Source organism: Schistocerca serialis, chromosome 11, assembly GCF_023864345.2.
Source record: "Schistocerca serialis cubense isolate TAMUIC-IGC-003099 chromosome 11, iqSchSeri2.2, whole genome shotgun sequence".
Taxonomy (NCBI): Eukaryota; Metazoa; Arthropoda; class Insecta; order Orthoptera; family Acrididae; genus Schistocerca; species Schistocerca serialis.
In genome coordinates, this window is record NC_064648.1 from 180,627,821 (window position 1) to 180,699,909 (window position 72,089).

The 72,089-nt window shown below is 43.2% G+C and overlaps 1 protein-coding gene and 1 pseudogene across 1 annotated transcript; one reads left to right on the plus strand and one right to left on the minus strand.

Moving 5' to 3' along the window:
- Positions 1-4,940: 4,940 nt before the first annotated feature.
- On the minus strand, positions 4,941-36,193 carry LOC126427070 (partner of bursicon). The gene is made up of 4 exons (XM_050089246.1): positions 36,144-36,193; positions 23,087-23,238; positions 16,670-16,794; positions 4,941-5,283 (listed from the first exon to the last, which is right to left on the minus strand). The coding sequence occupies exons 2-4, from the start codon at positions 23,232-23,234 to the stop codon at positions 5,113-5,115; spliced, it is 444 nt and encodes a 147-aa protein (XP_049945203.1). The 5' UTR covers positions 23,235-23,238; positions 36,144-36,193; the 3' UTR covers positions 4,941-5,112.
- Positions 36,194-48,558: 12,365 nt separating this feature from the next.
- LOC126427455 (5S ribosomal RNA) lies at positions 48,559-48,676 on the plus strand (annotated as a pseudogene).
- The last annotated feature ends 23,413 nt before the right edge of the window (positions 48,677-72,089 follow it).

A 72,089-nucleotide genomic window follows, 5' to 3' on the forward strand; every position in this document is an offset into this window, starting at 1 on the left:
CAAATGAGAGCGTATTTTGTCAGTGAACCATCGCTAGCAAAGTCGGCTGTACAACTGGGGCGAGTGCTAGGACGTCTCTCTAGACCTGCTGTGTGGCAGCGCTCGGTCTGCAATCACTGACAGTGGCGACACGCGGGTCCGACGTGTACTAACGGACCGCGGCCGATTTAAAGGCTACCACCTAGCAAGTGTGGTGTCTGGCGGTGACACCACAAGTTGACTCAGGGATCGATACGTGGCTGCACGATCCGTTACAGCCATGCGGATAAGATGCCTGTCATCTCGACTGCTAGTGATACGAGGCCGTTGGGATCCAGCACGGCGTTCCGTATTACCCTCCTGAATCCATCGATTCCATATTTTGCTAACAGCCATTGGATCTCGACCAACGCGAGCAGCAATGCCGCGATACGATAAACCGCAATCGCGATAGGCTACAATCCGACCTTTATCAAAGCCGGAAACGTGACGGTACGCATTTCTCCTCCTTACACGAGGCATCACAACAACGTTTCACCAGGCAACGCCGGTCAACTGCTGTTTGTGCATGAGAAACCGGTTGGAAACTTTCCTCGTGTCAACACGTTGCAGGTGTCGCCACCGGCGCCAACCTTGTGTGAATGCTCTGAAAAGCTAATCATTTCCATGTCATGGCATCTTCTTCCTGTCGGTTAAATTTCTCGTCTGTAGCACGTCATCTTCGTGGTGTAGCAATTTTAATGGCCAGTAGTGTATTAAATAAATACGGTCCAAGACAAAAGAAAAGACGGACGACGAAGGAATTATTCGAATGAGACGCAAATCGCTAGATGTAATACACGAGGGTAAGTCAATTGTTATCCGCAGTTTAGTTATATATTTGTTTATTTTGGTAGCACTGTCGTATTACGTTGATGACGCCTGCTTTCTTTATTTGTTTTTATATCTCTGCAATTTTCAAGCTGCCAGGTTAGTTTCGTTATCGCTGCCGTGCTGTTAATCATGGCTGCTCCGCTGTCTATTTGCACCAAAGAAGAGCGACGTTCAGTGATCCGTTTTCTGTGGTCGGAAGGCGTATCAGGGGCCGAAATTCGTCGAAGACTTTCGGTACAGTACGGGAACAGTGTTTTGCCACAATGGAGTGTCTACGAATGGATTGAAAAATTCCGAAATGGTCGCACAAGAGTTACGCACGATGGAGGAGCCGGACGACCGTTTACCGCCACAAATGAAGAAACCATTGAGCGTTCACGTGAAATGATTCTCTTAGACAGACGATTAACTACTGACGAAGTATCACATCGTCCGCAAATTAGTCACAGTTCTGCCTACGAAATCATCCACAACAAACTTGGGTTTCATAAGGTATGTGCAAGATGAGTCCCAAAACAACTCACAAAGTTGCATAAACAAACGCGCTTGGACAGCTGCAAAAAACATTTGGATGCCTGTGGTAACGAAGGGGACAACTTCTTAGACAGGATCATTACTCGTGACGAAACATGGATCCATCCTTACGAGCCGGAGAGTAAACGGCAGAGTATGGAATGGAAACATTCAAATTCGCTGTGCAAGAAAAAGTTCAAGACCCAACCGTCCGCAGGAAAACTGATGTTTACGGGTTTTTGGGACGCACAAGGTCCAGTACTGGGACGTTATGGGGAAAGGGGCACAACAGTAAACAGTGTACGTTACAGTGAGATGCTTACTGCCAGGCTGAAGCTTGCAATTCGAAGCAAACACCCAGGACTGCTGTCAGAAGGTGTTGTGTTGTTGCACGACAATGCCCGTCCGCATTCTGCTGCCCACACTGCTGAAACGCTCCAGAAACTCAAATTTGAAGTACTGGATCATCCTCCACATAGTTCCGATCTTGCCACTTCTACCACTTGTTTGGTCCACTCAAAGAGACATTACGGGGCCGTGGATTTGGCTCGGACGAAGCAGCGAAAGAAGCGGTTCATTCCTGGCTCGCAACTCAACCGAGAACCTTCTTTTATGAGGGCGTCAGGAAGCTTGTACAACGATGGACCAAGTGCATTGATTCGCAAGGAGACTACATCGAAAAATTATGTTCTTGTAACTTTCCTATTTGATTACAATAAAATTTCTTTAACTACTTTGCGGATAATAATTGACTTACCCTCGTACAGGTAGAGACAAATAAATAATTACACTTTCAGAAAAATAGGATGATTTACTAAAGAGAAAGAGCTTCTGAGCAAGCCAGTAACTTGATGGTTCAGCTCTGGCCCTTACACAAGCAGGTATTATATTGGTTCAGTACTTCGAATCGGAAACGGAACGACAATCCTTGGAGTGGCGTGATATCTCATCTCCTACGAAGAAAATGTTCAGAGCCGCACTCTCTGTTGGTCTTCTGCGAGTCTGTATGGTGCACTGATCAATTCTAAAGTCTACTGTGCTACCCACAGGTAACTGAAGAAACGACTTCAGCGTGTTCGTTGCCACAAAAACGGGAACGAAACTCCTCCTTGTTGGATGTAAGACCCGCCACTTACGCAAATCACCGTTTCTTCCGAGTTCCCAAACATGTTTCAGCACCTCTGCGCCATCATCAGTGGGTTTCTGTTTTATTTCATCTGTAATGAGAACATTTTTACAAGAGATTACACGGGAATATTTAGTTCAAACTACAACTTATTTCTTTCAGTTAATACCTTTACACTCGGTTTGCACGGATTTTCAGGACCACTTGTGTATTATTTATTGCAGGTAGCTTGTCATCTGCAACCAGACGATGTTCATGAGAAATTTTGTTGGAAGTTAACCTATCTTTTTATCCTATAAATGTAATTTAGTCGGCCGGCCGGAGTGGCCGGGCGGTTCTAGGTGCTACAGTCTGGAACCACGCGACCGCTACGGTCGCAGGTTCGAATCCTGCCTCGGGCATGGATGTGTGTGATGTCCTTAGGGTAGTTAGGTTTAAGTAGTTCTGAGTTCTAGGGGACTGATGACCTCAGAAGTTAAGTCTCATAGTGCTCAGAGCCATTTGAATCATTTGAACAAAATGGTAGATATCGAAATAGACGACAGAGGGATAGAGAAACAATTAAAATTGGTCAAAAGAGGAAAGGCCGCTGGACCTGATGGGATACCAGTTCGATTTTACACAGAGTACGCGAAGGAACTTGCCCCCCTTCTTGCAGCGGTGTACCGTAGGTCTCTAGAAGAGCGTAGCGTTCCAAAGGATTGGAAAAGGGCACAGGTCATCCCCGTTTTTAAGAAGGGACGTCGAACAGATGTGCAGAACTATAGACCTATAACTCTAACGTCGATCAGTTGTAGAACTTTGGAACACTTATTATGTTCGAGTATAATGACTTTTCTGGAGACTAGAAATCTACTCTGCAGGAATCAGCATGGGTTTCGAAAAAGACGGTCGTGTGAAACCCAGCTCGCGCTATTCGTCCACGAGACTCAGAGGGCCATAGACACGGGTTCCCAGATAGATGCCGTGTTTCTTGACTTCCGCAAGGCGTTCGATACAGTTCCCCACAGTCGTTTAATGAACAAACTAAGAGCATATGGACTATCAGACCAATTGTGTGATTGGATTGAAGAGTTCCAAGAACAGCATGTCATTCTCAATGGAGAGAAGACTTCCGAAGTAAGAGTGATTTCAGGTGTGCCGCAGGGAAGTGTCGTAGGACCGTTGCTATTCGCAATATACATAAATGACCTTGCGGATGACATCGGAAGTTCACTGAGGCTTTTTGCGGATGATGCTGTGGTGTATCGAGAGGTTGTAACAATGGAAAATTGTATTGAAATGCAGGAGGATCTGCAGCGAATTGACGCATGGTGCAGGGAATGGCAATTGAATCTCAATGTAGACAAATGTAATGTGCTGCAAATACATAGAAAGAAAGATCCCTGATCATTTAGCTACAATATAGCTGGTCAGCAACTGGAAGCAGTTAATTCCATAAATTATCTGCGAGTTGGCATTAGGAGTGATTTAAAACAGAATGACCATATAAAATTAATCGTCGGTAAAGCAGATGCCAACCTGAGATTCATTGGAAGAATCCTAAGGAAATGCAATCCGAAAACAAAGAAAGTAGGTTACTGTACATTTGTTCGCCCACTGCTCGAATACTGCTCAGCAGTGTGGGATCCGTACCAGATAGGGTTGATAGAAGAGAGAGAGAAGATCCAACAGAGAGCAGCGCGCTTCGTTACAGGATCATTTAGTAATCGCGAAAGCGTTACGGAGATGACAGATAAACTCCAGTGGAAGACTCTGCAAGAGAGACGCTCAGTAGCTCGGTATGGGCTTTTGTCGAAGTTTCGAGAACATACCTTCACCGAGGAGTCGAGCAGTATATTGCTCCCTCCTACGTATATCTCGCGAAGAGACCGTGAGGATAAAATCAGAGAGATTAGAGCCCACACAGATGCATACCGACAATCCTTTTTTCCAGTGACGATACGAGACTGGAATAGAAGGGAGAACCGATAGACGTACTCAAAGTACCCTCCGCCACACACCGTCAAGTGGCTTGCGGAGTATGGATGTAGATGTAGATGTTGTGGTCATGACAATGTCCAAACACGACAGCTGCCGTCTGCTGTTCTGTGTCGTCTTCAGACGAATCACCTCACTGCACTGACTCTGTACAACAATCTGTCACACACACACACACACACACACACACACACGCACACACACACACGCACACACTGCTCCACTGCTGTGATGCATGTAAATTGAGGAGCTTAGCATGAAATCCTGGCACACTGGCTCAATGCGACAAGTGTGATCTGCTATTGCGGTGATTAGTATTCTGTCTGTGGCCAATATTTCAAGGCCATGGTCAATACGATGGTGAATTTTCGTGAATCTGTTTCAAGGAAAACAAAAAGGTTGTAACTTGGAACGTGAATGATAGCAAAGGAAAGCGTATGGATAAAAAAAAAAGAGTACATCTCTGGTGTCTTTATTGCGCATCTGCAATGTACAAAGGTAGACAAGTGTGTGGGAAACGCGACAACAGCGCAGCACCGCCAGGTGACGTCACAGTAGGGCCTGCAGCGCTACAAAAGTCACAGGCGGCGCGGAAGTCGGCGGCGTTTCTGCGCAGCACGACGCGGCGTCTTCAGGAGCGGCTAGCGCGAGAAGTCGCCGCACTTGAAGCACTTGCACTCCGCGGGCTCGCGCAGCCGGATGTCCATGGTGGCCATGCCCTCGGCAGTGAGGCGTGCGCCGTCCGGGTCGTAGCAGTGCGACAGCGTCACGGTGCGCTCACGCAGGAAGGACTCGCGGCAGCAGTAGCACTCCTGCCGAAACACACACGCTGTGCTCAGTAACTGGGTTCGGAGGAACGTATTGTACTCAAAGCACAATTTCAGCAGATGTACAATGTCAGAGCATCACTTTGGGAACGCACTGTACTTAGAAAAGAAATTTTTTGAACATACTGTACTCAAAGAACATTTTCAGCAGATGTACAATGTCAGATCATCTCTTTGGGAACGCACTGTACTCAGAAAAGAAACTTTTTGAACATACTGTACTCAAAAACGTTTCAGCTGATGTACAATGTCAGATTATTAGTTTGGGAACACACTGTAATCAAAAAAGAAACTTTTTGAACATACTGTACTCAAAAAAAGAATTTCAACTGACATACAATGTCACAACATACATTTGGGGACGCACTGTCCGCCGAAGAGAAATTTTGTGAACATATTGCACTCAAAACACAATTCAACTGATATTCAATGTCATACTATTACTTTGGGAACGCACTGTACTCATAAAAGAAATTTTTTGAACATACTATACTCATTTCAACTGATACACAATGTCAGATCATACCCTTTGGAATGCACTGTACTTAAACAAGACATTTTTTGAACCTACTGTAGTCAAAACATGATTTCAACTGATATACAATGTCAGATCATAGCTTTGAGAATGAACTGTAGTCAGAAAAAAGTTTGAACACACTGTACTCAAAATACACTTTCAACTCATATACAACGTGTGATCCTACTTTTGGGAACTCACTGTACACAAAAAAAATTTTTTTTGAACATACTGTAGTCAAAACACTATCTCAAGTGATATACAACGTCAGATAATACCCTTTGGAACGCACTGTACTTAAACAAAAAACTTTTTTAACCTACTGTACTCAACACATGATTTCAACTGATATACTATATCTGATCACAGCTTTGGGAATGAACTGTAGTCAGAAAAAAGTTTGAACATACTGTACTCAAAATACACTTTCAACTCATATACAACGTCTGATCCTACCTTTGGGAACTCACTCCACCGAAAACAAATTTTTTTTAACGTACTGTAGCCAAAACACAATTTCAACTGATATACGTCAGATCAGAGCTTTGGGAACGCTCTGTACTCAGAAAAGAAATTTTTTGAACATGCTTTACTGATAAAGTACTTTCAGGTGATATTCGATATCAGACCATTCCTGGGAACTTAAGTTCAGTTAATTCAAATTGTCAGATCACAATTTTTTCAACATGCTGTACTCAGATACCAGTTACTCATTATATCGAGTGTCAGATCACACCTTTGGGAACACACTGTTCTCGAAGCCTAAGTTCTCTTAATGCAACCACTCAGAAAAGAAAGTTTTTGAATATGCTGTAATCAGTACCAATTTCAGATGATTTTCGGTGTCATATCGTACCTTTGGGAACACACTATGCTCAGAACTAAAGTTCTCTTAATGCACACTCTCAGAAGAGAAATGTTACGAACATATTGTACTCATATAAGTATTTCAGATGACACCTCTGAGAACACATTGAACTGACGGTATTCTGAAAGAAACATTCTCCCAAGGGGGCCTTTGTCGTTCTCTTATCATCTCCAGACATCAGCACCCAGACATCGATCTCCAACGTCAGTACGGTGGGGTTCTCAAAACAACACGAACAAATCGGCTTTGCGCATAAAAAAAAATCCAAGCACAATATTTGTAGTTTGTTAGCAAGATCGTCGACAGCTCTGCATGTAGCAAATGCTGTTTGCAGTAATAAAATTGCTGTCAATCGTAAATTCTATATTTATTAACAAATTCGAACATACACTGAATCACAATTAAATTAAAATTCGGTGCACGCATGCCGAAATCCTTTCTGTCGAATAAAGAAGTGTATGTGCGTCAATAGCACAGTTCAGACATCATCCATTTTGAGTAATATCATGCTGGAAAAGATAATGAAAACACGTAACGAAGACGCGGAAGAAGGAGTGCAAGGAACTGTCTAGGTTGAAAGAAGCAAGATTAGAATGTTGACCTCCAAACTTTCGGTGATGATTCGGCATTGTCAGCCAACGATAAACAAGAATCTCCAATAATGCTCGAAAAAACTACTCTAGATAGCAGAGGAAAGAGGACTAAAGAGGGCTGATGATCTGTGAAGAAACAGAAAACACGAAATACACACCGGACGAAGAAACTCAACTGAATGCAAGATTTGGAGAAATCAAGAAAACATGTGTAAATTTAAGTATCTTGGTGAATGGGTCCAACTGAATGGACTTGATGGAGAAACAAACAAAGGACGAAATGATTCAAATGGCTCTAAGCACTATGGGGCTTAACATCTTAGGTCATCAGTCCCCTAGACTTAGAACTACTTAAACCTAACTAACCTAAGCACATCACACACATCCATGCCCGAGGAAGGGTTCGAACCTGCGATCAATGGAGCAGCGTGGTTCCGGACTGAAGCGCCTAGAACCGCTCGGCCTCAGCGGCCGGTCGAAGGACGAGCATAGATCTTAGTACAGAATAGGTAATGTCCTAGAATGCAAAGTTTAGGCACTAGGCGACAGGTGTTAGCACTTTGAGTGCCGTGCTTGTAATATTACGTTTAGTGTTAGAAAGAAAGCCATGCTCATAATACCGCTGACACAGAGGAGTGTTACGCCAGCACTTCCAGTTTCTGACAATGATAATATACAGAACAATAGAAAAGAAAATTGAGGATGTGTTAGATTACGATCAGTTTCGCTTTAGGAAAGGTAATGACACCAGAGAGGCAATTCTGAATTTGCCGTTGATAATGAAAGCAAGACTAAAGAAAAATCAAGACAAGACCTGGAAAAAGCGTTACATTGTCAGATGGCGCAAGATAACCGAAATCCGTAGAAAAATACGTGTAAGATATAGGAAAAGACGAGTAATACAGAGGGGTCCAAAAAAATGCATCCACTGTTTAAAAGTCCATAACTTGCATACTAATTGACGAAGTTGTCTCAATTTTGCTGAAAGTGTAGCTTAAAGTCCAACTTAAATATATCACTGTAGGTGTCCGAAATCGTTACCATTAACATCCACACACAAACGATGCCGCCGAACTGCAGCACGAACTACTGACTGCAACGTGTTCAGTTGGATATTTGCACACGAATGTACGATGGATTCTCGAAATTCATCCAATGTGCGTGGCTTTTGTCGATAAACGACGTCCTTTAGTGTTCCCCACAGGTAAAAGACCAGAGGAATTAGGTCTGGGGATCATCGTAGATACTCCACAGCACCTCTACGGCCTATCCATCTTCCTGCTACATTTTCGTCGAGATACACCCCAACACAATTTTGGTAGTGGGCTGGGGCACCATCTTGTTGAAAGTAAACTCTTCCGTCTCCATACAGGTCTCGGATGGCAGGTAAAATGGATGTCTGAAGCTTCTGAGGGTACACCTCACCGTTAACTGTGCCGTCAAAGAAGAATGGCCCAATCGAGCCCCGGTAAGACAACCCACACCACACATTTACTCCTGGCAAATTCACAGCTTTGTCTGCACGAACCTTCGGATTTTCGGCGGCCCAGTAGATGCAATTGCGGCGATTTACTGTACCACTGAGTTTGAACTGCGCCTCATCAGACCACACAATCATCTCTGCAAACTCTTCATCGTTGCGCACCATGTTAGTAAACCACTCGCAGTACTCCATTCTACGGTCTGGGTCGTCCTCGTTGATTGCGTGTAGCAATCGTGGGATGTAGCACTTCCACTTTGCAGTCTTCAAAATTCGCCGAGCACTTGAGCGACTCACTCCAGTCTCACGGGCACACTGTCTCACACACTTCTGTGGTGAGCGAGTGAATTGTTGTAACACACGACGGGAGTTAGCCGGACTTGTTACTGTTACAGGTCGTCCAGATCGTTGTTTGTGTACATCTTTAACACAGCCTTGGGCTTCATATTTGTCTCGAATGCGACAAATCGTTAAACGTATCGGTGGCTCTGTTTGATACTCATTTCGCCATTGCCGTTGAACCTCATTAATGTTTTCGTACTTAAAATACCACTTCAAAACTGATTTCCTTTCATCGAATACTGAAGTACGTCGTTTATCGACAAAAGCCTTGCGCCAGCCATGTTTACTCGAGTAACTAGGTGCAACTAAGAACAAAACACTGACTATCTGGCGACTGTCATCTGACAAAACAAAACAACGCAATACAACGCTTGTGTGGCGATTGCCTGAATTACTATTATACTACCAAAGATGAGACAACTCCGTCAATTAGTTTGTCAGTTATGGACTTTTAAACAGTGGATACATTTTTTGAACCCCTCTGTATACATGTACAATAACCAAGAGGGAACAATAAGAGTGGGACACGAAGAATAAAGTGCTCGGATTGAACAGGGTGTAACACAGGGATGTAGTCTTTCGCTTCTACTGTTCAATCTGTACGTCGGAGAGCAATGACGGAAATAAAAGAAAGGTTCAAGGGTGACATTAAAATTCAAGGTGGAAGGATGTGAGTTTTAAGATTCCATGATGAAATTGCTATCGTCGAGGAAAGTGAAGAGGAATTCTAGGATTTGCTGAATAAAATGAACAGTCTAATGAGTTCGGACTACGTACTGAGAATAAATCGAAGAAAGACGAAAGTAATGAGAAGCAGCAGAAATGAGAATAGCGAAAAAACGTAACACCAGAATTGGTAAAAATGTCGTGTGACTAGGGCCTCCCGTCGGGTAGACCATTCGCCAGGTGCAAGTCTTTACATTTGACGCCACTTCGGCGACTTGCGCGTCGATGGGGATGAAATGACGATGATTAGGACAACACAACACTCAGTCCCGGAGCGGAAAAAAATCTCCGACCCAGGCAGGAATCGAACCTGTGCCCTTAGCATTGACATTCTGTCGCTTCGACCACTCACCTACCGGGGGCGGACATCAGAATTGGTGATATGAAGTAGATGAAGTTAGGGAATTATCCTGCCTAGGCCGCAAAACAACCCATGATGGACGTAGCAAGCAGGACATAAAAAGCAGACTAGCACTGGGAAAAAGGGCATTCCTGGTCAAGAGAAATCTGGCAGTATCAAAAATGAGTCTTAATTTGAGGAAGAAATTTTTGAGAATGTAAAGCAAAACGAGGATAATGGAATGTGGTCGAATTAAGTCGGGTGATGCTGAGGGAATTAGATTAGGAAATGAGACACTTAAAGTAGTAAAGGAGTTTTGCTATTTGCGGAGCAAAATTACTGATGATGGTCGAAGTAGAGAAGATATAAAATGTAGACTGGCAATGGCAAGGAAAGCGTTTCTGAAGAAGAGGAATTTGTTAACATCGAATATATATTTAAATGTCAGGAAGTCGTTTCTGAAAGTAGTTGTATGGAGTGTAGCCATGTATGGAAGTGAAACATACGCGATACATAGTTTGGACAAGAAGAGAATAGAAGCTTTCGAAATGTGGTACTACAGAAGAATGCTGAAGATTAGATGGGTAGATCACGTAACTAATGAGGAGGTATTGAATAGAATTGGGAGGAGAGGAGTTTGTGGCATAAATTGACTAGAAGAAGGGATCGGTTCGTAGGACATGTTCTGAGGCATCAAAGGATCACAAATTTAGCATTGGAGGGCAGCGTGGAGGGTAAAAATCGTAGAGGGAGACCAAGAGATGAATACACTAAGCAGATTCAGAAGGATGCAGGTTGCAGTAAGTACTGGGAGATGAAGAAGCTTGCACAGGATAGGGTAGCATGGAGAGCTGCATCAAACCAGTTTCAGGACTGAAGACCACAACAACAACAACAACAACGTTGAAAGCACAACATTGTATGGTAGCCATACATGGACTGTGGGGAAACAGGAATAGAAGAGAACGGAACCATTTGAGATGTGGTGCTACAGACGAATGTTGAAAATTAGGTGGGCTGATAAGGTAAATAATGAGGAAGTTTTCCGTAGAATCGCTGAGGAAAGGAAAATATTGAAAACACTGACAAGAAGAAGGGACAGGATGATACATGTGTTAAGACATTGCGGAATGAGTTCCATGATGTTAGAGGAAGCTGCAGAGGGTAAAAACTGTAGAGGGATGCAGAGACTGGAATACATCCAACAAATAATTGAGGACGTAGGTTGCAAGTGGTGCTCTGAGATGAAGAGGTCGGCACTGGAGAGGAATTCGTGGTGGTCCACATCAAACCAGTCAGAAGACTGATGACGCAAAATAAATAAACAAATAAAAATATTAAAATGTAAAGGACTTGACAGCGAAGGATCAGTCACTCTGTTGATAACCCTTTCGTTGTAAGCAGCGGAACGTGAAAATCATGTGAAGGTTGGTAGGACGCCCTTAGCCTTGTAAGTAGGCTGTTTAGGTTTTTATGTTGGTAACGCCGTGTAGCGCTCTATATGAAAATCAATGGCTGTGCTGTGTGAACTCTGTGGTTGGTTTGCATTGTTGTAATTTGCTATTGTAATGTTGGGCAGTTGGATGTGAACAGCGCGTAGCGTTGCGCAGTTGGAGGTGAGCCGCCAGCAGTGGTGGATGTGGGGAGAGAGATGGCGGAGTTTTGAGAGCGGATGATCTGGACGTGTGTCCGGGAGAGACAGTAAATTTGTAAGACTGGATGTCATAAACTGTTATATATAGCCGGCCAGTGTGGCCATGTGGTTCTAGGCGCTTCAGTCTGGAACCGCGCGACCGCTACGGTCGCAGGTTCGAATCCTGCCTCGAGCATGGATGTGTGTGATGTCCTTAGGTTAGTTCGGTTTAAGTAGTTCTAAGTTCTAGGGGACTGATGACCAGAGCAGGTAAGTCCCATAGTGCTCAGAGCCATTTGAACCATTTTTTGTTATATATGCCATGACTTTTGGACACAATTAAGGTAAATGCATTGTTTGTTCTCTATCAAAAGCTTTCATTTGCTAACTATGCCCATCAGTAGTTAGTGACTTCAGTAGTTTGAATCTTTTATTTAGCTGGCAGTATTGGCGCTCACTGTATTGCAGTAGTTTGAGTAACGAAGATTTTTGAGAGGTGAGTGATTCGTGAAAGGTATAGGTTATTGTTAGTCAGGGCCATTCTTTTGTAGGGATTATCGAAAGTCAGATTGCGTTGCGCTAAAAATATTGTGTGTCAGTTTAGTGATGATCAGAGTAAGTAAAGAGAGTAATGTCTGAGTACGTTCAGTTTTGCTCAGCTGTTTGAAAAGCAAATAATGTAAGAGGTTTATCAGCACAGTCATTCATAAATTTTTCTAAGGAGACGTTTCAGGCTGTATGAAACGTGCCTTAGTATTACTCTGCGGAAGCCACGCCCCCAAACATGTGATATACGAAGCTAATCGGCAATTCTAGGTAGAAACTTACGACTACCTGCTACCTGCTGGAAACACATCATTTGATATTAACGGTTCGTAAAACTTTGACTGTTATTATTGAAATCCTTGTGGGAAATATTCGAAATGTATACTAATCGCTTAAATCCTATAAATCGTTTTGGGTGTTTTCACCTTCGAGCCTTTAACAAGCTGCACCTGGTGCCGGCCGGTGAGGCCGAGCGGTTCTAGGCGCTTCAGTCTCAAACCGCACGACCTCTACGGTCGCAGGTTCGAATCCTGCCTCGGGCGTGGATGTTTGTGATGTCCTTAGGTTAGTTAGGTTTAAGTAGTTCTAAGTTCTAGGGGACTGATGACCTCAGATGTTAAGTCCCATAGTGCTCGGAGCCATTTTTGAGCACTTGGTTACTGGTATCTTTGGGTATGATCATGGAGAATAAATATATACCGGGTGATCAAAAAGTCACTATAAATTTGAAAACTGAAAAAATCACGGAATTATGTAGATAGAGAGGTACAAATTCACACACTTGCGTCGAATGACATGGGGCTTTATTACAACCAAAAAAATACAAAAGCTCAAAAAATGTACTACAGATGGCGCTTCATCTGATCAGAATAGCAATAATTGGCATAACGAAGTAAGACAAGGCAAAGATGATGTTCTTTACAGGAAATGCTCAATATGTCCACCATCATCCCTCAACAATAGCTGTAGTCGAGGAATAATGTTGTGAACAGCACTGTAAAGCATGTCCGGAGTTATGGTGAGGCATTGGCGTCGGATGTTGTCTTTCAGCATCCCTAGAGATATCGGTCGATCACGATACACTTGCGACTTAAGTTAACCCCAAGGGCAATAATCGCTCGGACTGAGGTCTGGGGACCTGAGAGGCCAAGCATTACGAAAGTGGCGGCTGAGCACACGATCATCACCAAACGACGCGCGCAAGAGATCTGTCGGACATTTTGTGAACTTCGTTTTTTTTTGGTTCTAATAAAAACGCATGTCATTCCAAGCACGTGTGTCAATTTTTACCTCTCTATCTACATTATTCCGTGGTTATTCGGTTTTCAAATTTATACTGACTTTTTGATCACCCGGTACATAGAGTAAGCTACAGAGTGGAAATATCTATGGAGTGAGCACTGCATTCTGTGCATGTTGTCAACATTTATCTGGAATTGTCACGTGATATCGGGACGACGCTCTTTGTTTGAGGCCTATCCACATTGGATGTCACATCACGTCACGTCAAAATATCCTACAATGCCTTTCGTATGGCGGCATTATTACAGTTCGTCAACCGACTGTCGCGTCACGTTAAAGTTTCTCTGGAAAAAAGTTTTGAAGTTATCATCGTCTGCCAACGCCGTAAGTTAACCTATTTTCACCAAGGTCGCTCGCTTTATAGTGGTTGATTTTGTGCTTTTCTTTCTTCATAATCTTTATTTTATTGTTATTCTCTGTTTTAGTGGCTAATTGCAAATGTTCCGTCGCGACTTGAATGTTGTTTCCATTGAGTGTTCTTAAGCAAGCGGGGTCAGATATCTGAAAGCGAAAAATTATTTAGATTTTATAATAACAGTGACGCCCACAATGTATATAAACAACATAAGTTGAGGAAGCAATCTACATTATATAACATCTTAAGTGAAAATGGCAGCTTTTATGACGTAGAAAACATACAGTTGGTTGTTGTTGTTGTGGTCTTCAGTCCTGAGACTGGTTTGATGCAGCTCTCCATGCTACTCTATCCTGTGCAAGCTTCTTCATCTCCCAGTACCTACTGCAGCCTACGTCCTTCTGAATCTGCTTAGTGTAGTCAGCTCTTGGTCTCCCTCTACGATTTTTACCCTCCACGCTGCCCTCCAATACTAAACTGGTGATCCCTCGATGTCTCAGAACATGTCCTACCAACCGATCCCTTCTTCTAGTCAAGTAGTGCTACAAGCTCCTCTCGCTTATGTAAGGAAAAAATAGATGAGGTAAACAGCCTCAATTTATTTCTTTATAGCTATTTTTGGCGTGTTTGTATCTAGTATTTCGCGCAGCAAATAAATGTCGTTGTTCTGAAATGTCGTTTAATTTCTCAGTACTTTGCCAAACAAAACTGATCAACAACTTACGTTAGTAAGTTTGCTTTGGCGATTAATAACATTTACGACTCTAAGTTGCCCAGTTCCGACCCCATGCTATGACATTTTGAATCACAGATGGTGGCTCATAATCTCACTTTCATCTTTCAGTACTGGACTAAGAGAACTGAAGTGACATGACGTGACAGACAGTGCAAGACACACACTGACGTGGTGATGTTCGTCAACGCTACGAGCCCATTCTATACCAAATATCAAATGAAAATTGTTATGGTGTATACGAAACACATATACGAAAGGCATAGCACCTACGAAGGAAATCTGCCTATACTAGCGATAGAACGATGTTCAGAATGTATAGCGTGCATTTCGGGCTAACCTACGTCATCACAATATCACGTGAGCACAGTGGCGATATATGTTGAAACATAAAATCAGTTCTGCTCAAATGAATGCTCTGTGCAGTGAACATTCTGACGTGCAGAACGAGAATTCTGTTAGCAGCTAAAGTTACGTGATTTTGGGATTAGCCTGTGTATCACTTAGCGTATTTTGAGTGTTATTACTTCGCTGCTACAGATAGATCACCTTCAGATGTACTTTGAAACTTTAAATAAGCGTTTTACAGACATTTTTAACAGTTAGATGTCAGGAAATGAAGCAGAAGTAAAGATATGAATAGCAATAGTACTCTGCTTTCTCGCTACGGTTTCGTAGCTCAGATTCCATTTTATTTACGTTTTTTTCCGTAATGGGATAAGAAGCGACGGCCAACAATATTACTTTACATTTTCTGTTGAACTTTTGACATAGTCGAATCTCTGTTCCAATTAATTACATTATAACAACACTGAACACGGCACCGAAGCGTCACGAAAAAAGAACGCATTTGGTACTCTGAAATTGTTGCAGTAAATGCGGTAAACGATTTGCGTCACCCGCTTCTCCATTATCATTTTCAATATTTCTCTACTTATCCTTCTGCTTCTATAGACAAATGAAACATCTGTATCATTTTTGCGCTATCTCATCAAAAAATTAAACGATACACTATGCACAAAAATAAACAATTATAAGATGAATGTTTGAATTTAGGAGTAATAAAATAAGTCAGAGCGAACAATAGTTTTCTAGTCTTTGTATTGTATTGATTCATGTTGTCGAATCTGTTCTAGTTGGCTAAGTTACAATGACAGTGTACAGAAATCTGTCTCATGGACAAATACTTAAATATATGGAAAGGTTTGAGAACCTGCACAAACTGGAGAAAATCAATCAAATTGTCATGAATCAATTTTATCTGCATATGAACATAGTTCCAATATATGTTACACTGACTGGCAGTTTAGTCACACGCACTTGCTGATTTATCTAGCACTTGTAAAACCATGGCTAGAAAATCGCAGAAATTATGTACACAGTACAAGACTTTGTAATACCGTATTTCGATGTTTTTTAACATATAAAGTGCCTCAAAACAATATGATGTTTGTAATTATACATTTGTTGTACGTACCTATCAAAAGTAAGTGGTCCCCCTTTCACATACTTCTCTCTACATTACAGTGACGACAATACTATACCACAGCTGTTACTAAAACTGAGACGCACAGAAACGTATATAAAACAAGGTGAATACGAGCAATATTCAAGCTTTGCTACTATCGCAAATTGTAGAGAAGCAGGACTGTCCCAGAATAACGTGAGTAGCCTGGTTTGATGTTGAGAACATGCGCGGTATGCTATGCTCAACCCACAGATATACATGCTCTATGGATATACTACTTGGTGTAAAACACCGATAAGAATAAAAAGTCAACAGAAAACGATATTTAGAAAAAATTTCAGTATTGAGATGAAAGAACTAGATATCGAGAAGTATCGATATATTTTCCGCGCCCCCACACGTCCTAGAGATCGCTCTCCAGAGCGTTCACGGTGAGACTCGTGTGCTGCAGTGATGGAGGATACATACCTTGAGGAAGCCGGTGGGCGTGGTGACGGAGGGCTGGACTTGCGAGTTGCACGCCCCCTCGCACTTGTTGACGCCCACCTCGCTGGTGCAGGTCCTCTGCAGCCGGCCCAGCTCGTCGAACTCCTCTGCGGACAGAAAAGAATGCGCTGGTTCCTCAAGGCTCCATTCTGGGTCCTCTTCAGTTCCTGACATATTCACTATGTGATCAAAAATATCCGGACACCCCCAAAAATCTTATGTTTTTTTTTATATTAGGTGCAATGTACTGCCACCTACTCTCATGTACTTCATATCAGCGACCTCAGTAGTCATTAGACGTCGTGAGAGAGAACTCTGCAGAACTGACGGACTTCGAATGTGGTCAGGCGATGGAGTGTGACTTGTGTCACGCGTCTGTACGCGAGATTTCCACACTCCTAAACATCCCTAGGTCTACTGTTTCCGATGTGATAGTGAATTGGAAACGTGAAGGGACACGTACAGCACAAAAGCGTACAGGCCGACCTCGTCTGTTGACTGACAGAGACTGCTGACAGTTGAAGACGGTCGTAATGTGTAAGAGGCACATATCTATCCACACCTTCACAGAGGAATTTCAAAAGTGCATCAGCATCCACTGCAAGTACTATGACAGTTAGGCAGAAGATGAGAAAACTTGGATTCTAAGGTCCAGCGGCTGCTCATAAGCCACACATCACGCCGGCAAATTCCAAACGACGCCTCGCTTGGTGTAAGGACGGTAAACACTGAACAGTGGTAAAACGTTGTGTGGTGTGACGAATCACGGTACACAATGTGGCGATCCGGCGGCAGGGTGTGGGTATGGCGAATGCCCGGTGAACGTCATCTGCCAGCGTGTGTAGTACCAACAGTAAAATTCGGAGGCGGTGGTGTTATTGTGTGGTCATGTTTTTCGTGGAGTGCACCCCTTGTTGTTTTACGTGTCACTATCTCAACACAGGTCAACATTGATGTTTTAAGCGCCTTCTTGCTTCCCACTGTTGCAGAGCAGTTCGGGGATGGCGACTGCATCTTTAACACGATCGAGCACCTGTTCATAATGCACGGCCTGTGGCGGAGTGGTTACACGACAGTAACATCCCTGTAATGGACTGGCCTGCACAGACTCCTGACCTGAATCCTATAGACACCTTTGGGATGTTTTGGAACGCCGACTTCGTGCCAGGCCTCACCGACCGACATCGATACCTCTCCTCAGTGCAGCACTCCGTGAAGAATGGGCTGCCATTCCCCAAGAAACCTTCCAGCACCTGACTGAACATATGCCTGCGCGAGATGAAGCTGTCATCAAGGCTAAGGGTGGGCCAACACCATATTGAATTCCAGCATTACCGGTGGAGTCATTTTCAGCCAGTTGTCTGGATACTTATGATCACATAGTGTAAATATTGTTCTCGCTATTATATGGTTCTGAGATCCTTGCACGTTTAATAAACTCAGAGGAAAAAATTAGTCACCTCTAGATTATTGGAACTAAACTAATGTCTGCCCGAACAAGAGATGAAGGCCCAACGATACCAACCAGCCGACGTGTCAATCTCGCCCCACAGGCGTCCCTAGTTGCGAATATGGAGTGGCATGTGGTCAGCACACCGCACACCCGACGATATATCAGTTTACGAGACCGGAGCCGCTACTTCTCAGTCGAGTAGCTCCTCAGTTTGCCTCACAAGGGCTGAGTGCACCCCGCTTGCCATCAGCGCTCAGCAGACAGGATGGTCACCCATCCTAGTGCTAGCCCAGGCCGACAGTGCTTAGCGTCGGTGATCTGACGGGAACCGGTGTTACCGCTGTGGCGAGGCCGATGGCAGGTCTAGATTAGTAGCATCATTCAATTCAGTGTAATTCCCGTCCTGGATTGGACAACTGCCTGAATTCGGTTAGGAGGTGAGCCCACAATGTTGTCCAGATACGTCGCATCCAGGTTAACCCACACGCTGAGGATTTGATAGTTCTGTTCCACGAAATTGCGGGGATGCCGAAGTCTGTGTTTTATCCGCCGTTCCAACACGTCCCAGAGATTTTTTATGAGGTTTAAGTCAGGTGATGCTGAAGGCCGGTCCAGATGTAGTACGGTGGGGTTGTGTTGAGAAAACCAGTCGCTTGTTCTACCAGCCCGATGAACTTTTCTGTTTCCAGGTTCAAATGGTTCAAATGGCTCTGAGCACTGTGGGACTCAACTGCTGAGGTTATTAGTCCCCTAGAACTTAGAACTAGTTAAACCTAACTAACCTAAGGACATCACAAACATCCATGCCCGAGGCAGGATTCGAACCTGCGACCGAAGCGGTCTTGCGGTTCCAGACTGCAGCGCCTTTAACCGCACGGCCACTTCGGCCAGCTCTGTTTCCAGAATGAGATTTTCACTCTGCAGCGGAGTGTGCGCTGATATGAAACTTCCTGGCAGATTAAAACTGTGTGCCGGACCGAGACTCGAACTCTGGACCTTTGCCTTTCGCGGGCAAGAGCACTTGCCCGCGAAAGGCAAAGGTCCCGAGTTCGAGTCTCGGTCCGGCATACAGTTTTAATGTGCAAGGAAGTTACAACTTTTCTGTTGTCGTTATGTGACTGTGTGAGCAATGGCCGCCAATGAGATGACAGACTCCAAATGTTGATTCTACGCGGTTCCCATCACAATGTTCTCTCGCTAACAGACTATGATGGATCTTCACTCACTATCTGCAGAAATGCCAGTCGGATTTCGCAGTCATTTCGATTCACAAGCCGTGACACAGGTCTCTGGTCTCCATCAGTCGGAATCTTTTGCCGACAAGAATTCTAAAGTCGTGTCTCGTGGCCAGCTGCCTGTCACCACATCTCTTTGCCACATTGAACAAATTCAGCAACTTCACACACGCATGCTCATGGGCGCAGCCAAACACGTTCGACTCTTTTTGCCACCCTGTCAGTTTCTTACATTTGCCCATGGTTACATTCAATGTCCGCCTAGAATACAACTTAGAGATTCGTTGCTTAAGCCAACTGCAGACAGGTCACCTTCTCATGTGCTTCCCCCGAAACACAGACGAAAAAATAATTTCTGCGCGTACGTGTGTGCTATCAACGAAGTGAGTAAAACTAGCTTTGTGTTCTGCCTTATGGCAGGTCTTGTCATGGGGGAAGCATCGTCAGAGAGGTCCACCGCATGAGCGTCTAGGGAAGTGAATCCAGTGGTGGTTTCCTGTTGCCTTCCACTGATGATGATGAAATGATAATGAGAACAACACAACACCCAGTCCCTCAGCAGAGAAAGTCTCCGACCCAGCCGGGAATCGAACCCGGGCCCCTTGGCGTGACAGACCGCCGCACTGACCACACAGCTATTGGGGCGGACGACATAGGAAAGGATCTACTACAGGTAAGGAACAACGGTGTTGTTGTTGCGGTCTTCAGTCCTGTGACTGGTTTGATGCAGCTCTCCATGCTACTCTATCCTGTGCAAGCTTCTTCATCTCCCAGCACCTACTGCACCCTACATCCTTCTGAATCTGCTTTGTGTATTCATCTCTTGGTCTCCCTCTGCGACTTTTACCCTCCACGCTTCCCTCAAATACTAAACTGGCGATCTCTTGATGCCTCAGAATATGTCCTACCAACCGATCCCTTCTTCTAGTCAAGTTGTGCCACAAACTTCTCCCCAATCCTATTCAATACCCCCTCATTAGTTATGTGACCTACCCATCTAATCTTCAGCATTCTTCTGCAGCACCACATTTCAGAATCTCCCATTCTCTTCTTGTCCAAACTATTTATCGTCCATGTTTTCAGCTCAATATATAGCTACACTCCATACAAATACTTTCAGAAAGGACTTTCTGACACTTAAATCTATACTCGATGTTAACAAATTTTCCCTCTTCAGAGACGCTTTCGTTGCCATTATCCAGTCCACATTTATATCCTCTCTACTTCGACCATCATCATTTATTTTGATTACCGGATAACAAAACTAACCTACTACTTTACGTGTCTCATTTCCTAATCTAACTCGCTCAGCATCATCTGATTTAATTCGACTACAATCCATTATCCTCTCTTTGCTTTTGTTCATGTTCACCTTATATCCTCCTTTCAAGACACTGCCCATTCCGTTCAACTGCTCTTCCTGGTCCTTTGCGGTGTCTGATAGAATCACAATGCTATTGACAAACGTCGACGTTTTTATTTCTTCTCCGTTGATTTTAATTCCTATTGCAAAATTTTCTTTTGTTTCCTTTACTGCTTGCTCAATATACATATTGAATAACATCGGGGATAGTCTACAACCCTCTCTCACTCCCTTTTCAGACACTGCATCCGTTTCGTATCCCTAGACTCTCATAACTACCATTCGCTTTCTGTACAAATTTTAAATAACCTTTCGCTCCCTGTATTTTGCCCCTGCCGCCTTTAGAATTTTAGCGGTGTACAATTTGAATTCTTCTTGGGTGTATGAATACTTTGAAGCGTATGAGGGGTATCGACGAATTGACTCAGCTTCTTGTCGAATGGTTTTAGTTTATTCATTTACGTTTTCCAGAAGCATTTCTTTAGAAATCACAATTCTGCATGGTTCTGCTACAACCAAGTAAGTCATTTCTTTGTGGTCTGGCAAAATCGTTTATCTCTGCGAAATACAGGTCAAAAACACGGAGACACCGCGACAAATGTATGCTTGAATGTAAATGGAGGCGACAACCAAAGTTATGGGTTGCGAAGTTGTACACTGAAGAGCCAAAGAAACTGGTACACCTGCCTAATATCGTGTACGGCCCGCGCGACCACGAAGTGGTAGGGACTCGACTAATGTCTGAAGCAGGTACGGAGGGAACTGACACTATGAATCCTACAGGGGGGTCCATAAATCCGTAAGAGTACGAGACGGTGGAGATCTCTTCTGAACAGCACGTTCATCCGAGATATGCTCAATAATGTTCATGTCCAGGGAACTTGTGGGCCAGCGGAATTTTTAAGTTTAAGCCAGTTTAAACTCAGAAGAGTGTTCCTGGAGCCACACTGAAGGAATTCTGGAGTGGTGGGGTGTCGCATTGTCCTGCTGGAATTGCCCAAGTCCGTCAGAACGTAGAATGGACACGAATGGATGCAGGTGATCAGACAGGATGCTTACGTACGTGTCACCTGTCACGAGTCGTATCTAGACGTACCAGGGGTCCCATATCACTCCAACTGCACACGCCCCACACCATTACAGAGCCTCCACCAGCTTGAACAGTCCCCAGCTGACGTGCAGGGTCCATGGATTCATGACGTTGTCTCCACACTCGTACACGTCCATCCGCTCGGTACAATTTGATATGAGACTCGTTCGACCAAGCAACATGTTTCCAGTCATGAACAGTCAGATGTCGGTGTTGATGCGCCCAAGCGAGGTGTAAAGCTTTGTGTCGCGCAGTCATCAATAGTGCAAGAGAGGGACTTCGGCTCCGAAAGTCGATATCGATGAGGTTTCGTTGAATGGTTCGCACGCAGACACTTGTCGATGGCCCAGCACTGAAATCTGCAGCAATTTGCGGAAGGGTTGCACATCTCTCAGGCTGAACGATTCTTACTAATCGTCGTTGGTACCGTTCTCTGTAGGATCTTTTTCCGGCCGCAGCGATGTAAGAAGAAATTTGATCTTTTGCCGGATTCCTGATATTCACGGTGGTTGTTGTTGTTGTTGTGGTCTTCAGTCCTGAAACTGGTTTGATGCAGCTCTCCATGCTACTCTATCCTGTGCAAGCTTCTTCATCTCCCAGCACCTACTGCAGCCTACATCCTTCTGAATCTGTTTAGTGTATTCATCTCTTGGTCTCCCTCTACGATTTTTTACCTCCACTCTGCCCTCACATACTAAATTGGTGATCCCTTGATGCCTCAGAATATGCCCTACGAACCGATCCCTTCTTCTAGTCAAGTTGTGCTACAAATTTCTCTCCAATTCTATTAAATCTTTTTTATTTACCAGATTACCGGTCTCGGTCTTTAATTACCATCATCAGATCTGTTTCATACAAACAGATCTGATGATGGTCATTAAAGACCGAAACCCGTAATCTGGTAAATAAAAAAGATTGTGACCATAGACGTAAATTAAAGGAAACTTATTACATATATGGGTCGCTGTGTTTTTTCGCGACGATGTCGCAGCTTGTGGAACCTTTATGGTCTAGTTTGGAGAGACAGGGGAGTAATAGCTATCCATCATCATTAGCAAAATTGCCTGCAAAATTGCAGGGAGAATGGATAAGAATCCTCATGGGAACTGTACTTATTCGTTGCGAGGCTACTGGAAGCTGTTTTTAAGGTCACATTGTATTAGGGGTGATAACTCCCCCCCCCCCCCCCCCCCCAGTTCTGTACCTTGCGACTGTGACACAGCGCACCCCTCAGTCCAGAAGACAGCAGCCAGCTCACCTTTGATGATGTGGATCTCCGATGGAAGCGTCTCGCAGGCCTCTTCGCCGCCCCCGGCGGGTTGGGGGCGGGCCACGGGGGCGAGGGCGGCCGCCAGGATCACCAGCGACAGCGGCACCACCGACGACCACGTAGACGGGGCCTGCATCCTCCTGTAACCGCACCCACCATTACTCGTTACGGCTTGCGCCTGCCGCACCAGCTGCAAAAGCCCAGCATTCGCAAGCGTATGCATCACGAAGATACTCAAATATTTTAATATGTTGAAACTTCCTGGCAGATTAAAACTGTGTGCCGGACCGAGACTCGAACTCGGGACCTTTGCCTTTTGAGGGGAAGTGCTCTTACCAACTGAGCTACCCAAGCACGACTCACGCCCCGTCCTCACAGCTTTACTTCTGCCAGTACCTCGCCTCCTACCTTCCAAACTTTACAGAAGCTCTCCTGCGAACCTTTCAGAACTAGCACTCCTGAAAGAAAGGATATTGCGGAGACATGAATAAGCCACAGCCTGGGGGATGTTTCCAGAATGAGATTTTCACTCTGCAGCGGAGTGTGCGCTGATATGAAACTTCCTGGGAGATTAAAACTGTGTGCCGGACCGAGACTCGAACTCGGGACCTTTGCCTTTTGAGGGGAAGTGCTCTTACCAACTGAGCTTCCCAAGCACGACTCACGCCCCGTCCTCACAGCTTTACTTCTGCCAGTATCTCGTCTCCTACCTTCGAAACTTTACAGAAGCTCTCCTGCGAATCTTTCAGAACTAGCACTCCTGAAAGAAAGGATATTGCGGAGACATGAATAAGCCACAGTCTGGGGGATGTTTCCAGAATGAGATTTTCACTCTGCAGCGGAGTGTGCGCTGATATGAAACTTCCTGGGAGATTAAAACTGTGTGCCGGACCGAGACTCGAACTCGGGACCTTTGCCTTTTGAGGGGAAGTGCTCTTACCAACTGAGCTTCCCAAGCACGACTCACGCCCCGTCCTCACAGCTTTACTTCTGCCAGTATCTCGTCTCCTACCTTCGAAACTTTACAGAAGCTCTCCTGCGAATCTTTCAGAACTAGCACTCCTGAAAGAAAGGATATTGCGGAGACATGAATAAGCCACAGTCTGGGGGATGTTTCCAGAATGAGATTTTCACTCTGCAGCGGAGTGTGCGCTGATATGAAACTTCCTGGGAGATTAAAACTGTGTGCCGGACCGAGACTCGAACTCGGGACCTTTGCCTTTTGAGGGGAAGTGCTCTTACCAACTGAGCTTCCCAAGCACGACTCAGGCCCCGTCCTCACACCTTTACTTCTGCCAGTACCTCGTCTCCTACCTTCCAAACTTTACAGAAGCTCTCCTGCGAACCTTGCAGAATTAGCACTCCAGAAAGAAAGGATATTGCGGAAACATGGCTTAGCCACAGCCTGGGGGACGTTATTCTACAAGTAAAACTGAAGGAAAAAGTGCATATAAACATAGGTCCGCAAATGTTTAGTTACAGAGTTACGGCTTATAAAAGATTTTGCCTGAAATTTAGCACTTTCTCTAGTATGAAGCCACGCAAAACTCTGCCAGGTTAAGGTAAAGCACGATTTTCATTTATTTTGTTGCTATTGATCTGGTGAATCTAATGACGTGTATCTGCAGTAGTTTTCCAGAACTTCCAGAGAACCAAAGGTTATTATACAAGTAAATTTGTTTACTTTCCATTTAAAATGTACAGACGTTTATGTCATTGTTGGGAACCGTTAGTGAATTGTTTCAGCCGTTACCTAACCTTGAAACGAGTTAGTTTTCTGCATTGTTCAGTGAAAGAACACAATAACAACACTATTTAAGTGAAACCACGTAGTAACGATTGTAGTTTGTAAATTATTGATGAAACAGGGATGCCTTTCAAATTTACGACAGAGGAATACGCCAATATGGTGTTTATTTATGGCAAATGTGATGGTAATGCTACGGCTGCAGTTAACGAATATCGCGTGCGTTCTCCAACTCGGAGGATTCCGAATGCACGAACCATTAGTGGAGTATTTCGAATTTTACGGGAGACAGGTTCTCTACCTAGCGTTCATGCATGAATACGAGCGCTCGATACGTGAAGACGATAATGAGGATATTATGGATGCTTTTCAACGTATCTCTCAACGATTAGGCATTTCACAATCTAAGGTATCGCGTACACCGCATCCTTACCATAAACAAAAGGTGTATCATTTACATCCGGGACATCTTGCCCTTCGCTTTGAGTTGTGCAACTGGTTAAATACTGATCGGCAGTTACACAAATACATTTTATTTACTGGTGGGGCACAGTTTACTCGAGATGGTGTAAACAATTTACATGACGAGCACGTACGGTCTGAAGCAAACCCACATGCGGCAGTGAAACGCAATTTCCAGCACCGATTTAGCATAAATGTGTGGTGTGGTGTAATCAACACACACTTTATTGGACCATTCATTTTCCCAGGACGTCTAACCGGTGAGGCGTATTTACAGTTTCTTCGGGAAGAAATGCCCCGCTTGCTCGAAAATATTCCACTTGCTAGCCGATCGCAATTGTGTTTGCAACATTATGGTTCGCCTCCACATTTCAGAACGCCGTTACTACACATTTAAATGAACATTTTCCGCAGAAATGGATTGGTCGTGATGCTACACGTCTTGGCCACCCACGTCGCACGATTGAACACCAAAGGATTTTTGGGTATGGGGATGGACGAAAGACAGTTTGTGAGGACAACGTAAATACACGTGAGGCATTACTTGCTCGCATTTTGAATGCAATAGGCGAAATTAAGAACAACCCTCTGAAACTGAAACGAGCAACAAAATCTTTTCATACAAGTGCAGTTAAGTGCATCGAACTCGGTGGAGACGTTTCTGAACTTTTTTGTGAGTGTATGTACGCTGTACAACTTCCTTAACACTGTGCTTTGTTTTCTCCGTTTTAACATGAATTCACGTGTGCTATGGTATTAATAAAAGCAGATTATCTGACACATTCATACAGTTTCACCTAACGTAATTACCATCGTTTTTCCAAAATTAAGTTCTCTACAACTTCCGTTGAAAACTTTGTGCCATTGTCTGGAATTTAAAAAAAAAAACAAATTGGGCCAAGTTGTTAATAATTTAAAAATTTTACGAAATTACATCTTCGCTTCTCTGGAAGTTCTGGAAAACTACTGCAGATACACGTCTGGCACATGTTTCATTAGGTTCAACAGATCAATAACAACAAAATAAGTGGAAATCGTGCTTTACTTTAACCTGTTTGCGATGGCTTCATATTAGCGAAGTTGCTGAATTTCAGGCAAAACCTTTTATTAGCCGTAACTCCGTAACTAAACATTTGCGTAGCTATGTTTATATGAACTTTTTTCTTTAGTTTAGTTGTAGAATAACTTATTAAAATATTTGCATATCTTCGTGAATCACCCTGTGTATGCGGAATATTTGGAGAAACAGGAGTATGTACAATGCATTTTGTAAGGGATGTCGATTTAACAAATAAACAGGAAAAGGCAGCGTGTTTGAGGAATAATAATCCCATACCGTTGATGTTTTGTCACTGAAGTCCTCTTCAACGCTCTTGTCAATGCAATCGGAAAAATTTGTATACATAGGGTAGAGTTGCTTATATTGTTCTGGAACCTAATTTGTAGCACTGCTATAAAATTCTTACCTCATGTTCTATCCGACATTGCTGGAGCCATATTGTCAACTTTTCAGCTGTGTGTTGAGAGATGATATCGTTGGTTTTGTTGCATTTTTCAAGCGAACTTTTGTGTATATGGTGAAGGGATTTGCTGTTATAACGCAAGTGCCAGCACAATTTTTTATTTATGAGTGAATATACATGAAATAAGCTTATTTTTGAGACAGTCAAGGATGGTTGTGATTCGTTTGTAGAAAACTGACAAAGAAGAAATGGCGACGTTGCGTATAATGTAGGCGTTTAAATTATCGATATTGTACTGGAATTCAAGAAATTTGCTCGTATAGTGAGATGTGTTTAGCATTACGAGTGCGACATAATGTTTATAAACGTTCTGGAGAATTTCCTAATGCGTTCTTCATGCAAAGTTATTAATTAAATAATTATTTTGTATTACAGTGTGGCACTGGGAAGGTTTTACGGAAAGTGGAACACAGAGGAATTTCATTTAGCTGTAGAAACAAAAGTACAAACGGCGATACGAAAATATTTGCCGCAGTAAAGTGTTTTCCAACGAGATTGAAAAATAATGCGATGAAGATAGTCTCCCATTTGAAGGTACGATGTTCGGTTTAAACGTGTCGCACGTAGGAAAGCCTGCTTTCGACACTGCAGAACGAAACGAATAGCTCCATAATTTCAACGCAACAGAAGCCATGACAGGCAAAAAGTGGGCTGAAGGAGTTCATCCAAGAAATATCGCCGAATCCGAGGGATTTGATGAAAGTTCCAACAAGACTTCAAGGCCTAGACAAGGAGCTTGTGGGCTTAGAATTAGCATGCGCAAAATAAATAAATAAAAAATAAAATAAAAAAATAAACTAACTAACCGAAGCAACCAAAGGAGACGAAACGTAGAACTACTGCTCTGTCTGTGTGAAAGAAGTGTTTTAGAGACCCTTTGGGGAAACCACCACAGAAAAACATTCATAAATCAGAGGAATGGTACTGCGAGTTGCGTGAGGAAGATTGAATGTAGAGATGATGATATGCATGAAATGAAAAATGTAAATTCAATCAACGGGTGCCAGCCGGGGAAGCAAGTGAAACAGTTATATCTCAATGCCACTTTTGCAACAATGGAACATTTTGGAAACTTTGACTAGTCCATTCCTCTGAGATCAGGGATATAGTTTGTAAAAGTAGCACTATTCATGCCTCCACTTATAGAAATTAGGAAACTAGATTCCTAATTTGTTCCAGATGGAGATGTTTAGTAATTTAACTCAAGCGTGTTTATTTTTCTCAAACTGCCACTCTTTAAATCGGATGGCAAGAACAGTATCTTGCAGTTGTGGATGGCACTGTTTAAATACGTTCGTGACTTACTGTTTACGGTATTAAAAAAAAATGAAATCTCAAATTGGTACAATTTGGGCAACTTTTCCCCAGTTCTATAAGAGAAAGTCAGTGGCATGATTAGGCGGCAAAATCGTTTAAAATTACTTGCTGGTGTCACCTTTCGCTATAAGAGAAAATGGCTCCTCGATGTACAGTATTTACTTCTTCTCACTATACGATGATGAGCCAAAGAAATTATAACGACTGCTCACCGCAGGAATGAATGCCGTGTGGGTAGCCATTACAGCGACGGCACGGGCCACAAAAAAGGCATAAACACTGACATAAAGGACTTTGATAGAGGCCATTCTGCTATGGCCCAGCGGATTCAGAAAATAGCGTTCTTGCGGAACACACAACTAACTCTTCATTCGCAAGAAGTAATGAGTGGTATCGATAGGCGATCCCAGATTGATTCCAGGTTTTTAGTTTTCCAGACGGCTTTTTATACTAGTCCTCAGAAGAGACTTTAAATCAGATTGGGTTCCCATGGAGTATCGTCTCTGTTATGCGACTCGATTCGTGATTTCGCGTCAGAGCGGTCACAGTTCGTAGTAACTGACGCAAAGTGGTCGAGTAAAACAGAAGTAATATCTGGTGTTCCTGATCTACATAAATGATTAAGGAGACAATCTGAGCAGTCCTCTTAGGTTGTTTGCTGTCGTGTGAGATATCTGTATCGCGTGAAAAATAGGATTTGTGTCTCAATAAGCTAACATGTCGTCATCCACAGGAGTACTAACAAAAAAAATAAAAATAAAAATATAAAAAAATAAAATAAAAATAAAAAAAATAAATAAATAAAAATAAAAATAAAAAAACCGCCAAATTTCGGTTACACGAGAAACCACAGAAATCTAAAGGTCGTTAGTTTGACTTAATGTCTGATAACACCTACGTATGAGTTAAATTGGAACATCACAGATAAAGCGCACCAAAGAAGGCGTTTTACTGGCAGAACACTTAGCAGATGCAACAGGTCTACCAAAGAGAGTGCCTACACTTCGCTTGTCCGTCCTCTTTTGGAGTACTGATGCGCGGTGTGGCATCCTTACCTGATAGGATTCACGGATTACATCGACATCGAGAAAGTACAAAGAAGGGCAGCACGTTTCGTACTATAGGGGAGAGAGTGCTACGGACATGATACTGGATTTCGGGTGGACATTATTAAAACAAAGGCGGTGTTCCGCTACGGCGAGATCTTCTAAGAAAATTTCAGTCATTAAATTTTTCCTGTGAAAGCGAAAATATTTTGCTGATTCGATCCTACACAGGGAGAAATGATCATAGTAACAAAAATAAGAAAAATCAGAGCTCGCACGGAAAGATCTGAACTTCCCTTTTTCCCGCGCACGATTCGAGAGTGGGAAGTCCCAGTTTTCAAGAAGGGTCCTCCAGCAGATGCGCAAAACTATAGGCCTATATCTCTGACATCGATCTGTTGTAGAATTTTAGAACATGTTTTTTGCTCGCGTATCATGTCATTTCTGGAAACCCAGAATCTACTCTGTTGGAAACAACATGGATTCCGGAAACAGCGATCGTGCGAGACCCAACTCGCTTTATTTGTTCATGAGACCCAGAAAATATTAGATACAGGCTCCTAGGTAGATGCCATTTTCCTTGACTTCCGGAAGGCGTTCGATACAGTTCCGCACTGTCGCCTGATAAACAAAGTAAGAGCCTACGGAATATCAGACCAGCTGTGTGGCTGGATTGAAGAGTTTTTAGCAAACAGAACACAGCATGTTGTTGTCAATGGAGAGACGTCTACAGACGTTAAAGTAACCTCTGGCGTGCCACAGGGGAGTGTTATGGGACCATTGCTTTTCACAATATATATAAATGACCTAGTAGATAGTGTCGGAAGTACCATGCGGCTTTTCGCGGATGATGCTGTAGTATACAGAGAAGTTGCAGCATTAGAAAATTGCAGCGAAATGCAGCGGATAGGCACTTGGTGCAGGCAACTGACCCTTAACATAAACAAATGTAATGTATTGCGAATACATAGAAAGAAGGATCCTTTAGTGTATCATTATATGAAAGCGGAACAAACACTCGTAGCAGTTACTTCTGTAAAATATGTGGGAGTATGCGTAGGGAACTATTTGAAGTGGAATGATCATGTAAAATTAATTGTTGGTAAGGCGGGTACCAGGATGAGATTCATTGGGAGAGTGCTTAGAAAATGTAGTCCATCAACAAAGGAGGTGGCTTACAAAACACTCGTTCGACCTATACTTGAGTATTGCTCATCAGTGTGGGATCCGTACCAGGTCGGGTTGACAGAGGAGGTAGAGAAGATCCAAAGAAGAGCGGCGCGTTTCGTCACAGGGTTATTTGGCGAGCGTGATAGCGTTACGGAGAAGACGTTTAGCGAACTCGAGTGGCAGACGCTGCAAGAGAGGCGCTCTGCATCGCGGTGTAGCTCGCTGTCCAGGTTTCGAGAGGGTGCGTTTCTGGATGAGGTAGCGAATATATTGCTTCCCCCTACTTATACCTCCCGGGGAGATCACGAATGTAAAATTAGAGAGAGATTCGAGTGCATACGGAGGCTTTCCGGCAGTCGTTGTTCCCGCGAACCATACGCGACCGGAACAGGAAAGGGAGGTAATGACAGTGGCACTTAAAGTGCCCTCCGCCACACACCATTGGGTGGCTTGCAGGGTGTGAATGTAGATGTAGATGTAAAAGGTAGAGAATCAGTGTGAAGGTGGTAGATGAACCCTCTGCCAGGCACTTGGTTGTGAATTGGGCACGTAGATTTAAATGTCTGCCCCGACGGCGATGACGTCTTCCCGCGTGACGTCTTCATTCCAAGAAATGCGCTTTAGTCCAACAATTCTCTGGCCTGTACCAGGCAAAAGATCGGAAACTTAACACCCCTAAAATTTCTATAGTGGGATTTGCTAGTGATGTGCAGTTTCTCATGGAAATGAAATGTAGCATAGGTCCCGTAATGGCGCCCAGGCGATGACTTTAACACTCACTGACATGTTCATTTATTTTATGAAGTCATAAATTTTGACTGCAACAATGAACTTTTAGCCTAACAAAAGGAAACTGAATTACAATACCAATGGTCTCTTTTTTTTCAGGATTGTAGTAAAAGTAATCCACGGCCGATCGCAGTTTGAAAACTGTAAATACTGGCAGTTGTCTGTTCCATCTGTGAGCACTAGCTACTGGAATAATTGAGAAAAAACGAACGTTTTGGATTCCGAAACGCTGAATTTACGTACAATATTACCCTGTCAGCAAATGTATTACAGATTTTTTACGTAGTGCGTACTTGTAGAAGAAATTTTCATTCTTACTTTAATGTAAAATCGTGATGATCAACACAAGCAAAATGTAGTTGTTACCCGCTTGTATTTAGTACCCCCTGCATCCCAATTTTTCCTTATCATTTGAGCCTGCACCTTTTAACATTTGGCCTTTGTCTCTGGCATGGTGAATACTTACGTTATGCAAATATTTTCTTTTTTTGGGCTCCTGTTATAACCTGATGTTGCCAAGAGCCTTTACCAGTGCGTGAATACATTTGTGCATTTATTCTGACGTACGTTGAAAGTAATCTGGCTACTATCTCAACCCATTACATGTGGTGTTTCTGGTTTTTATAACGATTTTCTAACAGACGAGAGCGGCACCGTTTCAGCTAATGTTGTGATGTAACAAGTGAGTACGCTTACCTTACAAATATTTTTCTATTATTAATATTTTGTTGTTGTTCTTGTTGTGGTCTTCAGTCCAGAGACTGGTTTGATGCAGCTCTCCATGCTACTCTATCCTGTGCAAGCTTCTTCATCTCCACTATGTACTGCAGCCTGCTTAGTGTATTCATCTCTTGGTCTCCCTCTACCATTTTTGCCCTCCACGCTGCCCTCCAATACTAAATTGGTGATCCCTTGATGCCTCAGAACATGTCCTACCAAGCCATCCCATCTTCTAGTCAAGTCCTGCCACAAACTCTTCTTCTCCCCAATTCTGTTCAGTACCTGCTCATTAGTTATGTGATATACCCATGTAATCTTCATCACTCTTCTGTAGCACCACATTTCGAAAGCTTCTATTCCCTTCTTGTCCAAACTATTTATCGGCCATGTTTCACTTCCATACACAGTTGTCTGATTTTTGCAACCTCTTCAATATTTAGAAACGACTTCCTGACGCTTAAATCTATACTCGATGTTAACAAATTTCTTCAGAAACGCTTTCCTTGCCATTGCCAGTCTACATTTTGTATCCTCTCTACTTCGACCATCATCAGTTATTTTGCTCTCCAAATAGCAAAACTCCTTTACTACTTTAAGTGTCTCATTTCCTAATCTAATTCCCTCAGCATCACACTACTTAATTAGACTACATTCCATTATCCCCGTTTTGCTTTTGTTGATGTTCATCTTATACCCTCCTTTCAAGACACTGTCCATTCCGTTCAACTGCTCTTCCGAGTCCTTTGCTGTCTCTGACAGAATTACAATGTCATCGGCGAACCTCGAAGTTTTTATTTCTTCTCCATGGATTTTTATACCTACTCCGAATTTTTCTTTTGTTTTCTTTATTGCTTGCTCAGTATACAGATTGAATAACATCGGGGGGAGGCTACAACCCTGTCTCACCCCCTTCCCAACCACTACTTCCCTTTCGTGTCCCTCGACTCGTATAATTGCCATCTGGTTTCTGTACAAATTGTTAATAGCCTTTCGATCCCTGTATTTTACCCCTGCCACCTTCAGAATTTGAAAGAGAGTATTCCACTCAACATGTCCAAATCTTTCTCTAAGTCTACAAATGCTAGAAACGTACGTTTGCCTTTCCTTAATCTATTTTCGAAGATATGTCGTAGGGTCAGTATTGCCTCACGTGCTCCAATATTTCTACGGAATCCAAACTGATCTTCCCCGAGGTCGGCTTCTACCACTTTTTCCATTCGTTTGTAAAGAATTCGCGTTAGTATTTTACAACCGTGACTTATTAAACTGACAGTTCGGTAATTTTCACGTCTGTCAACATCTGCTTTCTTTGGGATTGAAATTCTTGAAGTCTGAGGGTATTTCACATGTCTCATACATCTTGCTCACCAGATGGTAGAGTTGTCTACTCCCGGGCCTTGTTTCGACTCAGTTCTTTCGATTCAGGTTATGTATGTAAAAATAATTTGTAACAGTTTATATACGTTTTTGGGGCCCACTCCTACTGAAGAAGATATTTTTATACATATCGAAAACTAGGTCAAGGGCTAAATAAACGTTTGATTAGCAACTGGTTGTCTGATTTTTGCAACCTGTTCAATTTTATGTAGTTGCTGAATCGCACGCATGTTTAAGAGTTTTGGTTCTGAAAAAGATACATAATTCGTCTTCCAGTGCGGTATTCAAAACGGTCAGCACCAGCTTCAATATGAGCCCATCACTACTTTCGTCTTTCTTCGATTTACCCTGAATCCTTATTGTGTTCGCATTATTTCCATTCAACATGTCCCGTAATTCTTCTTCGTTTTCACTGAGAGTGGCAATGTCGTCAGCGAATTTGGCCACAGATACCATTTCACCCTGAGTTTTAAACACACTGTTGCGATTTCCTTCTATTTTCGTCGTTGCTTCTTAGATGCATAGACTGAACAGTGGAGGGGGTGAATGATTACATCCCTGTGTTCATCATTTTTAATGTGAGCGCTTTCTTCCTTATCTTCCCTTCTTACTGCTACCTGTTGATTTTTGGACATACTGTATGTCATCCATCATTCCCTATATCGCACACCTGTTTTTCTCAAAATTTCGAAAATCCTATACTACCATTTCACAACGTTGAACACCTCCTCCACCTCGACAAATCATATTAACGTGTCTTCATTCTTTGTAACGCTTGTTTCATTATTATTATTAAAAAAAACGCCGATTGGTTCAATATCTCGTTTGACACTAGAGTTAAGAACATCAACCGCGCAAAAAGATTAGTACTATCATTTGTCGAAAACCTCGTTCTGATATTTTGAACTGATCTCAGGCTATATATGTTCGAAGGAAGAATTCGGTACAAAATGTCCCTGGCGTTAAAACGACTGTTCGCATTTCTGCCTTGTCCGTATTGTGATAACAGTCATTTATCTGACACGATTTGCTCATTTCGGTGACGTGCAATTTTCGAGAGCTAAGAGATGAATACACTAAGCAGATTCAGAAAGATGTAGGTTGCAGTAGGTACTGGGAGATGAAGAAGCTTGCACAGGATAGAGTAGCATGGAGAGCTGAATCAAACCAGTCTCTGGACTGAAGACTACAACAACAACTCTTCTCTTCGTATTTTTACACAGCCGTTTAAATATACAACAGTTGGTGTAGTAGACTCGAACAAGTAGAGCATTTCATTCGTCAGTGATCTAAATAACACTAGCATGCAACACTCTTCTTGTTATAGTCTGCTGTACGATCAGTTGTATACTTAAGTGGCCGGACATATGAGTAAGCTCTTGATAATGGCACGCCGCCTAAATCAGACGTTTGTCTGGAAGAAATGACTGTGATCCGTGACACTGTCGAGTACGAAAGTCGATGTATTTTTTAAGAATCTTGTGATTGTGGCACACGATATGTAAAACATTTCTTGTTACTTCCGTTGTAAGCACCCACCACCAAACACATACAAGTGAAAATGGTACCCAGCCACACTACATGGCCAGGAATGGACTTGAAATACTGTAGCACAACTATCCAGAAGCACCCACGTCGGTTACTTTAAGAGAAACAGCAACTGGCCACTTTTTACATATTTTTTATTCGTCCCACTAAGAGTTTTGTGTTTTCGCCCAACTTCCGTTTACATAATACACACTTAAATCTTCATTTTCATAGCATTAACACATCAACTGCATGCAGTCGATGTACTAATGAAGATATAAATAGGCAGTATGCCAAGTTAATGCTGTGCTAATGAAGATACAAATACGTACTATGCCAAGTGAAAATGGGTGAAAGCCCAAAACATGTATTGGGGTATACAAAAGTAAATAAAAATTGACTGGTTGCTGCATTTCTTAAACTAATTTAGTCCACATCAAACTAAAAAGAGGAGTGTGGGTTGGTGGTGGGAGATTAGCATGCATTCAGTGTGCAGATGGTATGGTGTTATTGGCAGAGAGCGAAAAAACTACGATTGGAATGTTAGGACAAGAAGATATAGAACAAGTTACTGCTTTCAGAAGTCTGGGGAACATAATTACAGTAGACATGAGAATCAATAAGGACATGGAACCACGTATGGAAATTTGCAAGGAGGCATTCAATAAAAAGAGGGATGAAAGTTCCTGGCAGATTAAAACTATGTGCCGGACCGACACTCGAACTCGGGACCTTTGCCTTTCGCGGCAAAGTGCTCTAACAACTGAGCTACCCAAGCACGACCCATGCCCCGTCCTTCCAGGAAGTTTCATATCAGCGCATGCTCCATTGCAGAGTGAAAATCTCATTCAAGAAGAGGGATCTTCTATGTGGATGCATGGACAGGGAGCTGAAGAAGGGACAGGCAAAGTGCTTCATATTGTGACAGTATACAGAGCTGAGACATGGACACCCAGGAAAGAGGAAGAAAGAAGAAGATGTGGATATGTGGAAGGATGGAAAAGATCAAATTGATGAACAAAGCGAAAAGTCAGGAGATGTTGAGAGAATTGGGACAAGACACTGAAATTATAGAAGTAATCAGGATGGGGAAACAGAATTGGCTCAGACGCTGGATGAGAGGAAATTGTTTACCGATAAATGCTATGGAAGGGATGATGAATGGAAAAAAAGAAGAAGAAGAAGAGCAAGAAGTAGAGGAGGGCCAGAAGATACCAGATGGTGGATAGTATAAGGACAGAAAACAATTACGAGAGGACAGGACAGCATGGATACTACATGTGAAGACCTGCCCTGGGGCAGAACACTTATGATGATGACGAGTGGAGCTCAATAAACTCTGAAATGCATAATCAGTGTTACCTCACCTCAGATGTTGGGGTTGTTCCGCAGACGAGAGAAGCACAGACCTCGGATCGCTCGCCGAAGCAAGTGATCGAATAACGCCGCCGCGCAAGTATTTATATTAGGCGCGCCACAGTCCCACCCTACTCCCCACCCCGAGCCTTCGAGACAGTCACGTGGCCGCGCATGCGCAGCAGTGTACAGCGGACACCTGTGGCGTCCTGACCCACTGGAGTGGGGGATGGGAGCCAGGCAGCTGCTCGGGCGCCAAGGGGCGCCGAGAGGCAATCGCTGTTAGCACAGCGGCACCCCGCGGCGAAGATGTTGTGATCCAGAAACACCCACCCCCGCCCCCTCTTCCTGTACTCTCACACCCCTCTCCGACTCCCCCGCTTCCCAGGCACCAGAGCTCGCTTGTAGCACAAACGGTCTTTAACCTCCCCAGCGGTCTAAAGCTGATACACCCATTCACGTGATGTTTTATATTTCTTTTTATTTACACCTCAAGTGCAGTAGGACCAGATTGAAGAGCAAACCTCCAAGGTCATGGAACGTCTCAGTACGTAGAATTACAACATAAAAGTACACAACTGGCCATTAAAATTGCTACACCAAGATGAAATGCGGATGATAAACGGGTATTCATTGGACAAACATGTGTTGTTGTTGTGGTCTTCAGTCCTGAGACTGGTTTGATGCAGCTCTCCATGCTACTCTATCATGTGCAAGCTTCTTCATCTCCCAGTACCTACTGCAACCTACATCCTTCAGAATCTGCTTGGTGTATTCATCTCTTGGTCTCCCTCTACTATTTTTACCCCCCACGCTGCCCTCCAATGCTAAATTGGTGATCCCTTGATGCCTCAGAACATGTCCTACCAAACGATCCCTTCTTCTAGTCAAGTTGTGCCACAAACTTCTCTTCTCCCAAATCCTATTCAATTCCTCCTCATTAGTTAATCTTCAGCATTCTTCTGTAGCTCCACATTTCGAAAGCTTCTATTCGGTTCTTGTCCAAACTAGTTATCGTCCATGTTTCACTTCCATACAAGGCTACACGCCATACAAATACTTTCAGAAACGACTTCCTGACACTTAAACCTATACTCGATGTTAACAAATTTCTCTTCTTCAGAAACGCTTTCCTTGCCATTGCCATTCTACATTTTATATCCTCTCTACTTCGACCATCATCAGTTATTTTGCTCCCCAAATAGCAAAACTCCTTTACTACTTTAAGTGTCTCATTTCCTAATCTAATACCCTCAGCATCTCCCGACTTAATTCGACTACATTCCATTATCCTCGTTTTGCTTTTGTTGATGTTTATCTTATATCCTCCTTTCAAGACGCTATCCATTCCGTTCAACTGCTCTTCCAAGTCCTCTGCTGTCTCTGACAGAATTACAATGTCATCAGCAAACCTCAAAGTTTTTTATTCTTCTCCCTGGATTTTAATACCTGAATACTCTTAATTTTTCTTTTGTTTCCTTTACTGCTTGCTCAATATACAGATTGAATAACATCGGGGAGGGGCTACGACCCTGTCTCACTCCTTTCCCAACCACTGCTTCCCTTTCATGTCCCTCGACTCTTATAAGTGCCATCTGGTTTCTGTACAAATTGTAAATAGCTTTTCGCTCCCTGTATTTTACCCCTGCCACCTTCAGAATTTGAAAGAGAGTATTCCAGTCAACATTGTCAAAATCTTTCTCTAAGTCTACAGATGCTACAAACGTAGGTTTGCCTTTCCTTAATCTAGCTTCCAAGATAAGTCGTAGGGTCAGTATTGCCTCACGTGTTCCAATATTTCTACGGAATCCCATCTGATCTTCCCCGAGGTCGGCTTGTACTAGTTTTTCCATTCGTCTGTAAAGAATTCGCGTTAATATTTTGCAGCCATTACTTATTAAACTGATAGTTCGGTAATTTTCACATCTGTCAACACCTGCTTTCTTTGGGATTGGACAAACATATTATACTAAAATTGACATTTGATTTCATTTTCACGCAATTTGCGTGCATAGATCCTGAGAAATCAACCGTCTCCCAAGAAGAAGGTTAAAGTTGCAAGTATCATCACGACGTTTGATGACAACACACTGGACAACATGTACGATGATTATTACGTGAGAGGTTTCGACACATACGACAAGCTTCTGGAAAGATACCCTAAACTGAAGTCTAAAAGCAATATTAAAAACATACTGGATTACGTGGCAAAGAAAAGAGAAGGAAATACAGTTTTCAAAGGAAATCGTACACTGCTGTTCAAGACCATCAAGGAGCGTGTAATGGCGAAATTCGATGAAGCGCGAGAATGTGGTTTCGTCGTTCATTATTGGCATTTACAACATTGGGTATTGGACGTAGCCAGAAATCTCGGGTGTACAAACTTAACAGCTTCACTAGGATTTATTACTAATTTGAAAAAGGATTTTAGGATAACATCTCGCCGTATCACTGTGCTCCAAGCACGAAAAGATAAGGATGACGCAGAATAGCTGATTAAAAGAGTTCAGCCGGCCGAGGTAGCCGAGCGGTTCTAGGCGCTACAGCCTGGAACCGCGCGACCGCTACGGTCGCAGGTTCGAATCCTGCCTCGGGCATGGATGTTTGTGATGTCCTTAGGTTAGTTAGGTTTAAGTAGTTCTAAGTTGTAGGGGCCTGATGACCTTAGAAGTTAAGTCCCATAGTGCTCAGAGCCAGTTTGAAAGAGCTCAAACGCTTGTTGCTGACGTCAATGAGCATATCACGAGAGAAAACATCGATATTAGTTCTGTATGGAACTGTGATCAGAGTCAGTTAAACTATGAACTTTCTTGTGGCAGAACACTATCCATGAAAGTGGAGAGAAACACTGCCGCGATGTTGAAATCAGTTAACTGTGCAACACGTAGTTATACGACCGGTGTTGCTATATCAAATGGTTCAAATGGCTCTGAGCACTATGGGACTTAACTTCTAAAGTCATCAGTCCCCTAGAACTTAGAGCTACTTAAACCTAACTAACCTAATGACATCACACACATCCATGCCCGAGGCAGGATTCGAACCTGCGACCGTAGCGTTCGCGCGGTTCGAGACTGTAGCGCCTAGAACCGCTTGGCCACCCCGGCCGGCCGTTGCTATATCAATGGACGGACGATTGGCAGACAAACTCTATATTTGCGTCCAAGAATCCAGTGGAAAGTTTGGACCCCGCGTGTCTACATCTACATCTACATCCATACTCCGCAGGCCACCTGACGGTGTGTGGCGGAGGGTACCTTCAGTACCTCTATCGGTTCTCCCTTCTATTCCAGTCTCGTATTGTTCGTGGAAAGAAGGATTGTCGGTATGCCTCTGTGTGGGCTCTAATCTCTCTGATTTTATCCTTACGGTCTCTTCGCGACATATACGTAGGAGGGAGCAATATACTGCTCGACTCCTCGGTGAAGGTATGTTCTCGAAACTTCAACAAAAGCCCGTACCGAGCTACTGAGCGTCTCTCCTGCAGAGTCTTCCACTGGAGTTTATCTGTCATCTCCGTAACGGTTTCGCGGTTACTAAATGATCCTGTAACGAAGCGCGCTTCTCTCCGTTGGACCTTCTCTACCTCTTCTATCGACCCTATCTGGTACGGATCCCACACTGCTGAGCAGTATTCAAGCAGTGGGCGAACAAGTGTACTGTAACCTACTTCCTTTGTTTTCGGATTGTGTCAATGGAAATAGAAACGCGGTGCCCTCTAAATGTCGTCGTCGATGGTGAGTGGGAAGATGACGAAACAACATCTGAAGACGTTTTTTTCTGTCAGTTTTGAATCCACATTTGTCGAGAAAGTCGTTAGTACTTTGTGACTCCTGGTCTGGACATAAGGATGAACGCGTACTACTGGAAGCATCTGGCGGAAAACGTGTAGATTTAAAAATCATTCCGCCTAAAACTACAAAATACGCACAACCCCTGGATGTGTATTTCTCCAGGCAATATAAAGTATATGCCAAGAGAATAACAGACTTCATTAAACTACGTTCCAGTAATATCCAGCCGAAATTGCACGACAGATTCTTTATCATGAACATGCATTCTGTCATTTACAATCAGTTATCTGCAGGGGTATACAGACCGATGCTTCGTTACGAGTGGCAGAGCGCTGGCTACTATATTGGTGAACGAGTGAACAACTTCAAAAGTGTCATCGACGTGGCATTTAACACTGATATTACAGAATGTGCAAATACGCAATGTGATCAACTTGGCATTTCTTCACTGTGCGTTTTGCAGTCATTTGTATTCCTCGGAGCATTTTACTGACATTCCGCATTCACATTTGTAGTTAAGATTGCTGCATTGCGTATGGCGTCTACAATTACATCTACAGTGATATCTAGAGCATGACTGCAGAGTTTTGCAGAAAAACAACACCCGCCAGCACATTCAGAGGTACATAATGGTCGTGTAAAAAAACGTTCATACAGATCTGTTGGTTCGAGCCCAAGTACTTTCCTGGTAAGAGGTGAAACAATTTTAAGCCACTACCCGTATTCTGTAATGGTTCAACTTCGGGAGCAATACTTTGTGATCAACACAGTTAAGCGCAATAGTTAAATCAACAAAATATGCCTAGCGCTCGAAATCTTTTGTTTAACCCACAGAGAAAAGAGAATATAGCATTTTGAGTTGTTAAACGACTTCTAAATCTGAACTGTACATTTGATAGCAAATCGTCTCGTATAAAATGATCAATTATCCTTACATACACAGCTTTTTCAATAACATTAGCAATCTCTTTCAAATTCTGAAGGTGGCAGGGGTAAAACACAGGGAACGAAAGGCTATTTACAATTTGTACAGAAACCAGATGACAGTTATAAGAGTCGAGGGAAGCAGTGGTTGGGAAGGGATTGAGACAGGGTTGTAGTCTTGTAACGCTCTTCGCTCTGGCGTACGTTAACTCTTTAAAGCCTGTACTATGGTAAGTTGACGGGCTTCACCTTATAAGAAAGGATTTTAGTACATATGTTGACCGCGTGTACCTGAATGGAGGCAAAATCAGACTTTCACTCACTCAGTAACAACAATGATACGTCAAGCAAGTATAAAGTGCAACTACACGTTAAGACGGGCAAGAAACATACACAGCAGATGCAACCAATTGTTAGTAATACGGTCGCCAGCCTAATTAGGCATTAAGTGAATTTTTTCCTTGTACAAGTGGATGTACGTACAAGCATAACCTCACGTAGTAATACTGCATTATATGGTAAATTTTAGAACCAGAAAAATCTACTGAACTAATATTTTCCCTTTCTGTACTAATTTGGACAAGCTACAGAATTTAAATGAATAGGAAAGAAAAAAGTGGAGGGCGGACCCTGAAACTGTTACGATCACTGTGTTGAAACTATTAACTATTGGAAACATTAAGCACTCAAGATTTACAAAATATGAGTTACTACTCTTTCTGTCTTATTACTTCCTCATTTAACTACCATTATTTTTGTCTCAAATTAATTAAGCTTCATTACTAAACCAATTCCAAAATTATCTCCCAACTTTGTTAGACCTTAGTTCTTCGCTTATATTTTCATTAACAATAAAGCTCCTTAAACATCTTTCTAGCATAGATAGTTCTGCAGGTAATTCTTTTTAACATAAACTTTCAATCTTCATTTCGGGACACTCGGGTTGCACAACATATGGAAAGGACCCTGTCTAGGTTAGTGATAAGGATAATTAATTGATAGGACAAATCTGGTAAAAGTTAAGCTGTTATTGAACAGTCAGGGACAAAATTAACACTGGTCCACACGAATACAATTCTAAAGATGCAACCTGTTCGTGTCGACGCGGCGGTTGGCGGGCAGCGAGATGGCGAGGCGCACAGCACACATACAATCACAGCTATGGCTCTTGCTGTATCGGCACTTTGCTTCTTATTAGCGTCGCAATCCTTTTCAATTCAGTGCCTATAGAATATAGCCATGCTGTATAGTCGTCGGAAACGGCACATCCGAGGCTCAATGAACCCACTTTTTCCAGGAGAGCCTCCTCGATCCGGAACGTGTTCCTCAGACCGATGCCCAACTCCGACTGACTTACTGAGCCCGTTATGCCGTGCCGCGCCCGTGTGCATTTTCCCGCGCTCGCCTGCCATCCACCTTTTACCGCTCCCCTACAGATAGGGTATTCACCAAAGGTTTTACATTCCACATATCCTAATACATTGCCTACGTATGGACCAGGCGCACAATTACAATTTTAAACATGTTACAATAAATTCAACATGGGTTACACTTCAATTCTGTTATAGCATTGCGTGAAATTTGACATAAATATTAATATTCACCTCGAAAGTTGCTTACAATTTCCTTAACACAATGACATGAAAATAAAAAGAAATGAAATCAAAACATTGCTTACATTAATTCATCGAAAATCAGAAGAAAAATTTTTATATGTACAGTTGGTGTTGTTACAGTTTCTCCCCGGTGTTATTCAATCTGTATATTGAGCAAGCAGTGAAGAAAACAAAAGAAAAATTCGGAGTAGGTATTGTAATCCATGGAGAAGAAATAAAAACTTTGAGGTTCGCCGATGACATTGTAATTCTGTCAGAAACAGCAAAGGACTTGGAAGAGCAGTTGAACGGAATGGACAGTGTCTTGAAAGGACGATGGAAGATGAACATCAACAAAAGCAAAACGAGGGTAATGGAATGCAGCCGAATTAAGTCGGGCGATGCTGAGGGAATTAGATTAGGAAATGAGACACTTAAAGTAGTAAAGGGGTTTTGCTATTTGGGGAGCAAAATAACTGATGATGGTCAGAGTAGAGAGGATATAAAATGTAGACTGGCAATGGCAAGGAAAGCGTTTCTGAAGAAGAGGAATTTGTTAACATCGAGTATAGATTTAAGTGTAAGGAAGTCGTTTCTGAAAGTATTTGTTATGGAGTGTAGCCATGTATGGAAGTGAAACATGGACGATAAATAGTTTGGATAAGAAGAGAATGGAAGCTTTTGAAATGTGGTGCTACAGAAAAATGCTGAAGATTAGATGGGTAGATCACGTAACTAATGAGGAGGTATTGAATAGGATTGGGGAGAAGAGAAGTTTGTGGCACAACTTGACCAGAAGAAGAGACCGGTTGGTAGGACATGTTCTGAGGCATCAAGGGATCACCAATTTAGTATTGGAGGGCAGCGTGGAGGGTAAAAATCGTAGAGGGAGACCTAGAGAGGTTGGAGTAGGTACTGGGAGATGAAGAAGCTTACACAGGATAGAGTAGCATGGAGAGCTGCATCAAACCAGTCTCAGGACTGAAAACCACAACAACAACAATAACAACAATGATGGCGTAGAAATAGGTCTAAAATTGTATGCTTTATCCCTTTCTCCCTTTTTATGAAGCAGCTTTACTACTGAGTACTTTAATCGTTCAGGAAACTGACCGTTCCTAAAGGAAAAATTACAAATATGGCTAAGTACAGCGCTAACATGTGCAGCACAGTACTTAAATATTCTGCTAGGCACTCCATCGTCTCCATGACAGTCCTTAGTCTTCAGTGATTTAATTACTGACTCAATTTTCCCCTCTTCTGTACGACAGAGGAGAATGGTCCCTCACAGCACGCTCTCTTCGTTCATGTGGTCCGCAAGGCTAGTAACTGGTGCGTGTTAAGCTGATGCCGGGTTTCTCGACCTCCCGAGAAATCACGACAACAGCTCCACACTGTCGCCTAGTAAATAAATAAATGGAAATGCCGTGTGGCTAGGGCCCCCCGTCGGATAGACCGTTCCCCTGGTGCAAGCCTTTCGAGTTGTCGCCACTTCGGCGACCTGCGTGTCGATGGGGATGACGTGATGATGGTAAGGACAACACAATACCCAGTCCCTGAGCGGAGAAAATCTCCGACCTAGCCGGGAATCGAACCCAGGCCCTCAGGATAGACATTCTGCTGCGCTGTCCACTCAGCTACCAGGGTCGGACTGTCGCCTAGTATACGAAATACACTGACGAGAAAAAAAAAAGTCGCAACATCAAGAAGGAGTTGTGCGACGTAAAGTTGGTAGGCGTGTATCTACACTACTGGCCATTAAAATTGCTACACCAAGAAGAAATGGAGATGATAAACAGGTATTCGTTGGACATATCTATTATACTAGAACTGACATGTGATTACATTTTCATGCAGTTTGGGTGCATAGATCCTGAGAAATCAGTACCCAGAACAACCACCTCTGGCCGTAATAACGGCCTCGATACGCCTGGCCATTGAGTCAAACACAGCTCGGATGGCGTGTACAGGTACAGCTTCAACACGATACCACAGTTCATCAAGAGTAGTGACTGGCGTATTGTGACGAGCCAGTTGCTCGGCCACCATTGACCAGACGTTTTCAGTTGGTGAGAGATCTGGGGAATGTGCTGGCCAGGGCAGCAGTCGAACATTTCCTGTATCCAGAAAGGCTCATACAGGATCTGCAACATGCGGCCGTGCATTATCCTGCTGAAATGTAGGGTTTCGCAGGGATCAAAAAATGGTTCAAATGGCTCTGAGCACTATAGGACTTAACATCTGAGGTCATCAGTCCCCTAGAATTTAGAACTACTTAAACCTAACTAACCTAAGGACATCACACACATCCATGCCGGAGGCAGGATTCGAACCTGCGACCGTAGCAGTCGCGCGGTCCTGGACTGAGGCGCCTAGAACCGCTCGGCCACAAAGACCGGCGATCTGCGAATAACTGCTGCCGGAAGGGGGAAAGGTTTCTTCGCATAATCTTTGTAGGATCTGAAAGGTATCTCATCTGATCCTGATGTCTTTTGGCAAATGCCGGGATGGTTCCTCTGAAAGGGCACGGCCGACTTCCTTCCCCATCCTTCCCTAATCCGATGAGACCGATGACCTCGCTGTCTGGTCTCCTTCCCCAAAACCAACCAACCAACCTGCTGTCTTTTCACTACTAAGCGGTTGCAGTGGCTTTTCTATTCCGCAGTCGATTATCTCTGTCATTCCGGCGTTCCTACGACCAGTGAACCGATGACCATGTTACTATCTTCGGCGGTGAAACAATTCAGGAGGACCAAATTCAGTATTTCAGCATTCTCTGTCTTACCTTCCGTTTCGGCGCCAGTGTAGTCACTTCTGTGAACGAGTAGGGGATTTCGAACCGCTTACAGAATTTATGTAAGATCAAAACCTCTTAGAGCTTTTACTCGGGCAGTTGACAAAATTTTGCTTTGAAAGCCATTAAATGCTTCTCTCGCTGCCCTCCCTGCGCTTATTTTTCGTTTCGTTCAGCTTTTATTTGGCAGCTAGTTTTTAGATTCTCTCGAATCTGTGATGGAGGAATATCCGAACTCACATGCGATTGTTTGAATATAGGGTAATGGGAAGGCATTGTTGTTGTTGTGGTCTTGAGTCCAGAGACTGGTTTCATGCAGCTCTCCGTGCTACTCTATCCTGTGCAAGCTTCTTCATCTCCCAGTACCTAGTGCAACCTACATCCTTCTGAATCTGCCTAGTGTATTCATCTCTAGGTCTCCCTCTACGATTTTTTCCCTCCACGCCGCCCTCCAGTACTAAATTGGTGATCCCTCGACGTCTCAGAACATGTCCTACCAACTGATCCCTTCTTCTTGTCAAGTTGTGCCACAAACTCCTCTTCTCCCCAATCCTATTCAATACCTCCTGATTAGTTATGTGATCTATCCATCTAATCTTCAGCATTCTTCTGTAACACCATATTTCGAAAGCTTCTATTCTCTTCTTGTCTAAACTATTTATCGTCCACGTTTCACTTCCATACGTGGCTACACTCCATACAAATACTTTCAGTAACGACTTTCTGACACTTAAATCTATACTCGATGTTAACAAATTTCTCTTCTTCAGAAACGTTTTCCTTGCCATTGCCAGTCTACATTTTATATCCTCTCTACTTCGACCATCATCAGCTATTTTGCTCCCCAAATAGCAAACTGCTTCACTACTTTAAGCGTCTCATTTCCTAATCTAATTCCCTCAGCATCACCCGACTTCATTCGACTACATTCCATTATCCTTGTTTTGCTTTTGTTGATGTTCATCTTATACCCTCCTTTCACGGCACTGTCCAATCCGTCCTTTGCTGTCTCTGACAGAATTACAATGTCATCGGTGAACTTCAAAGTTTTTATTTCTTCTCCTTGGATTTTAATACCTACTGTGAATTTTTCTATTGTTTCCTTTAGTGCTTGCTCAATATACAGATTGAATAACATCGGGGAGAGGCTACACCCCTGTCTCACTCCCTTCCCAACCACTGCTTCCCTTTCATGTCCCTCGACTCGTATAATTGCCATCTGGTTTCTGTACAAATTGTAAATAGCCTTTCGCTCCCTGTATTTTACCCCTGCCACCTTCAGAATTTGAAAGAGTATTCCAGTCAACATTGTCAAAAGCTTTCTCTAAGTCTACAAATGCTAGAAACGTAGGTTTGCCTTTCCTTAATCTAGCTTCTAAGATAAGTCGTAGGGTCAGTATTGCCTCACGTGTTCCAGTATTTCTACGGAATCCAAACTGATCTTCCCCGAGGTTGGCTTCTACCAGTTTTTCCATTCGTCTGTAAAGAATTCGCGTTAGTATTTTGCAACTGTGACTTATTAAACTAATTGTTCGGTAATTTTCACATCTGTCAACACCTGCTTTCTTTGGGATTGGAATTATTATATTCTTCTTGAAGTCTGAGGGTATTTCGCCTGTCTCATACATCTTGCTCACCAGATGGTAGAGTTTTGTCAGGACTGGCTCTCCCAAGGCCGTCAGTAGTTCCAATGGAATGTTGTCTACTCCCGGGTCCTTGTTTCGACTCAGGTCTTTCAGTGCTCTGTCAAACTCTTCACGCAGTATCGTATCTCCCATTTCATCTTCATCTACATCCTCTTCCGTTTCCATAATATTGTCCTCAAGTACATCGCCCTTATATAGACTCTCTATATACTGCCTCCACCTTTCTGCTTTCCCTTCTTTGCTTAGAACTGGGTTTCCATCTGAGCTCTTGGTATTCATAGAAGTGGTTCTCTTTTCTCCAAAGATCTCTTTAATTTTCCTGTAGGCAGTATCTATCTTACCCCTAGTGAGATAAGCCTCTTCATCCTTACGTTTGTCCTCTAGCCATCCCTGCTTAGCCATTTTGCACTTCCCGTGGATCTCATTTTTGAGACGTTTGTATTCCTTTTTACCTGCTTCATTTACTGCATTTTTATATTTTCTCCTTTCATCAATTAAATTCAATATTTCTTCTGTTAACCAAGGATTTCTAGTATCCCTCGTCCTTTTACCTACTAGGTCCTCTGCTGCCTTCACTACTTCATCTCTCAGAGCTACCCATTCTTCTTCTACTGTATTTCTTTTCCCCATTCCTGTCAATTGTTCCCTTATGCTCTCCCTGAAACTCTATACAACCTCTGGTTTAGTCAGTTTATCCAGGTCCCATCTCCTTAAATTCCCACCTTTTAGCAGTTTCTTCAGTTTTAATCTACAGTTCATAACCAATAGATTGTGGTCAGTGTCCATATCTGCCCCTGGAAATGTCTTACAATTTAAAATCTGGTTCCTAAATCTCTGTCTTACCATTATGTAATCTATCTGAAACCTGTCAGTATCTCGAGGCTTCTTCCATGTAGACAACCTTCTTTTATGATTGTTGAACCAAGTGTTAGCTATGATTAAGTTGTGCTCTGTGCAAAATTCTATCAGGCGGCTTCCTCTTTCATTTCTTAGCTCCAATCCATATTCACCTACTACGTTTCCTTCTCTTCTTTTTCCTACTACCGAATTCCAGTCACCCATGAGTGTTAAATTTTCGTCTTCCCTCACTATCTGAATAATTTATTTTATTTAATCATACACTTCTTCAATTTCTTCGTCATCTGCGGAGCTAGTTGGCATATAAAGTTGTACTATTGTGGTAGGCGTGGGATTCGTGTCTATCTTGATATGGGACGTCGAAAGTAATGTATATGAAGGTCGCAATCTGAAAAAGTGCAGTTGGCGAGCTGTTGTTTATGACCTCAGAATAACGCTTAAAGAGTTATACCAAAAATTCCTAAGTCATCTAATCTACGCTAAATGCGAGGGAGTAAGGTTACATAGGAATAGTGGAAGTACTTGACCGACATAGTACACATTTGACGCTACGAATTTTATTCTGTTTGGGGTCTTGCCTGAAGCAGAATAGTCTGAACATAACTGCAGAGGTAAACAAGAAGATTTATTTCATATGAGCATAAAAGCAAGCTACAATATGGCCGGTTTAACAGCAGTTCATAAACTTTTCAGCACATATCTTGCCAATCTAACCAACCATGATCACTCACAATGTAATTCACAAATTCATCTCTTGGTACTGTGGCTCTTGTACGTGTAATCCTGGATATTTGTGAAAGTGATTGTGGAGTTAAGCCAACGGCCTTTCCGCAGTGGTAACACCGGTTCCCATCAGATCACCGAAGTTAAGCGCTGTCGGACTTGGCTAGCACTTGGATGGGTGACCATCCGGTCTGCAGAGCGCTGTTGGCTAGCGGGGTGCACTCAGCCCTTGTGAGACAAACTGAGGAGCTACTCGACTGAGGAGTAGCGGCTCCGGTCTCGTAAACTGACATATCGTCGGGTGTGGGGTGTGCTGACCACATGCCCCTCCTTATCCGCATCCAGCGTCGCCTGTGGGATGAGGATGACACGGCGACCGGTCGGTGCCGTAGGTCCTTCCGACGCCTCTCCGGACGGAGTTTGAAGTCTTTACTGTACATTTAGCCGTTGTTCCTCCAAGATCCTGGTAATAATCAGCTTCTTTCAACATTTTCACTGTATAAGACCATACAGCATCTGAGTTGTGAATTACAACGGAAATAATCGTGTATGCAGATGATGTAGCACTAATAAGTAGTTCCAAAAGAGAATTAATCAGAGTGATGCAAAATTACTCCAAAATTGCTGAGAAAACAGGATTACATGCTAATGAAGAAAATGCAGAATACCTGCCCACAAGTAAGAAAACCAGAAAAGATGCACTTCTGACTGTAGATGGATTCAATTTCAAGACTGTTGACCACTTCAAGTACCTAGGAAGTCTTTTATAGTAACAACAACAGAACAGATATAGAAATAGATGCCCGTTTATAAAAAGCAAACAAGACAACTTTTTAGTTTCATCAAAATTCTAAGAAAAAGATCACTTACAAGGGAACCTCCCCATCACACCCCCCTCAGATGTAGTTATAAGTTGGCACAGTGGATAGGCCTTGAAAAACTGAACACAGATCAATCGAGAAAACAGGAAGAAGTTGTGTGGAACTATGGAAAAAATTAGCAAAATATACAAACTGAGTAGTCCATGCTCAAGATAGGCAACATCAAGGAGAGTGTGAGCTCAGGAGCGCCGTGGTCCCGTGGTTAGCGTGAGCAGCTGGGGAGCGAGAGGTCCTTGGTTCAAGTCTTCCCCCCCCCCCCCCCCCGCCCCCAGTGAGAAGTTTAATTTTTTATTTTCAGACAATTATTATCTATCCGTCCATCCGTCCGATACGAGGTAACTGTGCCGTAGTATGGGGACGCTACACCTAAACAAACATCGAAAGGTAGAAGAATCTTTTTACCCATTCGCCAAGTGTACAAGTTAGGTGGGTCGACAACATATTCCTGTCATGTGACGCACATGCCGTCACCAGTGTCGTATAGAATATATCAGACGTGTTTTCCTGTGGAGGAATCGGTTGAGCTATGACCTTGCGGTCAAACGTTTTCGGTTCCCATTGTAGAGGCACGTCCTTTCGTCTACTAATCGCACGGTTTTGCGGTGCGGTCGCAAAACACAGACACTAGACTTATTACGCTGAGCAGAGACGTCAATGAACGAACGGACAGATCATAACTTTGCGAAAATAAAGAAAGTAAACTTTCCACTCGAGGGAAGACTTGAAGCAGGGACCTCTCGCTCCGCAGCTGCTCACGCTAACCACGGGACCATGGCGCTCCTGAGCTCACACCATCCTTGATGTTGCTTATCTTGTGCATGGACTACTCAGTTTGTACATTTTGCTTATTTTTTTCATAGTTCCACACAACTTCTTCCTGTTTTCTCGAGTGATCTGTGTTCAGTTTTTCACGGCCTATCCACTGTGTCAACTTATAACTAAATCTGAGGGGGGTGCGATGGGGAGGTTCCCTTGTTAGCAGTAACTTCAAAATCCGCTTATATCGATCGAGCATTATACCTGTGATGTTATATGGATATGAAACATTAATATTTAGAAAGAAAGATGACGAAAAACCGTTAATATTCGAAAGAAAAGTATTAAGGAAAATTTTTGGACCTTTATACGACGAACATAACATGGAATGGAGAATAAGAAGAAATGAAGAATTAAGAGGGCTGTGCAGACGCCGTAACATCGTCGAAGTGCTACATAGAGTAAATATCTCTGGAGTGAGCATTCATATGCGCAGAACAGATTTTGTGTTGTCAACATACATTGCCGGTCTGGTCACGTGTTCTCGGGACGTCGTGTGTTTGTCCGTATAGCGCCCTGTATATTTCGAATCTTGCCCTAGTACAGACGGATTCTTTTCGTACGTGTCGTGGATTATTTATATATGTTGCGCAGACATTTTAACAGTATCCATTTGATACGGGGAATAAACCACCTACGTAATTTTTAAGGGCAACTGATATTGCATTCTGCTTCTTTCAGATATGTGTCACAGTTCAGATGCACTCGATTTTTTGTACTTTTCGGTATGATGCGGCACTTTATAGTATTATAGAGCCTGTCGAGCATTTTTGCAGTTATAGTCTTGCAAAACGACTTGACAGTACGCTTGTATTTTTGCAAGTGTCCGAAAAACACCGAATTTGCACACATTAGCGATTATATCGCTGCTAATTCATCCTTTTTTCTGCTATTTCTTCGAATTTATTTTCTCGTTTTTGCGACCTAAAGCACAATTTTTCTCACTGGTGATACTTTGAAGTGTTTATTTAACGCATTTTACGTACTTGTTCCCAGTTTTTTAAATAAATAGTAGACTGAGTAAGAAGGGGGGAAAAAAGGCGATCGGAGGATAAATGTGCTGTAAAGCAAATACAGTTGGTCATGTAACAGTCAACCCATATAACACCATAAAGGGAAGTGGAAAAGTGACACAAATTAAAGAGTTTGGGGACATGTTTACTAATATTTTACGCTTCTTAATCAAATGGTGAAGAAAATAAATTGAAGGCAAAATACACCAAAGAAGATGAATGTGTACTTTGATTGGCTACACTATTGTGTTTTTTATTTGATTTGTGCAGAAAATGTATTTAAGCCGAATGCAGAAAATGGTAGTAGGTGCTGTGGAAAATTAAAAATAGTTGGTATAGCATCTACCTTCAGCCACACACGTCCAAATTTTTCTCTTTCTAAACATTCCTCTTCAAAGTGTTTTGAACATACTTTGGAATATTTTGTGGGGACAAAATTACTCCTCCTTATTTTCTGGGCCCACGTCTTTACTCGTTGTTCATCCTTTGGGAAACTAAAATATAAATCACACATAATCATTCTCCATGTCCTAGACACACTTAACATGGTCTCCTACTGTAACTTTATAGTAAACAGAAAGCTTTGGACACACATATTATACGAAGACAATTACAGACTCCCACTCTATTGAATTTATCTGTCTTTCAAATCTATATACATAATCGACAAGTCACTGATAAATGCATGGAGGATAGTATTTGCTGAAACAACCAACCATTCTCTTTCCTGTTCCACTGGCAAATTTACGAGAGGAAGCGATTGTTTGTAAGCTTTTGTAGGAGCCGTAATATCTATTATATAGTCATAAAATCGTACAAAAATAGGTCTACAGAATCAAGCATTAATTATAATTCGTCTCGAAATTTTTAAACGTAGTACCCATGAAAAGTTACTATCCATCCTTTCACATATTTTTCTTTGCATCCGCGGCAACAACAGTAATTCACCATCGCTATTACGCAATCAACAAACGGTTCAAAAAATGGTTCAAATGGCTCTGAGCACTATGGGACTCAACTGCTGAGGTCATTAGTCCCCTAGAACTTAGAACTAGTTAAACCTAACTAACCTAAGGACATCGCAAACATCCATGCCCGAGGCAGGATTCGAACCTCCGACCGTAGCGGTCTTGCGGTTCCAGACTGCAGCGCCTTTAACCGCACGGCCACTTCGGCCGGCCAACAAACGGTGAAAACACAACAAAAACTCTAGATATTATAAACTTCAAACTCTGCGGAAAGCACACACGGACAGCGAAGTCCCGAAAACACGCGACAATCCTGATTTAATGTTGACAACATGCGCAGAACGCAATGCTCACTCCAGAGATATTTACTCTATGAAGTGCTCAAGAGGAGAAGGTTGAATTGGGCAGGCCATATAGCAAGAACGACAGAGAATAGACTACCTAGAATGGCATTCAGCAGAACAATAGATGGAACGAGAGGAAGAGGGAGACACAGAATCAGATGGCGGGATAACATTCTGGAGGACACAGCTAGGATGAACAGCAGCAGCAACTGGACAAACAGCGCACTGGACAGGCAGAAGTGGAAGAGGCTCATAGAGCAGCCGTATGGTCGATAAGGCCCTTGCCACATCTAAAGTAAAGTAAGTAAGTAATAATCGTGTAAATATGTGCGAGCCGAAACCATTCTTACATTGTTATTCACTTTTAGATCAACAATTTCATGGAAGATACGAAAAATTGACGGTATATTTTGCACTGCTGTTCTTCCTCTTGATATTCAATAATTATACACATTTTTTTGGTGAAAGGACAGTGAATTTGTTGACAAATGTCTCATAGTACGAGGGTAAGTTAATTATCATCCGCAATTTAGTTATATTTTTGTTTATTTTGGTAGTACTGTCGCTTTACGTTGATGACGCCAGCTGTCTTTATTTGTTTTTATATCTCTGCAATTTCCAAGCTGCTAGGTTAGTTTCGTTATGGCTGCCGTGCTGTTAATCATGGCTGCTCCGCTGTCTATTTGCACCAAAGAAGAGCGACGTCCAGTGATCCGTTTTCTGTGGTCGGAAGGCGTATCAGGGGCCGAAATTCATGCAAGACTTTCGGTACAGTACGGGAACAGTGTTTTGCCACAAAGGAGTGTCTAAGAATGGATTGAAAAATTCTGAAACGGTCGCACAAGTGTTACGCACGACGAAGGGGCCGGACGAACGTTTACCGCCACAAATGAAGAAACCGTTTAGCATTCACGTGAAACGATTCTCGTAGACAGACCATTAACTATTGACCGAGTGGCACATCGTCTGCAAATTAGTCACGGTTCTGCCTAAGAAATCATCCACAACAGACTCGGGTTTCATAAAGTTTGTGCAAGAAGGGTCCCAAAACAACTCACACAGTTGCAAAAACAAACGCGCTTGTACATCTGCTAAAAACATTTGCATCGCTATGGTAACGAAGGGGACAACTTTTTAGACAGGATCATTACTGGTGACGAAACACGGATCTATCACTACGAGCCGGAGAGTAAACGGCAGAGTATGCACTGGAAACATCCGAATCAGCCGTGCAAGAAAAAGTTCAAGACCAAACCGACCGCAGGAAAACTGAAGCTTACGGTTTTTTGGGACGCACAAGGTCCAGTACTGGAACATTATGGGGAAAGGGCCACAACAGTAAACAGTGTACGTTACAGTGAGATGTTTACTGCCATGATAAAGTCTGCATTGCTGTCAGAAGGTGTTTGTGTTGTTGCACGACAATGCCCGTCCGCATACTGCTGCCCACACTGCTGAAACGCTCCAGAAACTCAAATTTGAAGTACTGGATCATTCCCCGTGTAGTCCCCATCTTGCCCCTTCTGACTATCACTTGTTTGGTCCACTCAGACAGGCATTAAGGGGCCGTCGATTCGCCTCGGACGAAGCAGTGAAGGAAGCGGCGCATTCCTGGCTCGCAGCTCAACCGAGAACCTTCTTTTATGAGGGCATCAGGAAGCTTGTACAACGATGGAGCAAGTGCGTTGAAACGCATGGAGACTATGTCCAAAAATGATGTTGTCGTAAGTTTCCTATTTGATTACAATAAAATTTTATAACTACTTTGCGTATAGTAATTGACTTACCCTTGTATTTTCCGTCAATGGAAAAGCATTCTCCGCAAGAAATACAAAAGCTATTGGCATTTTTGCACACAGGAAGAGGAACAGCTTCGGTAAATGCAGTATGTGTCTAAAAACTCAGCACCTGAAATCCACTGTTGACATTCGGTGTGCACGTATGTAAACTCGTAATTGCTGAGAGCTGTAAAGAGCACTATAGTGAAAAACTGTTCGCGATTGAAATACTTACTTCCACCATTAGGTCAGCACACAATAGCTATGTGCTTTCCGCAAATGGCAGGAAAATTCCATCTACCTCCATATTATTTGGCAATGCTTCTTCAGTAGACGGTGTGACCTAAAAAATATATAAATTACTGCAATAAACACAAATCTTCGATGATGAAGATACTAAGGAATTTCAGATTCCGTCTCAAATTTTAAAAAAATGATAAAATTAACTCTAACAAACACCAAGTCTAAAGTAAAGTTCAGACGAGAAATATTTGAGCCGTTCTCGATTTAATACGGGGTTAAAACAGGGAGATGTACGTTATACGCCATCTGGTTCATCTACATCTACATTTATACTCCGCAAGCCACACAACGGTGTGTGGCGGAGGGCACTTTACGTGCCACTGTCATTACCTCCCTTTTCTGTTCCAGTCGCGTATGGTTCGCGGGAAGAACGACTGTCTGAAAGCCTCCGTGCGCGCTCTAATCTCTCTAATTTTACATTCGTGATCTCCTCGGGAGGTATAAGTAGGGGGAAGCAATATATTCGATACCTCATCCAGAAACGCACCCTCTCGAAACCTGGCGAGCAAGCTACACGGCGATGCAGAGCGCCTCTCTTGCAGAGTCTGCCACTTGAGTTTATTAAACATCTCCGTAACGCTATCACGGTTACCAAATAACCCTGTGACGAAACGCGCCGCTCTTCTCTGGATCTTCTCTATCTCCTCCGTCAAGCCGATCTGGTACTGATCCCACACTGATGAGCAATACTCAAGTATAGGTCGAACGAGTGTTTTGTAAGCCACCTCCTTTGTTGATGGACTACATTTTCTAAGGACTCTCCCAATGAATCTCAACCTGGTACCCGCCTTACCAACAATTAATTTTGTATGATCATTCCACTTCAAATCGTTCTGCACGCATACTCCCAGATATTTTACAGAAGTAACTGCTACTAGTGTTTGTTCCGCTATCATATAATCATACAATAAAGGATCCTTCTTTCTATGTATTCGCAATACATTACATTTGTCTATGTTAAGGGTCAGTTGCCACTCCCTGCACCACGTGCCTATCCGCTGCAGATCTTCCTGCATTTCGCTACAATTTTCTAATGCTGCAACTTCTCTGTATACTACAGCATCATCCGCGAAAAGCCGCATGGAACTTCTGACACTATCCTTTGAAGTAATCGATTTGTAACAGTCCGTTGTGTCAGTGTGGTGCCAAGCGCTGCTCATATGGCTGCTATATTTGCAGTAGCCCCCCCCCTCCCCCCATGGACTTTGCCGGTCGTAGGTTGTGTTCTAAAAATGAAGAGCATAGAGACAGAAGTGATGACACTTTCTGCGGGACCTGACCATCATTTTGCAGGACAATGCTCAAGCACGTACAGTGCAAGCTGTTACGGATCTGTTTGACCGATGGGACTGCTAAGTGCTGTACACCTACTGCACTCCCCTGACTTGAGCCCTCGTGAGTTCAACTCGATTTCTAAACCGAAGGAAACACTTCACGCCATTCGCTTCAGACCTGCTACAAATTCGTCGGGCAACAGACCGCGCCGCTCCAACTGTCAACACAACTGGCACTGCTAACAAAAGGGGAGGCCGCCAATTGTGAAATTCAGATTCGATTCATACTGCGCATAATAAAAGCTCATGGCCAGAGGAGTAATGTGGCAAAGCACCAAGATGCACTTCTCAGCCGTTCTCGACAACGAGAAAATCGACAGTTAAAAGAAACCGTTGCGGTGAAATACTCTCTACAATTACTAATTTTCTACAGCGTGGTGGTGCAGCGGTAAGCGCTCGGGTTCGTAAACAGAAGGTCGCCGGATTGAATCTCGCGCCATGCAACTTTTTTTTAGTATTTTTTTTTGTAATTCATATATATATATATATATATATATATATATATATATATATATATATATATATATTGTCTTCATAATGTTAACCACGCATAGTTAACGGAAGACGTGGAAACGAATACGTATAGCGTAAGTCAAACGTTCGAATTAGAATAGAGACCCCACGAACACAAACTTGCTGTGGCAGGTATGAAATATAAACTCCGTTACTCGCTCGTTACACTTGAAGGACAGATGTTGAATGGGCCGAAACGAGCCGCCCCATAACAGCGTAATTGCCTGCTAACTTCGAAAGAAGGTAGATGCGGTCCCTAGCGCAACTTATAACATCGTCGAAAATCAGTGTGGACGTGAGAGCTTTGGTACACCCTGTTAAACAAACTGAAAAATGGAGGCGGTACAATTGGAGAGCGATCCGCCTTCACCAACAGGCATAAGCAATTCGTTAATAGTTTATATATATATATATATATATATATATATATATATATATATATATATATATATTTGAATTGCAAAAACTAATTATAAAAAAAAATTGCATGGCGCGAGATTCGATCCGGCGACCTTCGGATTACGAACCCCAGCGCTTACTGCTGCGCTATGACGCTGTAGAAAAATCATTAATCGTAGAGAGTATTTCACCGCAACGGTTTCTTTTAACTGTCGATTTCCTCGACAACGGCTGAGAAGTGCATCTTGGTGCTTTGCCACATTACACCTCTGGCCATGAGCTTTTATTATGCGCAGTATGAATCGAATCTGAATTTCACAATTGGCGGCCTCCCCTTGTAAGAGTATCCTACGACTTCCACATCGCTGGCAACGGGCTATACACAATGCTGGTGACTACTTTGAAGGTCAGTAAAACTTGGAAACACATATCTATTTTGTACGAACTGTAAATAAATAGTTGCCACTATTAAAGTTCCAACCCTCGTATACACTGATGACCGTTCTAATTTTACTATATACGCAGTGAACTGGCGTATCTGAGGTATATGCTGCTATCTAGCGGGATTTATGCCAAGTGAACAGGGATAAAAGTCCGCTACCATCTGGTGGCACCATCATAAACTTGTAGATGAGTGGTAGGGGCTAGCAGTGCACGCAATTAACCATGCATATTGTTTATCACCCCCACCCCCCACCCCATGAACCATGGACCTTGCCGTTGGTGGGGAGGCTTGCGTGCCTCAGCGATACAGATAGCCGTACAGTAGGTGCAACCACAACGGAGGGGTATCTGTTGAGAGGCCAGACAAACGTGTGGTTCCTGAAGAGGGGCAGCAGCCTTTTCAGTAGTTGCAAGGGCAACAGTCTGGATGATTGACTGATCTGGCCTTGTAACATTAACCAAAACAGCCTTGTTGTACTGGTACTGCGAACGGCTGAAAGCAAGGGGACACTACAGCCGTAATTTTTCCCGAGGACATGCAGCTTTACTGTATGGTTAAATGATGATGGCGTCCTCTTGGGTAAAATATTCTGGAGGTAAAATAGTCCCCCATTCGGATCTCCGGGCGGGGGCTACTCAAGAGGATGTAATCAGGAGAAAGTAAACTAGCGTTCTACGAATCCGAGCGTGGAATGTCAGATCCCTTAATCGGGCAGGTAGATTAGAAAATTTAAAAAGGGAAATGGATAGGTTGAAGTTAGATATAGTGGGAATTAGTGAAGTTCTGTGGCAGGAGAAACAAGACTTCTGGTCAGGTGAATACAGGGTTATAAATACAAAATCAAATAGGGGTAATGCGGGAGTAGGTTTAATAATGAATAGGAAAATAGGAATGCAGGTAAGCTACTACAAACAGCATAGTGAACTCATTATTGTGGGCAAGATAGATACGAAGCCCACGCCTACCACAGTGGTACAAGTTTATATGCCAACTAGCTCTGCAGATGACGAAGAGATTGATGAAATGTATGATGAGATAAAAGAAATTTTTCAGATAGTGAAGGGAGACGAAAATTTAATAGTCATGGATGACTGGAATTTGATAGTAGGAAAAGGGAGACAAGGAAATGTAGTAGGTGATTATGGATTGGGGGGAAGAAATGAAAGAGGAAACTGCCTCGTAGAATTTTGCACCCAACTGAGGAGGTGAAACCGATCAACAATTAACTTAAAATAATAACTGCAATTATAAATTAAAAATAACGTAATGCATGAATGTATCATTGTCAAGGTATTGAAATTAACATCCTGAATTTTTATTCCGATATCACAGCAGTAAATGAACGAAATTTAAAAAAAAAGTACTGCCGTTTTTGATCGGATTCACCCCATTTTCCGGTACGTGTTCGTAATGTTCTGTCTGATCAGTGTAAAAGGGGGTAACCGCAGTATGTCTCAGTTTCCACCGACATATTTGAAGGGATTACTACACTTGAAAACTACATTTCACATATGTACTGTAAAAAAATTGGCTTATTTCACTCAGTGAATTAATCTAAATTAATTTTATTAAGCATTGGGACTTTTTTTGGTACAACCATTCAGCTGTTCTGCATTTTATCAGGAACAAAAGTATTTTAGACTACAACTTCACTAAAAAATGATATATTGATAGTACACATTGAGAGACATCAAGGAATAGATCATAGCTAACACTTGGTTCAAGAATCATAAAAGAAGGTTGTATACATGGAAGGAGCCAGGAGATACTGGAAGGTGTTAGATAGATTATGTAATGGTAAGACAGAGATTTAGGAACCATGTTTTAAACTGTAAGACATTTCCAGGGGCAGATGTGGACTCTGACCACAATCTATTGGTTATGAACTGTAGATTAAAACTGAAGAAACTGCAAAAAAAAGTGGGAAATTGAGGAGATGGGACCTTGATAAAGTGCCAGAACCAGAGGTTGTAGAGAGCTTCAGCGAGAGTATTAGGGAACGATTGACAAGAATGGGGGAAAGAAATACAGTAGAAGAAGAATGGGTAGCTTTGAGAGATGAAATAGTGAAGGTAGCAGAGGATCAAGTAGGTAAAAAGACGAGGGCTAGTAGAAATCCTTGGGTAACAGAAGAGATATTGAATTTAATTGATAAAATTTGGAAAGCACCTCCATTACAGACGCCATTTTCAAGGCTACCTATAGCGCCACCACCTATCGGAAGTTCATGAAACTATAGGGACGGAAGCTGAAACATTCCACGATGTCCCACAACAAATTTCGCATTTTTTCAACTGAAATTGGTCGAGAAAAAAAAACGTGTTGCGTAAGAGAAATAAGTTGGCAGGAATTTTCTGCGACATCACAAAGGGCTTTGATTCTGTAAACCATGCATTGCTTGTTTACAAACCTGAAACGTTTGGCATTAGCAGCAGTGCCCTACAATGGCTTAAATCCTAATAATCCAACAGAAAGCAAAGAGTCAGCATCTCTTCAAATGCCGCATATCATTTTTCTGACTAGTATCTCAGAGTGTTCCACAAGGCTTTATATTAGACCCAGTCCTATTTCTCTTCTATGTTAATGACTTACCATTAAATATCAGCTCACCATCAGTTCTGTTCGCAGATGATGCTTCTGTCTTAGGTGAAGATCAGGATTCAGAAAAAAAAATCGCAAATCAGTGATCAGTACCCTCAGTACCCTAAAAACTTGCTTTCAGCTAAATGGGTTGAATCTAAACATATCTAAGGCTCACTTCATGCAGTCCAAAACGAAACAGTCAAAATGTAAGCGGATTAAGATTGTGCACAACAACCAATATGTAGAAGAAGGTGACTCGGCCAAATTCTTAGATTTAAATGTAGATAAAAATTTGAGCTGGCAGGCACATATTGATTACCTGGCTAACAAACTGAGCAAATATTATCAACTGCAACTGACATGGCCACACGAAAAGTAGCATATACAAGCTACTTTGAATTCATTATTAGGTATGGTATTGTTTTTGGGGTAAATCGACAAACATAGTGTGGGTACTAAAAGTACAGAAAAAAAATCATTCGAAATATGTGCACTGCAAATCACAAAGAACCATGTCGATCATTATTTAGGAAACTTAAAATATTAACTCTGCCATCCTTATACATATATGAGATTATTATATTTTTGTACCCCAGACATCAATTATTTGAGGGAAACCATTTTGTCCATTCACATGATACTAAAAACAAAGAAAATTTTATGCTCCCCACCCACCACACCACCTCAGACTGTATTCCCAGGGATCTTAATACATGGGAATGAAATTATGTAATAAATTAAAAGGGAACAAGTTGATGCAGATGGACTCAGGTTCACTTGAAAGAAAACTATATGAGGGACTGAGACTTAAGTCTTATTACTCAGTGGATGAATTCATGCAGGACAAACTGGAAATTTGAGCTGGATACAGTGTGTTACATATTCCAAGAAATATCCTTATACTGTTATTATTTATTGTAGTGCTATTAGTTAGTAATGTAAAAATAATTGTAACTGTATTTTTGACATGTCTCCTGCACGCAAACGAAAAGGATTGCAAATGTACGACATGAGATGAATAAAACACAATTCACAATACTTATTGAACACCCCTCCTAACAGAGTTCACAAAATATGTCCACGAAAAATGTGTGAAAGTCTTTTGTGGAGAGCCAAGTCACAAAGCCTTAACAGTTTAGGAGCAAGAACATTGTCCACAATCATTTCCGCTTTAGTGCGTCCACACAAAAGTTTGGAATCAGTTGCAAAATCTCTAGAAACACGGGACACACGTTTCTTTCTGCAGTCCAGACTTTAATAACTTAGGTTATGCCTGACTGCGTGATATACTAAACCAAGATCAGCCAAGGTGTTTTCAGTGTTTTCAACATACTCTTCTTTACTGCTGAAGTAAACAAAACAGCTCGACAATTTATCTGAGTGTACAGAATTATTTTCTCTATTCCGATGTTGCTTGTACTGTGCACGTTGTGTAAGGTCAGTTTGTCCACTGTGCGAAATACTAAAATGCTTCATACATGAACTACAAAACTCTCGGCTATCGTCTAGTCCAGGCTTAACCCACGAAAACGTAAGCCCGCATCTTACTGACGAAAACAAAATTGCAGCGCCGAAAAATAATTAATCTAGAGTAATGAAATTTCTGGAATACTTTTGTCGAGGTAACGTATTTCAGTGGTTAACATTGCAAGATCGCAGGTTAACGTAACCACGATATAAGCCATTGCAAATGTGATTGATAACCAATGTTAAAAAATATATCGGCTTAACCACTTGTTTATAGTGTAAAACACTAAGATTGACGCGTTTCGGAAGTCAAGCTTCCATCATCAGAATAATAAAAGTAGAAGTGTTGTGTTGCCAGAAAAGCCAACACCGTGTTACTAGAGGAGGCCGAAATGTACGCGGCTTAGCTCACGCAGGCTGGCGTGAGGAGGGGAGAACTATACTGACGTGAGGTCTCAAACATGACAAGGAATTAGAATTCAGAAAGCGGACGTAATTAGTTTGATACTTAACTTTAATCCATTAATGTTGAACGTCGCTCTTGACGGTACATGATTCACAATATTATGTTCAGAGTAGCCCGCATCTCGTGGTCGTGCGGTAGCGTTCTCGCTTCCCACGCCCGGGTTCCCGGGTTCGATTCCCGGCGGGGTCAGGGATTTTCTCTGCCTCGTGATGGCTGGGTGTTGTGTGCTGTCCTTAGGTTAGTTAGGTTTAAGTAGTTCTAGGGGACTGATGACCATAGACGTTAAGTCCCATAGTGCTCAGAGCCATTTGAACCATTTTTGAATGTTCAGAATACATTCGTAGTAACTGAATATGGCGCCTTGCTAGGTCGTAGCAAATGACGTAGCTGAAGGCTATGCTAAAACTGTCGTCTCTGAAACTGAGAGCGTATGTAGACAGTGAACCAGTGCTAGGGAGTCTCTCTAGACTAGACCTGCCGTGTGGCGGCGCTCGGTCTGCGGTCACTGATAGTGGCGACTCGCGGGTCCGACGTATACTAACGGACCGCGGCCGATTTAAAGGCTACCACCTAGCAAGTGTGGTGTCTGGCGGTGACACCACAAAAAGAACCTGTTAAAACTCGCTAAAATGGAATATGCACCAGGCACAATAAAATTGATAATAAAATTAAAACATCGTGGCTACTTCCCTTGTTGCAGCCGTGTCTTCCAAGGTGCATCTCCACGTAGTCGTCAAAATATAAAAAACCCTAAAATGGTGTCGCCTATGGTGTTCAACATCTAACCACGTGGCTCTCTCCTCTATCGTCGTAAAGCGCCCGTGCGTCTTCGTTGATGCCACACACCACGTAGCCAAACACGACACTGAAACGCGAGTGAGCTCACGCGCAAGTAAACAAGGAAGTCACAGAGTTGTCTATACAAACAGATAACGTATACACGTTCCAAGGACCTCATCCAATGATGGTATCCTGCCAATTGCTAAAAATGTAGTTACAAAAAGAAACCAGTGAAATGTTTGAAAAAGTTATTTGTATCACCAGTTAGCTGTTCACTCAGTGTGTTCTGATTATCCACGCTATGTATCGTAATTTCCAGCTGTTCTAGTAGATCCAGCTTTTTGCCTTTGTCCTGTCTATGTAAAATAACGAGATCCTGATATATCCCCAACATGGGGTGTCCCGTTTCCCAAATATGCGTGGCTACAGCTGACTTTTCGAAACTATTAAGCCGGAAAGCATCGCCATGTTCTTTGTAACGTACTTTAAAGGACCTACCAGTTTAGCCTGCATAGCTTGCCTTGCACGTGTTACACTGAATTTTATAGACCCCAGCTCTTTCATATTTCTCGCTTTTCTGCTGTAAATTATTTCTTAGTTTAAACCGCAGCGTATTATTGGTCTGAAAGCGGTATCAACTTTAAAAGGTTTGAAAATGTTAACCACTTTTTGCGAAATATCACCGAAGTGTGGTATTGTGACTCTCGTAATATTATTTTCGGTATTCTTCCTTGCATTCGCGCATTGTTTCTGTCGTATTAATTTATTGACAACGTTTTGGTGATATCCGTTAGCTCTGGCTAGTTGTTTCAGGATGTTCAGCTCACTCATAAGGCCTCTAAGGGTCTTTTACTTTTTATTATTCTGATGATTGAAGCTTGACTTCCGAAACGCGTCAATCTTAGTGTTTTACACTATAAACAAGTGGTTGAGCCGATATATTTTTTAACATTGAACATTCACAACCACGACCTCTCACCCAGTGTGGATAAAATCAAATGACTGATAACCAATGTAACCGCCAGAATGTTGAATGTGTGCATGCAAAAAAGTGCATACATTGTGTCGTACACTTGCCGGATGTCAGTTTGTGGGGTGGAGTTCCGTGTCTGTTACTCTTGGTGGGTCAATACAGGGACAGTTAATGCTGTTTGTGGATGGCGCTGGAGTTTTTTTCCCTTTATTGTATTTCGATTACCCCCGGTCAGAGGGAGGGGGGGGGGGGGGCTGGCAGCAGCGCAATACGCCGCTCTGCAGCCTACAGATGAAGTTAAAAAACATAATGAGGAGATATGAAAATAAAAAGAGGCGATAAAACGGTGGCTGTTTAAAACTGGTACATGGCGAAAAAGATGTGAAGAAAACATAAAAAAACAAAGGGGTCAGTGGTGCTGATTAAAACCACTTAGTAAATAAAACTTTGAACATAGTAACACAGTAACAGTCTGGTTTCTCTTCACAACACTTTAAAAAGGGGATGCACAGCACTGAACACTCACTGAAAACACTGCACTATAGAGTACGAAGGCATATGAGTACGGGGGGAGGGGAGGGGAGGAACCGGACAGATGAGGGGAAAATAGGGGGGAGGAGAGGAAAAGCAAAAAAAAGGGGGGGGGAGCCGATGGAGGGAGAGGGCACGGAAAGAGGGGGGAGCAGGGTGGACGCGAGAAAGGAATGGGGAAGACAGTGGAGGGGAAAAAAAAAGGACCCGAGGGGGAGAGAATGGAGTCAAGGAGTGGGTAGGTGGAGAAGAAAAACAGTAAACAGTATGGAAGGGGGGCGGGGCGCTGGAGTTGTCATTCGATGATGTCCCATATGTGCTCGACTGGAGACAGTTCTTCGTACATCCATAGTTGAAATGGGGGACAGTGGGACGTCAGCTGGTACAAATGTTTTTAAAAATGAAGAAATTCCTCCAGCTGTATTTAGTGTGTCGATTTTATTTTGGCAGCTAGTTTCAACGTTGTAACAACGTCATCTTCAGGCCAGTACACTTGTTGACGTCAACAGCATGCAGCATGATACTAGAAGTCAGTGGTCAGGTATGGACGTGCTCCTTGTGGGAGATTGGTAGACAGATCTGGTGATGAAGCAGGCTGAGGCAACACGTCGGCACTCTGTACAACATGCTGGTTTACAATAGCGGTATGTGGGCGAGCGTTATCCTGTTGGAAAACACCCCTTGAAGTGAAACTTTCTGGCTGATTAAAACTGTGTGCCGGACCGAGACTCGAACTCGAGACCTTTGTCTTTCGCGGGCAAGTGCTCTACCAACTGAGCTACCCAAGCACGACTCACGCCCCGTCCTCACAGCTTTACTTCTGCCAGTACCTCGTCTCCTACCTTCCAAACTAAACAGAAGCTCTCCTGCGAACCTGCAGAACTAGCACTCCTGAAAGAAAGGATATTGCGGAGACATGGTTTAGCCACAGCCTGGGGGATGTTTCTAGAATGAAATTTCCACTCTACAGCGGAGTGTGCGCTGATATGAAACTTTAATCTGCCAGAAAGTTTCATATCAGCGCACACTCTGCTGTAGAGTGAAAATTTCATTCTACCCCTTGAAGTGCTGTTCATGAATGGCAGCACAACAGGTCCAATCATCAGATTGATGTGAATGGTATGTGACAACGCCACCTGGTCACCTGGCCTGTAAGCAGCTCTGTTGACGTAAGTGACGTCAGTCACCTGTTGACCAAAGCCTTCACATTCAGAACCGCCCTCAGCTATAATTTTGGGACGTCACGACGATACACGTTGCTGAACGGAGCCTCCTCTATGGGAATTAAATGTAGGAATCATGTTCAAAAGTGAATAATCTCGATTATGGCGATAGACTACTCCGTAGCACGATCAGAGTTATAGATTATAGTTTCACATGCTTGACTGAGCCTAATGAAGTGACTATGAATTATTAGTTGAATCGCAGAATGACTTATAACACATACGAGGGTCATGCAAAAATCATGGCAACTATTTTTTGTCTCGAAAGTGGTAACGAATTAAGAAATTCTAAAATGCGCAAATGGAAGGTTAGTTCATATGTAAGCAATATATGTAGGGGGATGAATGAACACACACACACTCTGGAATAAAGATAGACACACATCAAAAAAAGTTTTACGTCATCTCTGTTCCGAGGGTTCCAGAACCTTTACAGAAAATTGCAACAGAGATCAACATAAACACCATTTCAGCCCTTTTTATTGCTCACGAAAACCACACATTGCATGTTGTACCACCATACAGCGAGATCTTCACAGGCGGTGGTCCAGATTGCTGTACACACCGGTACCTCTAATACCCAGTAGCACGTCCTCTTGTATTGATGCATGCCTGTATTCGTCTTGTCATACTATCCACAAGTTCATCAAGGCACTCTTGGTCCAGATTGTCCCACTCCTCAATGGTGATTCGGTGTAGATCTCTCAGAGTGGTTGGTGCGTCACGTCGTCCATAAACAGCCATTTTCAATCTATACCAGGCATGTTTGATAGGGATCATGTCTGGAGAACATGCTGGCCACTCTAGTCGAGTGATGTCGTTATGCTGAAGGAAGTCACTCACAAGATGTGCACGATGGGGGCGCGAATTGTCGTCCATGAAGTCGAATGCCCCGCCAATATGCTGCCGATACGGTTGCACTGTCGGTCGGAGGATGGCCTTCACGTATCGTACAGCCGTTACTGCGCCTTCCATGACCACCAGCGGCGTATGTCGGCCCCACATAATGCCACCCCAAAACAGCAGGGAACCTCCACCTTGCTGCACTCGCTGGACAGTGTGTCTAAGGCATTCAGCCTGACCGGGTTGCCTCCAAACACATCTCTGACGATTGTCTAGTTGAAGGCATATGTGACACACATCGGTGAAGAGAACGTTATGTCAATCCTGAGCGGTCCATTCGGCATGTTGTTGGGCCCATCTGTACCGCGCTGCACGGTGTCGTGGTTGCAAAGATGTACCTCGCCGTGGCCGTCGGGAGTGAAGTTGCGCATCGTGCAGCCTATTGCGCACAGTTTGAGTCTCAACACGACGTCCTGTGGCTGCACGAGAGCTATTATACAACATGGTGGCGTTGCTGTCAGGGTTCCTCCGAGCCATAATCCGTAGGCAGCGGTCATCCACTGCAGTAGTGGCCCTCGGGCGGCCTGAGCGAGGCATGTCATCGACAGTTCCTATCTCTCTGTATCTCCTCCACGTCCGAACAACATCCCTCTGGTTCACTCCGAGACGCCTGGACACTTCCCTTGTTGAGAGCCCTTCCTGGCACAAAGTAACAATGCGGACGCAATCGAACCGCGGTATTGACCGTCTAGGCACGGTTGAACTACAGACAACACGAGCCGTGTACCTCCTTCCTGGTGGAATGACTGGAACTGATCAGCTGTCGGACCCCCTCCATCTAGTAGGCATTGCTCAAGCATGTTTGTTTACATCTCTGCACAGTCAAAGGGACTTTGTCTGTGATACAATATCCACAGTCAATCTCTGTGTTCAGGAGTTCTAGGAACTGGGGTGATACAAAACATTGTTTGATGTGTGTCGTAGGAGAAAAATGATGAAGCAAATTTTTTCATTTCAAAGATATTTTACTGTCAGTTACGACAGTACACAACAATACAGGCCAGAAACATGGGCCTTTGACATCTTAGAGTACTTTGAAGTATCTCTCAGTGCATCTATTTCACGCTGCCAACTCTGCAGAAGATGCCAATTACCTGTGGCCTCACCATGAGTGAAACATCGGATTTCACATGTCACTGCCGTGGCAATGTGTCGATTTGTTTGAAAGCGTGTTCTACGTAATGGCTGTTTTCAGTTTTGGTATGAGGTCACAATTGCAAGGTGATAGGTCTGGCTCCAGTAATTCCCATCCACAACAAGCGAGCAGATTTCGTATGCATGGTGCTGTATGGGCTCTCGCATTTTTCACGTTCATTCAAGTTCTAAGGCCTCCGATTTTTTTTTCTAATTAACCACTCACCCGAAATCGATGAAACTGGCGTTACTTCTCGACGTAATCGCCCTGCAGGCGTACACATTTTTCACAACGCTGACGCCATGATTCCATGGCAGCGGCGAAGGGTTCTGTAGGAGTCTGTTTTGACCACTGGAAAATCGCTGAGGCAATAGCAGCACGGCTGGTGAATGTGCGGCCACGGAGAGTGTCTTTCATTGTTGGAAAAAGCCAAAAGTCACTAGGAGACAGGTCAGGTGAGTAGGGAGCATGAGGAATCACTTCAAAGTTGTTATCACGAAGAAACTGTTGTGTAACATTAGCTCGATGTGGGGGTGCGTTGTCTCGGTGAAACAGCCCACCCGCAGCCCTTCCCGGACGTTTTTGTTGCAGTGCAGGAAGGAATTTGTTCTTCAAAACATTTTCGTAGGATGCACCTGTTACCGTAGTGCCCTTTGGAACGCAATGGGTAAGGATTACGCCCTCGCTGTCCCAGAACATGGACACCATCATTTTTTCAGCACTGGCGGTTACCCGCAATTTTTATGGTGGCGGCGAATCTGTGTGCTTCCATTGAGCTGACTGGCGCTTTGTTTCCGGATTGAAAAATGGCATCCATGTATCATCCATTGTCACAACCGACGAAAAGAAAGTCCCATTCGTGCTGTCGTTGCGCGTCAACATTGCTCGGCAACATGCCACACAGGCAGCCGTGTGGTCGTCCGTCAGCATTCATGGCACCCACCTGGACGACACTTTCCGCATTTTTAGGTCGTCGTGTAGGATTGTGTGCACAGAACCGACAGAAATGCCAACTCTGGAGGCGATCTGTTCAACAGTCATTCGGCGATCCCCCGAAACAATTCTCTCCACTTTCTCGATCGTGTCGTCAGACCGGCTCGTGCGAGCCCGAGGTTGTTTTGGTTTATCGTCACACGATGTTCTGCCTTCATTAAACTGTCGCACCCACGAACGCACTTTCGACACATCCGTAACTCCGTCACCACATGTCTCCTTCAACTGTGGATGAATTTCAATTGGTTTCACACCACGCAAATTCAGAAAACGAATGATTGCACGCTGTTCGAGTAAGGAAAACATCGCCATTTTAAGTATTTAAAACAGTTCTCATTCTCGCCGCTGGCGGTAAAATTCCATCTGCTGTACGGTGCTGCCATCTCTGGGACGTATTGACAATGAACACGGCCTCATTTTAAAACAATGCGCATGTTTCTATCTCTTTCCAGTCTGGAGAAAAAAAGTCGGAGGCCTCAGAACTTGAATGCACCTCGTGTCATTACAGGAAAGTGCGACAGTATTACAGTGCATTAACTGTTCGTCCATGTGGAATGAACTGACACAAAATCACTCCTCTGATGTCACAGGCTATGATGACCACTACCTTAACAGTAGAGGGATTGCTATGAAATTTCTGCCTGTGTGGTGAACCTGGATGAAGCCATTCCACAGGCTGGCTTTTCAGTTCTAGTTGATAGGCCCTGGCCCCAAATTCATCAGTGGTGACGATTCTCACAGAGCATATTGTCTTCCTCCTCCTCGTAACATGCTAGATGCACACGACATGTTTCGTAATGTGCCCATTTCTCCACTACATTTTGCGTGTGAGGCGTCCACTTTGCACCAACTTTGCACACATGTAGCTCATCGCGTAGAATCCTGTAGATTGTCGTTTTCTCGACACCATTATGGCGCTTTAATTTCTGCACCGCCGATGTCCTGTCATTCTCCAGGCATCAGCCGATCTGGGTACAAGGCGCACAATGAAAGGCCGGCCAGAATTGGTGCATGGGGCTGCCATTGCAACTGTGCAACGCCTCAATCCATCTGCCCACCGAGCAACAGTTCGCTACGGTAGAGCAGCATTTCCTATCGTTTCCGCGGGTTTCTTGTGACACTCTCGCACGTGCATTCCTTCCACAGTGAGCCGCAGCCTATACGCAAGACCTAGTAGATAGTGTCGGAAGTTCCGTGCGGCTTTTCGCGGATGATGCTGTAGTATACAGAGAAGTTGCAGCATTAGAAAATTGTAGCGAAATGCAGGAAGATCTGCAGCGGATAGGCACTTGGTGCAGGGGGTGGCAACTGACCCTTAACATAGACAAATGTAATGTATTGCGAATACATAGAAAGAAGGATCCATTATTGTATGATTACATGATAGCGGAACAAACACTGGTAGCAGTTACTTCTGTAAAATATCTTGGAGTATGCGTGTGGAACGATTTGAAGTGGAACGATCATATAAAATTAATTGTTGGTAAGGCGGGTACCAGGTTGAGATTCATTGGGAGAGTCCTTAGAAAATGTAGTCCATCAACAAAGGAGGTGGCTTACAAAACACTCGTGCGACCTATACTTGAGTATTGCTCATCAGTTTGGGATCAGTACCAGATCGGGTTGACGGAGGAGATGGAGAAGATCCAAAGAAGAGCGGCGCGTTTCGTCACAGCGTTATTTGGTAAGCGTGATAGCGTTACGGATATGTTTAGCAAACTCGAGTGGCAGACTCTGCAAGAGAGGCGCTCTGCATCGCGGTGTAGCTTGCTCGCCAGGTTTCGAGAGGGTGCGTTTCTGGATGAGGTATCGAATATATTGCTTCCCCCTACTTATACCTCCCGAGGAGATCACGAATGTAAAATTAGAGAGATTAGAGCGCGCACGGAGGCTTTCTGGCAGTCGTTCTTCCGGCGAACCATACGCAACTGGAACAGGAAAGGGAGATAATGACAGTGGCACGTAAAGTGCCCTCCGCCACACACCGTTGGGTGGCTTGCGGAGTATAAATGTAGATGAAGAGCGCTGTACAACCTGTATAACATCCCTCCCAAATGGCTGCTCCGCACACCCTGTGGTCTCTCTTCACACTTTGTTCTCCTGGAAAGGACTGCCATCTAGTGGCACACCACACTACTGCGGATTCTCGGGGAGTCTCTTGACGCCACGGAAAGTGTGTAGTTTCTGATGTTCTAGTGTACTGTTGCAATTGAGAGTAGAATACGTCTCTGAAATCTGGTTTCGCAGGACAGAGCACATCAGATTGTGGAAAGGGGCCAAGGTCAACTACTGTTAGTTATACAAGAACAGCCGGCCGGTGTGGCCGTGCGGTTCTAGGCGCTTCAGTCTGGAACCGCGTGACCGCTACGGTCGCAGGTTCGAATCCTGCCTCGGGCGTGGATGTGTGTGATGTCCTTAGGTTGGTTAGGTTTAAGTAGTTCTAAGTTCTAGGGGACTGATGACCACAGATGTTAAGTCCCATAGTGCTCAGAGCCATTTGAACCATTTTATACAAGAACACACACAACTTTGTAGCTCAAACCAATGCACAATTTCTCTTTAAAACAACAAAGATAAATTAATGGTTGAGGGCCCAAGTAACTTCTCCACAATAAGTTTGAATGATTGCTTTTATAGCACCAGGATTTAAAGTAACGGCTGAAGGCCTCACTTAAGCAAAATTACAATATCTTCTCGGCTAACGGCCAAAATAATATTTCAGATCATTTAAGGAATCCTTTAAAAGCCAAGCATTTACAAATTCTGGCTAAAGGCCATATTAAGGTAAATTCAAGTTAATTCTTCGGCTGAAGGTCCAATAAAAAATTTTTCTTTACATAATAAAAGAGAGGCTTTAAAGATAAGCTTTTACACAGTACAACTGAAAAATATCTTAAGAAAACTTGAAGTATCTTGTCGGCTGAAGGCCCAAACAATTTACTCAAGAATAATTAAAGACAGCCTTAAGATAAACATTCACAGAACACGGCTGAAGGCCATTTCAAGGATTCAAGATAATTAAAGGGAAACCTTAAAGACAAGGATTTGCATATTAAAGCCACAGGTTCTGAAACAAATGCGACTGAAGGCCTAAATACAGAGCAACAAGAATTTTAAATTAAACACAGCTGAAGGTTTAATCTTAAAGTTGTTATGAAGTTCAGCTGAAGGCCATATACGAAATATAAAACAGACAATACATGGCTGAAGGCCCTGTACTGAGACAATGCTCGGCCACTGCAGACTTCTCTGGTTGCCCCAGACGAGTTTAGCGTCGGTGTTCAGTACATCTCTCTTCTACAGTGTGACAAGTTTGTCCAATGTGCGACATGCCGCAGCTACAGGGAATCTCGTAAACACTGGGTCTTCTTGCGCCAAGGCTGTCCTTAGTTGAGCACAAGAGAGCTGCGAGTTTTGCCGCCGGACGAAAGACACATTTGACTTTATGCCTCTTCAATAATCTTCCTATTTTTGAAGAGACACCGCCAATGTACGGCAAGATGACCATTCCCCTTTGGTTTTCGCCTTCTTCCACTTCCTCACGTTGGGTAACCTGGCCATTCTATGAATTATCAACATACCAAAATTCTCGCATCGACGAGTTCGTACTGGGACAGTATTATTAAGGAAGCAGTGGAAATACATAGTTCGACCAATCTTGTAAACAGAGGCACGGGCTTTGAGCTCAGTACAGCTTGGGATCCAGCACTGGCCATACTGAAGTCGCTTCGAGCAGAGAGGAGTACTATTGGTCATACGACGGATGACGATTCGC

What these genes read in the sequence shown, in the direction of transcription:
- LOC126427070 (XM_050089246.1), bottom strand. Translation starts at nt 23,234, where the DNA reads ATGCAGGCCCCGTCTACGTGGTCGTCGGTGGTGCCGCTGTCGCTGGTG. An exon ending in GGAGATCCACATCATCAAAG is followed by an intron (nt 16,795 to 23,086) that starts GTGAGCTGGCTG and finishes TTCTGTCCGCAG; the next exon opens with AGGAGTTCGACGAGCTGGGC. An exon ending in CGCCCACCGGCTTCCTCAAG is followed by an intron (nt 5,284 to 16,669) that starts GTATGTATCCTC and finishes GTGTTTCGGCAG; the next exon opens with GAGTGCTACTGCTGCCGCGA.